The following is a 72089-nucleotide window of genomic DNA, read 5'->3' on the forward strand; positions in this document are numbered from 1 at the left end:
AATAGTGTTTTCAGGATGAATGGCTTCCCAGAAGCTTAATTTCCAATGAGAAAAAAATGTTCCAAAAATTGTACCCAGGCTGTCACAGAACATAACATTTTGATGGTCTGTTATCCTGGGGAGATTAGCCATAGATAAAGAGAAACCTATTTTCAACTTTTAATTTTTCTCCCTGTCACAATGTGCTTTCTGGCTTATTTTGTTTGGCTTTAAGTGAGACAAAAATATTCTTCTATTTATAAATAACATGCTGGTGGCAGGGGATTGAACTCCAACCTAGACATATATTGCTGAGAGAAATGAACAAAAGCGCTTGTGAAAAGGAGAAAGGCAGAAATTAAGTTTGCTATTTTATATGTTGCTTTTCCAAATTTTTAATCCTTAGCCTTTAAATTACTAAGAAATACATAATGTTAGAAAGGATAACAATGTCTAAAGCCACTTATGTAAAAAATGATTTCAAATAACTTTCTGGATAGTAAAACGAGTCGAATTTATTTTTAACTATTTCACTTACAAATTTTAGGGTTTTTTTGTTACTCACAACAGATAAATCTATACACCACCACTTCCTCCCAATAAATTTTTTTCAGTTTCTTTTTTTTGGGGGCCATTTTCTTTATAGTTCCTGTACTAATTGATACATATGAAAGAGAGTAAGAAGTTGTATATGTAATAGAACACAATTTTTAAAATGAATATCACACCAGTACCCAACCTAAGAGCCAGAATTCTTGTATTTCCCCAAGCATTCTTCATGCCCCTGAAAAGATAATCGCTGTCCTAGATTTCATGTTTGAATCATGTACTATTTCTGAAAAACACAATTTTATTGCATATGTTTTTTTCTCTATGTAAAACATTATTAGTTTTGCTTGCTCTTAATTTGTATAGAAATTGAATCACACTTCATTTGGTCTTCTAAATTAGATTTTTTTTTTGCTCTGTATTGGAAAGAATCACACGCATTGTATGTAGCTGTAGACCCTTCCTTTTCACTTGCTATGAAATCCCATCACATGCACAGAGTGTAATGTGTTAATTTTTCCATTGAATGATATTTTTGTTAGTTTTTGGTTTTATTCATTATGAACAAAGCTGCCTTGGCCATTCTTGTACAGAACTTCATTTTCGCATGCAAAACTAGATCTTTTCTTTAGAGGATAAATCTAGCAGTGGAAATTTATTTTAATACAGTAGGTGAGTATTCTACTTGAAGTATAATTCCATCTTGTTTTCCAACATGGTTATATCAATTTATTCCTTCATTAAAGGGTTTAGGAGCTCCGATTCATTTATATCATTTCCAACACTTGGTATTCTATGATTTAATTTTGGAAATGTAATAGGTATAAAACTGTATCTCAACGCCATTTTAGTTTGCATTTCCTGATTACTAATGCAGTTGAACAAATTTTATCCATCTATATTTTGTGTATAATTTCTCTTTTATATGTCCAAGTCTTTTGCAAATTTACACATCAGATTGTTTCCAATCTACGTTTTAATTTTTTTCGTTCAGAATGGTTTATTATGTATTGAGCAGCGTGGCTCCCAACCAGATCCAAAAGTGGCTTGAGAAAGCCAGAAAAGGAGACTGGCTTTGGGTTTTTATGTTGGTCAGGGTGTGGCTGAGATGAGGATGCCATCCAGCAAGCCTGCCCTTTGTACGTGAACTTCCCGCCTGCTGGTGCCAATGGAGGGAACACTTGGACTTTCTTAGCAGCTTGTCCACTTGGAGGGTAAGAAGAAAAGTGGGAGTGGTGGGGTTCAACGTTGTCTCCAGTGAAACATCAAAATTAGAGTCAGACTCATAAATTACAAGGTAGGAACCCAATTTCACTGTATCCATGTGGTTAGCCAATTGCCTTCGTGCCATTCACTGCATAGCCCTTTCTTTCCCTGGGGTTCTGAATAGAATATCTCTGTTCTATGCCAAGTTTTATGTCTGAGTGGGTCTGTTTTTGTAACATTTTAAAAATTTGTTCATGCTGGTGCCATTGTATTCACTATTATCTTAATTATAATAAATATTGATATTAGGTAGGGTAAGTTCCTACCAGCATTTTTTTCTTCATCAATACTTTGTTTACTATTTGCCCTTACTCTTTCATGCAAATTTTAGAATCAATTTGTCAAGTTATGTGGAGGAAAACAGTTTTTGTTTTTATATTGCATCAAATTTATGAATCAGTTTTGCGAAAATTGGCATACATAAAACATTGAGATAGTCTATCTAATTAATAGGCATAAAGTTCTACATAAGCAAGTTGCATAAGCTCTAGAGATCTTCCAATGTACAGCTATAGTACCTATAGTTAACAATACTGTATTGTATACTTAAAAATTTTAGAGGGTAGATTTCAGGTTAAGTGTTTTACAACAATAAAAGTTTTTTTTAAAAGATATCTACTAATACAGCAATTCTCATCTGCATGGATTTTAATATCTTCAAATAAGCTTTATCACATATTCGCACAAATTGTAATTGGCTTCTTCCTACTTGTCTTATAGTTTTGGCTGCCACCATAAAAGCAACTTTTAAAAACTTCACGTGTACTACCTGCTGCTGTGTTTAAAAATTCATTTTTATATATTTTCCTTAAGGCACTTGTTATAAATTATTTAACAACTCAGCAATATTGAGCTATCTTTTTATGCTTACCTCTGTTTAATAAATGCTGAAACCCTTGCCAATGAGAGGCATTGGTTTTATCTGGAAGAGGGAATATAACCAGTCTTCAAGTGTTATTATTGCTCCTTGGTAGCAGGGACCTGGTGTGGGCTTTACAGATGTTATATTTTGTGTTGGATTCTGTGATTACTATATACATACATTTTTTACTCCAAAACTTTTTTTAGAGATAGGGGTCTCACTGTTGTTCAGGCTGGGTTTGAACCCCTGGCCTCAAGCAATCCTGCCTCAGCCTCCAGTGTAGCTTGGATTACAGGCATGAGCCACTATATATAGCAGTGCTTACTGTTTGAAATTACTTGCACTACTATCACACTAAAGGCAGCTGTGATAATGGTTGGTGGTTTCCTTTGCTTTTCTTTTGTTATTACAAATTCCAGACTGTCTCGATTCTTGTGGTAAACTTGAAAGTGCAGAGTGAATTTTCTTGTCTTTGGTCCTACCACCCCTTTAAAATACTAATCATTTACCTCTGTAATAAAGTGTCTCATACCTGAAATGCCTAGAGTTTCTTCTAATATTTTATGACCAAAATTTTATTAATACAGCAATCCAAGTTATACCCCATTATTTTTCTGTTTTTTAGTTTTCCACGTAAGCAAATATATAATATGCAAGTCATAACAGTTTTCTTAAAAAATATGGCTCTCCAATTCTTAAGTCATCAATATATTTTTCTTATCTTAGTGCATTGGCTAGGTCTTCCAGTATAATAGTAAACAGAATTGGTGGCCATTATTCTTTTCTGATTTTAAAAAGAATTCTGCTTACATTTTGTAAATAAGAATTTTGTATACTGTGATATATTTGTAGAAGTCCTTTACCCATTTTCCAGGATAATTGTGTAACAATGTATTTTTTGGTTTGCTAATAATTTTATTATCGATGGGTAATAACCTTTTCAAAGGTTTTTGTTGGTTGGTTTGTTTTTAGGAAATAAGATTTAAACTGAATTTCAGTTTATTTAAAGTTATGGGTCAAGTTAGGTTAACTAACCTATAATGAAACAGCCTGATTTGCTCTATAACTTTTAGAGAAAATAAATAGCAGTTTACTTTTTCTGAAACAGCTTTCATTTAAATTATATATATTTTTAATTTATACATAAATTATATATTTAATTTATATAATTTGTATATATTTTATATAATTTATATATATATATATATATTTTTGAGATGGAGTCTCGCTCTGTCGCACAGGCTGGAGTGCAGTGGCCGGATCTCAGCTCACTGCAAGCTCCGCCTCCCGGGTTCACACCATTCTTCTGCCTCAGCCTCCGGAGTAGCTGGGACTACAGGCGCCCACCAATAATTTATATATTTTTTAAATTTCTATTTTCTGACAAATTAATTCATTTTAAATTTCTGCTATAGTATTATTTTTCTTAAATTTCCTGTCTAATATTTATTTGTGACTTCTCTATTTCTTGGTTTATCTATATTCTTAGTCTTCAAAAATTTGTCTTCATTGCTCCTTTTCATCTTTAATGCTTATTTTAAATTTCAGTTAAGACTGTTTTAATTATCGGTTTCCTTGCTTTCTGTTATTTTTTTTTTTTTCCTGTTTCTCCAACTATTTTTTAAAGATTCATTACTTGGCTAGTTGTGGTGGCTGACACCTGTAAACCCAACACTTTGAGAGGCTATAGAGGGAGGATCCCTTGTGCTCAGGAATTCGAGACCAACCTGGGCACCACAGTGATATCCTGTCTGTAAAGAAAAAAAAAAAGTTGAATTATTTCATTTACCTCAGATGTATGCATTCTTACGTTTTAGTTTGTATATCTTTAAACCTCACACTTTCAATTCATTACAGCTGGGTACGAACAATATTTATTTCTATTTTCAAGCATGTTACCATAATATTTTCTCACTCTCTATGCATGTCAGACCTTTCTGGTATCATTGTCTTCCACCGGAGACATACGCTTTAGAAGTGCCTTTAGTGAAGGTCCATTTCTGCCATTTCTTGTTTTTTTCTTTATTTTAATATCCAAAAACGAGTTTATCTTACTGTCATTTATAAACAATAATTTCTTGTCAGATTGTAAGTTAACTTTAAAAAAATACCTTTGATGATATGATTTCACTGTCTTCTTGCTTCAATCCTTGCCATTGAAAAGTCAGTAATTTTAAGTTATATGCATTTTTTTTCTCTCTCTCTGCATGCCTGTAAAAAAGAGATTGTGTCTGCTTCTCCTCAGATTCAGGGATGGCGCAGACTTGGAGCTAATTTAGTCCACTTTATGGGCAATGTCTTAATACGGAGTTCAGGGTTATATGGCTCAGTCAGCCCAGCTTGTTCCGGGCCTGAGGATGACTACTGATCACAGGGCTGTCTGCATCCCCCTGAGACCTTAAGCTCATCTTCCCCAGCTCCAGTTTCAGCCTGTTTGTTTGTTTGACACAGTCATTTACTTTACTGTTCCTGGTGGCTTTTTTTTTTTTTTTTTTTTGGTAGATGATGTTCTCACATTTCATTTACTATAACTATATAAAAAATATTATTACTTTAAAATCTAGGATCTAGTTGTTTGATATTGTAGAGGTTCTCAGAGTACCTACATCTCTGTACAACCAGAAGCAAATGTCATTTCGTGAATAAAGTTTTATTCTAACACAGTCACACCATTTATTTATTTATTGTCTAAACACTATAATTATAGATTTAAGTAGTTGTAATATAAAGCATATGGCCTACAAAGCCTAAAATATTTACTATGTAATCATTTACAGGCAATTCTTTGCCAACCCTTGACAGTTATACAGAACTAAAAATGAATTTACATCTGCTCCATTGTCTGTGTCTAATATGCACTGCATCTTTGCATCAATTAACATGCTTTCAGTTGCACATAATAGTCCCAATTCATGACATTTCCAGATTTAATAAACTGATTAATTCAGCAACTTACACAACATTATTAAAGACAGTTTATTTGATTTCCTGAATCATCCTCAATGTCCTAGTCTTAGTTCTCCAGTTCATAGTAGTAAGATGGCTTCTAGATGATCATGCAGACCCAGTAGGAAGAGATCATTTCCTGAAGTTTATCTTTCTGTGTATCAGCCAGGAAAGCCTTTCCTGAACCCATCCCTCTGCACATTTTCCCTCACATCTAGAATAGTGTTATATGTTCATACCTAAACCAGCCCCCGGCTAGAAAAGTGTCATGATTAATGTAGAAGTCAAGAGTCTGCTGCAATAATGGCATGAAGCAAACATTCCCAGTATTTCAATGGCTTATATTGTGAAATATTTCTCCTCCCAGGTCTGCAGGTCAGGTAATGTAGCTTTTACTTTAGAATACAGGTCAGGCTAAGGTCCTTGCACATTCCCTCTCTTGGAAACTGATTCTGATTGGGGTGTGCTTTCCTAATGGGGGCAGATAGGATCTCCGAGAGGGCAAATAAAACCACCCAGGCACATTTAAGGCCCCCGTAGGACCTGGCATACGTTATATCAGCTCTCCTTCATTGGCCAAGGCAAGTCACACGAGTTCAGCATTAGCATAGGAAAAGAGACCACTTAAAGGGGAAGCATGAAGTCACAAGATAAAGGGTATGGTTATACAATTCTATTACAGGGAGGGGTAAATGATTGAAAACAATAACCCAATCTTTACAATTAGCTCAGATAAATCAAAAGTTTGCTCTTTAATTGAGTAGAGGATCAAACTCTCAGAAATATTATCATTACTTGATATGATCACAAAATAAGTTTTGTTATCAAAAGATGAAGAATGGATGTAGCTTTAGTCTTCATTCACTTCATTCCCAGTGCTATTGCAATATGTCCAGTACCCGAGAAAACTCAGAGGGATACCTTTAATGCTATCCCAAATGTAAGTCCTTAGAGTAAGAAAATAAATACAAAATATTCAAAAATTGCTTGTAACAAATAACGCATATTGATAACAATAGTCAAACATAATATGCCACTATTTTCTCCACAAAAATCCCCCAAATTAATGTCATCTCTCCAGTCTTGTCACTTAGAAATAGTAACTTAAATATTTTCCATTTAAAATATTCTAGACTCTTCAATTTTCTTACTGTTGTCATCTTTCACACATGAAAACTGTTTCAATGTCTTTTTCTAATATTGCTTAAAACACTAACTCTTTTTTTTTTTTTTTGAGACGGAGTCTCACTCTGTCACCCAGGCTGGAGTGCAGTGGTGTGATCTCAGCTCACTGCAACCTCTGCCTCCCGGGTTCACAGCATTCTCCTGCCTCAGCCTCCCCAGTAGCTGGGACTACAGGTGCCGCCACCATACCCGGCTAATTTTTTATATTTTTAGTAGAGACGGGGTTTCACCATGTTAGCCAGGATGGTCTCGATTTCCTGACCTCATGATCCGCCTGCCTTGGCCTCCCAAAGTGCTGGGATTTGGGATCCACTGCGCCCGGCCTCTTCCTACTTTTTATAAACTGTATTTTTTATCAATGATATAAAAATGGACTTCTTTTGCATAAGTTACTCTTCTTACTATTTTTCTGATATGATTGTCAAAAGACATGATCTTTTATGACACTGAACCTTGAGGACATTATCTATTAACCTTTTTCCTTAGAAGTTAATAAAGGGAAGTTACTTTCCAGTAGTTGATCTTATTTTTAAGATTTGCTTTATAAATTGTAAAGAGTCATTCAAAATAAATCATTTTTCAACCCACCCCTCCAGTCATACCGATCAGAAAGGCACTTTTTTCGACTGTGTCTTGTTAATGAGCACATTGTTTGGAGATGTCTCCGTCCTAATTACAAGTGGGCAGGCGGCCATGAACGCAGGCTGGAAGACCCGGTGAGCGGCAGGCCAGGGAAGCATGCGGTGGCGCTGGGGGAACCCGGGCGGGACAGACGGAAGCCGGTTTTATGGAGCCGACTATAAGGCTCCAGGGAGCAATGATATGCTGCAAAATGGCACTAAGGGAAGGCACACAGAAAATTACCAGAGAAAGACAGATGGATGAGCTGTCCAAAAACTAAGAAGAAATCTCTAAAATGACTAGTGAGAGGGAATTGGTAGATGCAGTCCTTGAGATCAAAAAATGAATAATAAACTAAGTGTCTGCGGGAGACAAAGCAACAGTTAGATATCACTGTGCTGAATGGCAGGCAACTCCTCCAATGGCTTAATTTGTAAGGGTACAGCTGCCAAGGAGGGTCAAACCAAAGGAAACTCTCAAACCTAAGTATTACCAGTTAGCATCCTGTTTTAGAGTCACAGGTGACAATTTCAAAGGTTGGGAAAGTGATTATTATTATTGTCAGTTCTCCCTCTGTTTTGTGTAGGTGAACTCATTGTTCAAACAATACTGAGAGAATATGCAGACAGTGGTATACAGTCAAAGTTGAATAAAAACATTTCGAAGATATTTATCCTTTGAAAGATATTTATACCTAGACCCAACTTGGTCAAGCTATTCATGCAACTTCTATGTATCAGGTTTTCCTCTGGAATTTAACAGCATCTTATTTTCTCTGAGGACCTTTGGCTGTTAACAGTGTTCATGCAATCCCACACCACTGGCCAGAAGAGGTATGCTCAGAAATCACCATTGAAAGCCCCAAACAACATCAAAGAAAACCAGCAAGCATAAGAAAAGTTAGGGATGAAAGACACTGGGTCAGTTTTTGTCGCTCCCATGCCACATCAGAGTTACAATATGGATTACGTCAGAGCTATTCATCTGGTTTAGGGTGAGTGTCAGTTTGCTATGTGCTAAGTACTACAAACTGGGTATCTTCAACAACAGAAATTGCCTCATAGTTCTGGAAGCTGAAAGTCTATAATCACTGTGTCAGCAGATTTGGTTCCTTCGGGGGCTTCAAAGGAGGTTCTCTTCTATTTCTCTCTCATAGCTTTCAATGGTTAGCAATCTTTCTTTGAAATCCCCTAGCTTGTAGACGTAGCACCCCTACATCTCTGCCTTCATCTTATTTGGTGTTCTTCCTGTGCATGCGTCTCTATGTGCGCATTTCTCCTTTTTATAAGGATACCAATCGTATTGGAAAGACCTATCCTAATGACCTCACTTTACCTTGATTGTGCCTGTAAAGATCCTATTTCTAAATAAGGTCGTATTCTAAAATACAGGGCCTTAGGATTTTAATACATCTTTACGGAGGGTACAATTCAACTCATAATGGGTGCAAGGACCCATAATGGGTGCAAGGAGCCAAGGAATATGTCAAATACAATTTATTGCATGTCTTTTAGAGATCACTTCCATTGTCCATGTATTAATGGTGAGAAAATTGAGGTTAAGAAGAGAGAAATTACTTGCTCAAGAAGGATCATTAGAATGGTCAGTGATGGGTCTAGGCCAGAAGCAAGTCTCTTGATCTCCAGTACGATGCTTTTGAAGCTTCATTGTAAATACCACTAAACATTATTCACCCTTTAGATTAGTGCTTCAGAATTTTTGGGTCACATACTCCCTTTGAGACTATGAAGGAATCTCTGAACCCTCTCCTAAGAAAATGGCTGTGAACAGAAACCACGCCGGTGTTACACAACTTTCAAGGACATCTTTGAACCCTATCGCTAACTATCCTCTCTCCAGATTTTCTTTAGTCAAGTAATCTTAAGTATGTTTTGATTGCTGAGAAAACTGCTTACAATGCTATAAAATGGTCTCAAATAGCAAGAACAACATGTTGAGAAAAAAATGCATACTTACCCAGAGTGGAAATTTCCCCCTTACGGCCTTTGCACTGATTCTAAGTGAGAAGTGGCAGATAGAAAGGGACTGTATTCAGCAACACGATTCTCATCACTTGCCAGCTCCTTCAGCTTTCTGTTTAACAGTTGGGCAGGCAGGCTTGCCTGGGGTTTTGTATTGATGCGCCGTAAACATATTCGTCTTAGTTACCAAACTATAGAAAGCGTTTAAAATAAAAATAAAACTCTTTCCAATGCGTATTGCACATAGTGGATTAATTTGTCCAAAGTCCATGCTATTTAAGTGAAGTTTACGTTTTCCAAATGTTTAACAATATGAAAACTAATATTTCACTTGAAAGTCTGAAAGCACGCCATTAGAGTCATTCAGATACATGGATGTTACATCTGGAATTTTATTAAAATTCAACGTATTTGGCTGCTCTCCTCTGGCTTTGAGCATTGGCCCCATCCTGTTGTAATAGCTCTCAACTGACTTGTTCCTCCTCAGGAACTTTCCTGCTTTGGAAGCCTGGAGTACAAGTTCTAGGGCCTCCTAAAAGCTGCTTGCTTTCAGCTAGGACTCCTTCCAAGTCCTAGCATGTCAATATGCTTTTACAAAGATCGCTATATCACAGCTTACATTTTTATCATTGCAACAACAATGATAGTTAAAAACAGTGTTCAGAGCAGGTTTGCTCTTTTCAGCAGTTTATTCTCTCCAAGTTGCTTCTTCCAATTAACAAAAAGGAGTTGAAGACCCCATTTCCTGAAGCCACCTGTGGCCTCCCTTTTGTAGGATAAATTTCTCTGGCACAATCAAGAGTTTCTGTAAGCTCCTGGGTTCTTTTGGAATGGAAATTAGGTGAAATGATTTTCGATTATTTTTCAGATCTAGGGTAGTGGTGGGTGTTGGATGTAAAATTCCCTGATTATATTTCAATCATCATCTGACATCTTTTTTATAACACAACCTCTGATACTTTTAAATTCAATATATTGACATCATTTTGCTGGTGAAACATATGCTTTGAGCACGGAATTTGGAAGTATATACCTTGGGTGATACTTTCAAGTCTATCAGAGATTAAATACAGGTATTGGCAAGGTGGCAATTATCATCTCAACTCAGACACGGAGGCTCACTTGGCAACTAATTTGGCACAGAAAAAAATTGTTCTAAACAATCAAAATTTTAACAAGAAGTTTCAATAAGTAGTTCCCATTTGTTAATGGGCTTGTGAAAGCCTATATAATTTGAACTACCCTGACTTTGCAGTTTCATCCTTCATCTAACTCTCTAAGCTGCCAGAACAGCCATAGTCCATACTGAACTTTGTGCAGACTGAGATCCTGGACGAACAATGGACAATGTCCAGCCCATCACTGAAAACAGAACGCGGACCCACACCCCTGCCGCAACCTGCCTGGAAGGCCAAGCCACAATCTCTGTGGCAATTGGCTCAGGACAGTAAGGACTTGCTCAAAAACTGCCAACTTCTCTATGTTTTTTGCCTCTGCTTTTCACTAAGGACCAACAAGAGATAGCTAAAGATGCTCCCCAAACCAATCAGATGAGAATTTTTACATATAGACTCTGTCCTGTGTTAGTTTAAAGCATTTGTTTTTCCTTGGATTACAGTGTTCCCATGATTCTGATTTTTTTAACCTATCTATAGATTCTATTACATTACATTACATACAACCTTTGCGTTTTTCTTAAATGTCTGGATTTTGAATACTTATGTTTCCTAGGATTTAAAAAATTTTAAATTGTCACATGTATGTGGCTTTCTTCTTCCCATAGCTGGTAGGACTTCATCTCCCATTGCACACTTCTTTGAATGTTGAAAACTGTCCGACCCTTGGTTTTAGTTGTCTTGATTCTATATGCCCAATACCACCTGATCATTTCCTATTCGATTCCTGACTTTTGCCTGAATTTCCTATGTTTACTTTTGCTATACTGTCCTGATAATAATATTCTCTCATTCTCAACTGAATTTCTCCCCAGTAAGGTATTGTGGTTACCTTTGAACAGTGTTTCTCAAACCTTAATATTAGTATGACCTACCTTTGGATCTTGTTAAAATGAATATTCTGATTCAGTACCTCTGGGTTTGGTTCACATTCTGAATTTCTCCTATTGCCCAGCCCTCAGTGCTCTTGGCCCACAAAATGCACTTTGAATAATTGGATTTAAATTTTGTTTTCCAAACCTGAGAGGTTATAAAAAATTTCTGAGGATATGGATACATCTATATCTATATCTATATCTATATCTATCTATATCTACATACACTCATACACACGCAGTTATTCCTCTATATCCGTGGGTTCCCCAACCAAGGACTCAAACAACCACAGAGAAAATGTCGTTAGGCCTAGGGCAGTTGTATCTGTACTGGACATCTACTGACTTATTTTTTGTCATTATTCCTTAAAAAATATAGCGTAACAACTGGAGTCACCCCTTGGTATATGTGGAGCATTAGTTCTAAGATACCCCACCCATGTGGTCAAGTCCCTAATATAAAATGGTATAGTATTTGCATTTAACCTATGCACATTCTCTCGTATACTTTAAATCACCCCTAGATCACTTATAATAGTGAATACAATGTAAGTGCTGTGTAAATGTTTGTTACTCTGTATCTTTAAATTTGTATTATTCTTTGTTTTATTGCTATTTTTAAATTTATGCTTTCAAATATTTTTGATCTGTGGTTGGTTGAATTTGCAGATGTGGAACTAGAGGATATGGAGAGCCTAACTTCTTTCCTTTTTTTCTTTTTTTTTGAGATGGAGTATCACTGTGTCACCAGACTAGAGTGCAGCGCTGCGATCTTGGCTCACTGCAACTTCCGCCTCAAGGTTTCAAGTGATTCTCCTGCCTCAGCCTCCCGAGTAGCTGGGACTACAGGCGCCCGCCACCATGCCCAGCTAATTTTTGTATTTTTAGTAGAGATGGGGTTTCACCATGTGGGCCAGGATAGTCTCCATCTCTTGACTTCACGATTCACCTGTCTCTGCCTCCCAGAGTGCTGAGATTACATTTGTGAGCCACCGTGGCCTACCTTATTTCTACAGCATTTACATAGATTTGGATCAGTCCATTCCAACTCATCCTGCTGACTGAGTTACCCATGCTTATCTTGTCATCATCCCACACTCTATACTTGCCCACATACAGACACACACAGTGGTGTATAACCACTGCATTTGGTGTTGTGACAGTCTCTGGCTTATTGGTTGATTTTGAATTATATTATTTTTTAAAACTAGTATACAATATGTTCATTTTCTAAATGTAGCACTTTATGGAATTTTATTATGTAAAACACGTGTATGTCAGTGAAAATATTAAGGTCTTATGAAGCCAAAGTTGGAATTTAAAAGGTCTATATATGAATCTGTCATTGTACTTTTAGACAATAAAGGTGAAGGCTGGGTACAGTGGCTCACACCTGTAATCCAACCACTTTGGGAGGCCAAGGCAGGGGGATCGCTTGAGCCTGGGGGTTCAAGATCAGATATTATTTCACCATATCTAATTGTCTTATCTCAATGTGTCATTTATAGTTCAAAAAACTGTGACTCAAACAGACTGTAGTTTTTTTGTAGTGTCATTTTCCAACAGTTGAAATAAGAGTTTAACCTGGGTTCTTTGATGTCAAAGCTGGGACTCTAATCACTATGATCCAAGATGTTTACAATAGCCCTACAGAAATTCCAATTAGTTAACAGATATGCCATTTATAATTTTATACAATGTAGACAAAACTATCTGATACTAAAAATGTGGAAAAACAAGTGACTATTAGTTATAACCTAAGATTGCAAGTGAATAATAGATAACTTTTATTTTGATGTTTTTAAAACTTCCAATAATTTTTATTTTTTCATGTTATGATACTCCTACCAAACATGTCTGAGCTAAACAAACTTGATTCTTTTATCTGTCAATATTAGTCATAAATTAAATGTGGGAAAAGTCAAATATATGAATTATTGCCTCTAAATACATCAGCCAATTTAAATTTCATAATATGCCATTTCAGTTGTACATTTAATAAAATATGCTTGAAAATCTAAATTCACATAAGAGATAAATTTGGGAATGAATTACATCATAATGACTTCAAAATATCCCTAAAAGTGCTTTTTAAAGAAAAGAATAATTCAGTTCACTGGGTATATATTTACATTTTATTAATATGTTGACAAAAGTCTAGTGCTTTGAAAACTAAAATCCACAGAGTTGATTTTTGAGTATGAATGGTGATAAAACATAAAAAAGTTATGAAAATAATACTTGGGCAAAGTTCCAGCAAAATTAATTTTCAGTAGCTTAATGGTAAGAAACTTGGTTGTGATAAATAGATGGTGCCTATACTCCACATCTGTGGGAGCTGGAGAGAGGTAGTTGCTTACTCGGTTAACCTTATTCAAATACACTAATCATGAGAAATGAACAACACCAAAGACGTCTCAAAGACTATGTACTTTTGAAACTTCTCGTCGGTTAGCTCATGGATTTTTTTTTTTGCTAGATCTGTTAGATCAGGTTTCCCACGAGGGTCGCAAGGGCATGTCAAGGACGATGAAGAGGTGTAGAGGAGTGAAGAGGGATTGCTGCCTTGTAGCTCCCCTCTCTCTAGGTAAATGGCACTTTTCACCAACAGTATTTTTAGCCTGGTATGAGGTTCTCTGCAATTGAGTAGCTTAGGCTGTGAAATTAAATTAAATTGAACAAGAACCAAACGTTGCAGATTGGCATCTTATTCAAACTTGGTCCAAAGATATGATAGTTTGTTTGATTATTATAAGCATTTATTTTTATTGGGTTTATCATTTGTAGGGGAATATCCGTGGCTAGCGAATAATCTCTGTAGTTTCCTAATACCTTATTTTACTTGCTAACTCCTGAATTCTTTAACCAAAAAGCCCTGAATTGGATGATTTTGAAGATCCCTTTGAAATCGAAATTCTAGGTTCATATGCCATAGATACAGCATGCCTGGTACAGAATTGTGAACTCATAGCAACCACAGCTGCAGAACTGCTGGAATACTCCACTTACTAGGATGTAATTTTCATCAGGGTCTAGACCAAATGCTGCCATTGCACAGGACATCATACCACAAATGGGACCAAAGCAATGCATCTAGTTCCTCAACGTTGATTAGAGATTCTGAAGTAAACCAGACATGGCTCATTCTCTACTTGCCTTCAACAGTGCCAGAATTCCAAGACTCTGCAGAGGTCAGTCATGACTCAGGCTGTTCTCATGCTGTAGTGCACAACCTGTGAGGTGACTCAGTATCCCACTTCCCCCTTCTTGCTGAAGTCCTTTAGCAGTGGACTCTGGAACACCAATTTTTTGAGACAGAGTCTTGCTCTGTCGCTCTGGCTGGAGTGCAGTGCTGCAGTCTCAGCTTATTGCAACCTCTACCTCCCAAGTTCAAGTGATTCTCCTGCCTCAGCCTCCTGAATAGCTGGGACTACAGGGGCGCACCACCACGCCTGGCTAATTTTTGTATTTTTAGTAGAGATGGGGCCTCACCATGTTGACCAGACTGGTTTCAAACTCCTGACTTCAGGTGATCTGCCTGCCTTGGCCTCCCAAAGTGCTGGGATTACTGGTATGAGCCACCGCGTCCGGCCTTGAAACGCCAGATTTTTGACCTGCACATTTCTTTATATTTTAAATCTGGTCTTTGAGTATTGCATTTTCCTTAGCCTTCCTGCCCTACTCAGGCACGTTTTTTCCTACAGCTATCTGAAATATGGCTCATTTTTCTCTGTGAAGGCCCATCCCCTACAAAGTTGCTCCCAGGTGCAGCCACAGACACCCAGCTGCAGCTCCAGACCCCAGGATCCCTGTGCTCTCGGGGGCCCAGGAAGCCCCTTGGCCCTACAGGCTTGAAAGTGCCTGCTCCCATTCCCTAGCCTCTCCTTGCTCCCAGTGGCTGCTCTGGGATGGAGCAAAGTTGTGGCTGAGCCCAGGCGCCATCGTGACCTGGCCTGGTGTGCACGCACTTGGGGTGGTGCTGACACCTCAGCCCCCTACCGCCTCGGCTCCCTCCGGACTTTGGGCACCAACGATCATGGGAGGAAGGCTGAGGGGATGTTCAGGGCGGCTCGGCACAGGCCTGCAGACGACCCTCAGCATGAACAGCCTGGACGCGGTGGATGGCATGTTGATGGCACCAGGAGATAGACAGGCTCCTGAGTGGAAAGGGTTGGGTTCCACGTGAAATCCCACCTTCAAACCAGGCATGGCCTGAAGACTGGAGGCTGGGCTGTCAGTTTTGGGTGGAGTCTGTGACCCAGAGTGAGAACTTACCGTGCTTTCTCCGGGCCGCCCGTGGCCACTCATGGACCAATCAGCACACACGTCCTCCCTCCTAAGCCCACAAAAACCCCAGATCTGCCAGACTAGGACAGACGTTGGGACTACTGGCTGTGGAAAGGTGCTACCCCCTACAGGTCTCCTCTCCACCGAGAGCTGGACACTTGCTGGGCAACCTGCCTGCAGAGAGGACCTCCCCAGTGTGGGTCTCCTCTCCACTGAGAGCTGGGCTCTCCTTGGGATGAGCCGCCTGCGGAAAGGAGCTACCAACTGTGGGTTTCCTCTGAGCGTCCTGTCACTCACTAAAGCTGCTGTCTGTCTTGCTCGCCCTCTAGTTGTCTGCATACCTCATTCTTCCTGGATGCAGGACAAGAACTCGGGACCAGTGGATAGCGGGACTGAAAGCGCTGTAATGCAAACAGGGCTGAAGCACGCTTCCCCATCCTCCCCTCACCACGTTGTGGGTGACAAGGAGAGAAGAGCTGTGGCCTTTTGGGGATTCTAGACCCAGGGGTTCCCTGAGCCAGGGGTGTGACACCCTTTTTGGGGCTCTGTGGTTCCTGGCATTTCCAGGGTTCCGGCACCACTACGTTCCCCTCAACCAGACATGGGTGCCCTCAGTGGAAGCTGCTTGCGGTACATCTGATCCAGCCACAGTCTTGCACGAAGCCAGTGCCTGTGCCGGCCCCTGGACCTGTCTGCCGCACCGCAGTAACTGGCGTGCCTGGCTGTGTGCAGTGGCCAGAGCCCATGCTTGCATGCTCACACACCCCTTGCCACTCTGCACCTGGCTTGCCCTTGGCAGGCGTGGGATCCAGGCTGGCAGAGTGAACTGAGCATAGCCTGCTAGGCTAAGTGGGCGGAACAAACCCAGTGGGCTTGAGCAAGAACTCGGGCAAAGGCGCCGCCGGCCACAGAGGTTTCCAGCTGGAAAAGTGACACCCTAAGGATTCTGAGACACTATTGGATTAGGGTCTAACTTTTATGACCTCATTTTTAGTTCCCAAAAGGTCTCATCTTCAAATACGTTAAGACTAATGAGGCCTTCAGTATATAAATTTGACAGGGGCTTGGGGGTAGGGCGGGGGGATACAGATTAGTCTGTAACACTGGGTCATTATCTTTTTATACAATACCCTCAATTTTCTTTTATTATTTTTTAAAAACTCATCCCAGTGCTCATACATATGTCTCAGCTACTGCTGGTTCCTTTTCTAACTAAACTTTAAATATTGATTATTCATAGGAAGTGCTCCTAGTTGCTCTTCTTTTTTGCAGTCTCTTACTAGATGATCTCTGTAAGGGTAAACACAAATTAAAACTAAGAGGCTTAATTTTTCCCTGTTGAGAATAAGGGAATAGAATTCTTTCCCCTTTCTTTTCTTATAGAATTACTTTAGAAAACTTGTATTTGCATTTCTTTGAAATGTATGTAAATATTTTTAAAAGCTAAATGAACCTCTTGCCAGTTTTAAGACAGAAGAAAGTCTTTACCAAGAACCTGGAAAACATCTCTTTGGAATGTAAATATTCAAGGAAGATAGTGGCTCCATCTCCTAGGTTCTGTGGGAGGGCAGGACCTAACTTCAGCTAAAGCTTGGCCCTAAGCTGCAAAACTACTGTCTATTATAAAGATATGAGAAGTGTATCTTCCTTTATATAAAGCCAACTAACATGGATAGTAACCCCAGTTGCTAGGTGAAATGCTGTGTGTGACAAATACTGCTGCCAAGTTTTGACTTGAGGACTAATCATTCTTTATCTTGAAGGCATGAATGTCATGAGTTGTGTCTACTTGGCTACATAAAGGGCTAAGATTTCCTTCCACCTTTGCCATTTCTTAGCAAATTGCCTGGGAAGTATATCACATTCTGGTTTAATACTTATTCAATAATAACATTGTTTTCTGCTATCTTTGTGGAGAGGTTATCAGTATGGGAGGAGAATTGGTTTTCAATTATATTTTTCTAATATCTCATTCATATTTTTTGCTGGCTCCCAAATTTGATCTCTGGCCGAGGCCTCTTCTCTAGGTCAGATTCTCTAGATTTCCACGTGGATGTCTTGCAGTCATTTCAATTAAAAAAATTAAAAAAAAAAAAACCTCAAAATACAATCCCCAATGTTGTCTTCTACACATTGTCATCACCAAGTTTCTCCCATTTCAATGTAATGTGCAACTGTTGAATGGCTCCTGCAAACACTGTATTGACTTTTTTTCTTATTACACACCGGCTTTCTTTCTTTTTTTTTTTAATTTTTTATTGTAGCAATGTGTCAGCAAAACCTCTTGATTGTATTTCCATTAAAGACCAATGTAATTTCAATGTAGATCTTGATGTTGTCATCTTTTCTGGTCTTACTAGTCTAGCATCCTATAATTTTGTGATGGGAATATTGTAATACTGCTTATCTTTCTTTGTTGATTTTAACCTCTCTCTAAACCACACTCCACACCATAACAACACATTTTCTTAACAAGTAAGATGTTTCGGTCTATGTCTCTTAACACTACAGTCTATCTGCAAAATGTATTTGAACATAGGGCAGTTTTGTAATTTTTTGTGATTTTTCATTGAGCTATTAACATTTCCATTCACTCATTAATTCATACCAAAATATTTATTAAGAAAGGACTGTGTGCCAACAAGGTAACTACCTTTACTTGGAATACTAATTGATAAATATAACAGTAAGACATACAATTAATTTATTTTCTTTGTGAAGTTATTTGATAAAATTAGAATTGATTTACCACCTACATGGTCAAATGTAATGCTGTTAATGAAAGTCAGGGCATTCCATACAATACCGACTTGTTTATTAAGCATTAATCAGAGCTGTGGCAGATGTGACCAAGAGGATGCCCTGTACTGGACCACTCACTGTATAATTAAATGTTCCTCTCTCATAGTGCTCTCCAAACATTACAGAGATGCTTTTTTTCTCTAATGAAAATAATTGTTTCTTTATAGTAAGTAGTCTACTGCTAAAAATTCTGTGATATTTCCAGAAAACACATATTATGAAAAACTAGAAATTGAATCAGAAGCATAAACTAGCCCATTAGCTGTACTCTCAGGATTCACAGACTTTTTGAGGGTCAAAGGGAAATAGGTAGTAAAATCACTGTTATCTCCCTGACAGGGTTAAGGTGTTTGAATATGTTCCATGAAAAATTGAAATAAGAGAAGTAAAATAAAAATTCATGAATAACATTGTTTTTAGGCAGCACCTGTTGGTTTTCAGGCATTTATCTAGGCATCTCCAAAATTCGTGGTGCATCAGTGAATAAAATCCTCCTTCTCACTCTTCCCTATCCTACACATCTGGGCATGGCAAAATATAATATAAATATAGCATAATGATAAGTAAATTGTGGTGTTATGTTATGAAAACATGACTAACAGAGAACCGTAAGGTGGATATAAGGTACACAAGTCAGGGTGCCAGGTGGGGACTGCTAACAGTATTAAATAAGGTGTTCAGGGGAGGTTTTCTTGTAAGAGGATTTGAAGAGAGTTGAATGAATTGAGAATTTTAGCCAATGGGATATCTGGGGCAATGAGATACCTGCAGAGGGGCCAGATAGAAAAAAGGCCCTAGGATGGGAGCCTGATTAGTGTGTTTGAGGCACTGCATGGAGGCCAGTTGGCCTAAAGTAGAGTGAGCGAGAGAGGAGTAGTAGGTGGGAAGAGGAAGTAAGAATGGCAGCAGGGAGCCAGATTACCTATGGCCGTATGTGTCGTCAGGCCATTGTGAAGACTTGGCCTCTAATTCTGTATACGATGGGGACTCATTATAGGGAACTGAGCAGAAAAGCGCATTGTCTCACTTATATTAAAACAATCACTTGGCCAGGCCTGGTGGCTCACGCCTGTAATCCCAACATTTTGGAAGGCCAAGGCAGGTGGATCACCTGAGGTCAGGAGTTCAAGACCAGCCCAGCCAACACGGTGAAACCCAGTCTCTACTAAAATATATAAAACTTAGCTGGATGTGGTGGCAGACACCTGTAATCTCAGCTACTCAGGAGGCTAAGGCAGGAGAATTGCTGGAACCCGGGAGGCTGAGGTTGCAGTGAGCCAAGATCACACCATTGCACTCCAGCCTGGGCTGACAACAGTGAGACTCTGTCTCAAAACAATAGCAACAGTCACTTTATCTGCAGTGATAACTTTAGGGATGAGAAAAAGAAGAAAGGCAATATGTTAGAGGTTACTGCAATAATAGAAATAATCAGTGATAATGGAGATAGACAGGAACTAAAAGTGGATTTGGTAGGCATGCTTGGTTTCTGGACATCCTGTGAAGATCAAGGCCCCTGATTTGCTTTTAGACTGGCTACATATTGTTAGAGAAACAGAATGACTCCAAGGTTTTGGCCTATGTAATTGGAAGATTTGAGTTGTTATCTACTGAGAAGGGAAGTCACAGATGGAGTAGTTTTGTGTGTGTGGTTTTATATTGTGTTTAGTAGAGAGGGTATCAGAAGTTCAGTTCAGTATTTCTTATATTGAAGGCAACTTTGGGATATTTATGTTAATGCAGAAGTGGATAGGCAGATGGGGAACTTCATGTCTGCAGTTTGGGAGATAGGTCTGGGCAAGGTATGGAAATTTGGGAGTTATCAGCTCATAGGTGGTATTTTAAATGATGAAACTAGTTGATAGCAATTGAATTAATATAGGTAAAAAGGTAAACAGAACTAAGGATGAAGCTTTGGGGTGCTCCAATATATAGAGTTCCAGACAACAGAGGAGAAATAGTGAAGAAAATTGTAAAGAAATATAGTAGGAGGAAAACCAGCCAAGTAGGTTGTTTGAAGTACTTTTCAGTGTAATCAATAATTGTTGTGGGAAATCAGGGACCCTGAACGGAGGGACTGGCTGAAGCCATGGCAGAAGAACATAAATTGTGAAGATTTCATGGACATTTATTAGTTCCCCAAATTAATACTTTTATAATTTCTTACGCCTGTCTTTACTGCAGTCTTGGAACATAAATTGTGAAGATTTCATGGACACTTATCACTTCCCCAATCAATACCCTTGTGATTTCCTACGCCTGTCTTTAATCTCTTAATCCCATCATCTTCGTAAGCTGAGGAAGATGTATGTCGCCTCAGGACCCTGTGATGATTGTGTTAACTGAACAAATTGTTTGTAGAGCATATGTGTTTGAATAATATGAAATCTGGGCACCTTGAAAAAAGTACAGGATAACAGCGATGTTCAGGGAACAAGGGCGATCACCTTAAACTCTGACTGCCAGTGAGCCGGGCGGAACAGAGCCATATTTCTCTTCTTTCAAAAGCAAATAGGAGACATATCGCCGAATTCTTCTTCTCAGCAAGGAACATCCCTGAGAAAAAGAATGTGCCTCTGAGGGTAGGCCTCTAAAATGGCCGCTTTAGGGATGGCTGTCTTTTATGGTCGAAGACAAAGGGATGAAATAAGCCCCAGTCTCCTGTACCACTCCCAGGCTTATTAGGACAAGGAAATTCCCACCTAATAAATTTTGGTCAGACCGGTTGTCTGCTCTCAAACCCTGTCTCCTGATAAGACGTTATCAATGACAATGCGTGCCCGAAACTTCATTAGCAATTTTAATTTCGCCCCATCCTGTGGTCCTGTGATCTCGCCCTGCCTCCATTTGCTTTCTGATATTTTATTATCTTGTGAAGCATGTGATCTCTGTGATCCACATCCTATTCGTCCACTCCCTCCCCTTTTGAAAATCACTAGTAAAAATTTGCTGGTTTTACGGCTCAGGGGGCATCGTGGAAACTGCTGACATGTAATGTCTCCCCCAGATACCCAGCTTTAAAATTTCTCTGTTTTATACTCTTTCCCTTTATTTATCAGACCAGCTGATGCTTAGGGAAATAGAAAAGAACCCACATTGAATATCGGGGGTGGGGTTTCCCCCAATAAAAAATAACTTTTTTTTAGACTGATATGAAGGGATGAGGGCTGAATTAAGTCTCCATCAGTCTGACAGAGTGTGATGGAGAGGAAGGACTTGTGGCCTAAGTAGCTGCCAGTGGCTCCACACTTCAGCACTCACAAAGACCACATACCTTAAAGCTCTGCTGTCGCCATCCTGACATGCTTAATAATTCATTAGTTATTCAATTAGTATTTAAGAATAATTCAATAAATCATATTTTAACATGCCCTTCCATTTTAATTTTACATTGGACCCCATATATAATGGGATTGGAGTATCTGATGATAGGGAATGTTGGGGAACTTTGTTCTATTTTTACATTATGCTTTAAGTATGTGATGCATGATACAGAAGCAACTTATTTGGAGATCATTTGGAAAAAATCATAGATCTTTTTCTGATTAAATTCTCTCCTCCCTGCCATTTCTTACAGTAGAGTTTCATAATCTTTTCCAAAGAAAAATAGAATTTCTAATTGCTAAAAGACTTTACATTATATGCATAATTCTGCCAATTGCTTTCCAGATGGTAGATGTGTCTAATATTTGCTTTAAAAATAGATATATTTGGATTAAAATCTTTTTTCTCTTTTTTAATATTTGTGAATTTGAAAAAATTATATAACATCTTTGAATTTCATTAACTTCATCCAAACAGTAAAATGTATAATATCTTTCTTCAGAGAATATAAATAATAAATTTAAACTCCTGACACACACTAAGTACTCATTAAATGGTAGCTATTATGATGATTTCTTACAGTAAATTGTTCCATGCCTTCATTTTCTCTCTTCTGAAACTCAAAAAATTCTATATACCTACCTTAAATTTGGGGAATTAAAGAGATAATGCATAATTTTATTTACTTGTATAGCAAAACAACTTATTTTTGAATAGGTAATCCATGCTTACTGTATAAAAACTGGTATTATAAAAACCAGTTTTTGGTAATAATGGTATTATAAAATAATGGTATTATAAAAACTGTTGTATTGTGAAAGTTTCTATCCTCCAGTCTTTTAGCTCCCCTCCCAGAATTTAACCACTTAACATATTCCTCTGTATCCATCAGGATTCTTTTTGCCTTTCAAAAATGGTAACATACAGTACACACTCCTGTTCACCTTGATTTTTTTTTAACCTTGGCTTAGATATTATACCTTTATCAATATATATAGAGATTCCTCCTTTTTTTTTTTCCTCTAAATAGAGACTGTCTATCAAGGTGACCCTCCAAGAAGCATGGACCAAACAGTACATGTTTAGGGGCTAACCACAGAGAATGAACTATTCACTTGTAAATACAAGCAAGAGATACCTAACAATAAGTAGGTTCTCCAAAGACCTCATAGGTGGTATTTAAAATGATGAAACTAGTTCCCAGGAGACCCTGTGAGAAACTTAGCAATAAACACTATCAGATATACAGAGGAGGATGCCAGTTGTCAAATAAAACATATATGTATATTTTTTGCTCTTCCCTTCTACCTGTTTTGGTCCTGGAAAGGCCAAAGTTTATGGGTAGCAAGAGTGTAAATTAGCACAAGAACAAGACAAAAACAATTAAACCAGCCAATAAACTCCCCATCTTTAACATGTTTGGTAGTCAGTAAGTCAAAGCTCTGAGAAGGGAGAATAGCCATGACTTTGAAAAAGTTTAAAGCTTAGTTCTTGTTATGCGCTGAATTGTGTCCCCCTAAAATTCACATGTTGAAGACTTAACCCCCAGTAGTAGAATAGCCAGTAAGCCCCAGCACAACTGTATTTGGAGATAGGGTCTTATAAAGATAATTAAGATTAAATGAACTTTTTAGGGGGAACCCTAATTTATAGGACTGCTCTCCTTATGAGAGGAGGAGATTAGAACACAGTCACGGGGGAGTGTTATGTGAAGGCAGAGAAACAATGGCCATCTACAAGCCAAGGAGAAACAACCCTGCTGACACTTTCATCTTGGACTGTTAACCCCCACACTTGTGAGAAAACACTACACATATTGGTTACTAACCCACGGATATTTTGCTGTGTAAAGTGGCAAGGAAATTAACAGGACTTATTTTAACTTCACCCCAAAGCCAAAAGAACCAGTATCACAAAACACAAAAGAGAAAAGGAAAAAAAAAAAACAGCAAAGACACTTGAAAATGATATCTCATGAATCCTGCCTATTCAGAACATTGGTTTGCACATAGATTCACTTCGGGAGAATTGAAATTTTATGATACTTTTCTTAACGTATCCCCTGCCATTATTTCAAGTTATCTTTTTGCCTCTTAGTGATATTAAAAATGTCTTCATGTAGATTCTGGCTAGTTTTAAAATTTAAGTTTAGTTTTATATATTATGCATAAATCTAGTCTTTTCTTCCATAATATCTATATGGAAGTTTATTTTATATACAGGAAAGATATTGGTACATTAATTTCGACTCCAGCTGCCACACTAATTTATCTCAATGTTTACGTGCCTTTTTTAGTCAAATCTTTTGGATTTTCTATATAAGTTACACAATTATTTGCAAATTGTGATAGCTTTATGTCTTCCTCTATGTCTTTTATTATGGTAATACCTTAAAAACTTTAAATGAGAGTAACTGTAGTAAACAGCAAACATAAACCACTTTTTCAGCTAACGTAGATTTTGTAAAAACTCTTAAAGAAAAATACATATACTTAAAACAATATTTAAAAAATAAAGAATGGATGCTGAATTATATAAAAACCTTAGTATGGAGAAGAGCACATCAATTTCATTTTGTTTTTATCCTATGGTGAATTATATTAATATATTTCCTGATTTTGATATGTTCTTGCATGTTTGGGATATGCTCTGTGGTATTTCTTACTGTTGATTATATTTGTTGATTGGTTTCAGGATTTTTACATTACTAAGCATGAGTAAAACTGATCTATCGCTTTTAAAAATATATCTGCTTTGGGGCTTTTTGTCAGTTTGTATTTGATTAAAAAAAATAATTGGGAGCTTTCACTTCTCTTTATGACATAGTGAATGTTACTGGACATGCCCTCTTGACATTAAGTAAAACTAAAAACAAAAAAAATTCTAGCAATATGAAGAGGCTGTATGAAACAATTATTTTTCAGAAATTGAAAGATAGGCAGTGTAGGACTATGACCCCTGAAAAAAGGAAAACAAATTATGTAAGCTATACAATCACCCCACATTACAGATTGCAGCCATTTCCCAGGTCATGGAGTAGAGGAGTAAACACAGGCAGAGCACAGTGCTCTCAATGAATTGCAGAGATGAGTCTTGGAGTTCAGGGAAATTGAGGCAAACTGAAATTTGGGGCAAAATACTTGAGACAAGGTAGCTACCCAAATAAATAGCTCTAGAAATCTGCAAAAAAAAAAAAAAAAAAAAAAAAGGTTGAGCACTAACCACACATGGGAGAGAGTAAGACGCCTCCAGACCAGCAAAAGAAGACATTCTGAGAAAGACGTGCCAAGGACTTCTGAGCTAGAAAATGTCTACTACTCAAACAGGGCTGTGAGGAGTTTGCTTTCCAAACAGTCAGATGTCACAATGATATCCCTGCCTCATTGTTAAATCATAAAAATGATTATATGTGTAGTACTACTTAGCTAACTCTTGAGTTAAATCTAAATCCTCTAAAATATACTTAAAAACAATTCTCTAGATTAAGCTGCATTGCATTTAGCTTGACTCTGACCAAACTAAACCCATCCTTCTTTCAAGATAGAAAACAAAATATCAGCATTCAACAATATCACAATTACAATGTCCACAATATAGTGAAAAATTATTAGACATGAGAAAAGACAGGAAAATGTGACCATTCACATATTTAATAGTCATGAAAATAGACATGAAAGAGATGGTTGATTAACATAAGAACTTTAAAATGACTATTATAATTATATTTGAGAGCTTAAAGGAAAACATGTGCATGATGAAGAGAAGATTTTTAAAAAGAGCCAAATATCTTTAGAGATAGAGAATCCAGTATATACAATTTCACTGGATAGATTTAACAGCAGAATAGATACAGAGGGTCCATAAGCTTGTAGAGTTTTATCAAATTTCATCAAAATGTCCTCTTAAAATGAACCCATTTTATTGTATTAAAATTACACTTTAATAAAATTCACTTTCAAAAAAATTAGAAACTTTCTCTTATTCTAAGTTCTAGAGCATCCTAGATAAACTGAAATTTCTGTCTTTAAAGATAAGAGACCTTTCTCTGAGAAAAGTGTGTGGTTCTCTTGATTTTGTTGAGAGTAGAATCTCTTTTATCACTTTCTCAATTTATTTTATGGAGTTCTATTTTTATTTTCTCTCACTTATGGGGTTAGGTTTGTAATTTATATCAATCTATAAATAATTTCACCAGATTCTCAAATTACTTGCATAAATATGGGTAAAATGGTCTCTTTTGCTTTTTAAATTTAAATTTGCTTTTAAATTTATCCTATGTACCTGGTTACTTTCAGTATCATTTCTCATGTTATTTGTTCATTATAATATATTTATACATATCATAATTATATATTAGCTATAATTACATATATAATTAATGACATTAACATGTAGAGCTCAGCTTCACAAAAATGAAAGAAATACATATTCAGATTGCTTAGGTCTTAAATACTCCTATGACAAGTTTGTATTTAAGTAAACTTTGATGCTTTATGTGATTATTTATACTATTTTACTTTCAACGTAATTGCTTCCTTTCTTATTTTTAAGTAAAAGTAACATTTTTCTTAAAGGGCTAGCTCTTTCTCTTTTAAATATATGTGATTATTTTCAAATTCAAACGTAAGCAAAAGTTGAAAACATTAGTATCAATGAATTTCCTTGAATTCATTGCCCGGATTCCACAAACTGTCAATTTTCTTCTCTTCCAGTTTTATTTCTTTTTCCACTATTTTTTTCCAAATGCTGTGAAGCAAATCCCATTTTAACTGTAAATACCTTAGTACATATCACTACCAGTTAAGAAACTTTGATCCTGAACCTGAATGTAATCAAGCTTTTATATTAAGAAGCTCATGGAAAATATAGGCAATAAGGAAAAACAACTAAAATGACATGATAAGGATATAAATAGCCAAATCTAGAATATGAGATAATGTACTGGACAAATGACACAAAAAATAGTTTGGGTGAGAAGACACGAGGAAGGAGAATTTTAATCTAGGTAGTAAGCCTTAAGACATGTGCTATGCAGATGCATCTGTGGAAAGTGTTTGAATCCTGATGAACTATCAGAAAAATCTTTTTGAGGCAATCATAATAAACTGTACACAGAAATTAAATGATATTAAGGAAAAATATTGTGTTGGGTTTGATACTGGTGTTGTGGTTTCCTTTTTTCAATAAAAGAGAAAAACCTTCAAAATTATAAAATTCATGTTATTGAGAAGAAAAGACATATTACTTAGAATTACGGTACTTCATTGTTTAGCTTAAGGGTAGATTGTGAGACGCAATTTGCTGAATTCAGTTTTGTTTAGGTTTTAATACCTGAAAACATATTTTCCCTTACAGAACTTCTTGCATTGTGAATGCACTCCCTTTCTTAAAAAAATGACTATATGATTACAACATTCTTCAGAATTTCTTCTGTATTGGAGTTTTATTTTTAATGTTTTAAATAAATCTAACTCACCATGAATATTGCCAAGATAAAGATCTATTTGTTCTAGCCACATCGTTTGAAAGGTGGTTGAAACATCCTCCCATTGAGAGTAAAGACGCAGGAAATTGGGGGCTTCTTGCCCCTAAGGTGTCCCTGCAGTCCTGCCTCAGACTTAGTAATTTCACAGAAAACAGATTGAGGCCTACTCTTTTACCAAAAGAAAGTTGGATTCAGATGCTGGTGGGACGGAAAGAGGAGAAATTTTCAATTAAGAGTCCCTATAGGGAGACCTATAGGGAGAGATGCAGAATACCGCCTAGATCCCCGGTTTAGGACTGAAGCACTATTGCCTTATGTGCTAGGAGTGTTGGCCTCTGAGGGCTCATAGGTGAGTACACCTAAGGGTTGTCCCTGGTTAGAGCAGACTTCCTTACCCAACCCCCAAGGGGTTATGCTGCCTACCTTTGGAGTGATATAAGGGCGAAGCAACTTGGCCTCAAATGGAAATATCTCTAAAGGCCACTTTGGCCAGTCAGGATATCAGCAAGTCTATAGCCGTTCACCTCTTCTGCCTAATATCGCTTTCGTCACTCCCTTTCAGAAATTTTTTCTGGAAGCAATGTCTACTAAACTACCTGTTTATCCCCAGATTCTCTTTCTTGGGAAAATGACCCATGGTAGAACTCCACAAATTGAGATGAAAGGTAATCACATATAATATTTCTAAGTAGTTGACTCCAATCAATACTATACTAAATGGCATTCAGTGGCTGATTCAAGGGGAAAATGACTTGAAATAAATGTTAAATGTATGACTTGCAAAATATAGGACTTTAGCCATTGAAATAATCTGATACAACCTGGAAAATGCGTGGGTTAAGTAATGGCTGTACAATTGACCTAGTGGAGTTACATAGAGAGTGGAAAGCATAGTTCATTGCAGCCACTAAATTCAGTAGTATGGTTTTCCCCTCAAGCTATAGAGTAAGAAAGAGGTCGACAACTTAGCAATTTGCAGCAGACAGTCCACCATTAGCAAGAGGAAGGAGATCACTAACTCATTTTTCAAAGACCCTCTGTAGGACTTTACCTGTCAAGGTCATGATCAAATTTATGCTTTAGTCTTGAAAAATGCTATGTCTCCATGTCAGTATTTTCAAGTCTGTAATTTATAGAGCTAAATCACATCTTTTGGAGGTACTTATTCTACAAAACCTTTCTGTCTTAAATATTATCATCTTTGTACTCAAAAGAACTGTATTTCCTTTTATAGTTTGAAAAATATGTCTAAGTTTTTTTTTTCCACTTCAGGCTCATTGTTCTTGATATGCTGTTAGCATTAAACAACATAAAAACACCAAAAGGGAATCAAAAAAAAATAAAGAATTGGGCATAAGGGGATTATTCTGTTATATTATGATATAATTTACATAAAGTAAAATTTGCTAGCTACAAGAGTACAATTCGATAAATTTCAACAAATGTGAATAGTCATATCCCACCACGATGATCATGACATAACACCTTTCTATTATCCCAACTTTTCTTATACTACTTTACAGACAGTCCCTCACTCTGATCCATAAAAGCCTGTAATCACTGATTTTCTATCATTAAAGTTTTGCCTTTTCTAGAATTTTACCTGAATGGAATCATACAATAGAAGCTGTTTTTGTCTACATTCTTTTGCTTAGCATGATGTTTTTGAGATTCATACATGAGATGCTTATTTCTTTTTCTTTTTTTTTTTTTTTTTGCTGAGTAGAATTTCATTGCACAGATTTATCACAATTGTCCATTAACCAGTTTTTAACATTAGTTTCTTTCTTGTTTTTGGTTATTACAAATAAAGCTGTGTTGATATTCCAGCACAAGTCTTTGTGTGAGAATATATTTTCTCCAAGTAAATACCTCGTAGTGGAATTGCTGGGTCAGGTGCTATGTATATGTTTAATTTAATAAACCAGCAAACTATTTTCCACAGTGACTGTACCAGCATTACTGCATTTTTTACCAGTAATGTATGAGTATTCCAGTTTCTCCACATTTATTATTATTATTTTATTTTTTGTGAGACAGAGTCTCGCTCTGTCGCCCAGGCTGGAGTGCAGTGGCTGGATCTCAGCTCACTGCAAGCTCCGCCTCCCGGGTTCACGCCGTTCTCCTGCCTCAGCCTCCTGTGTAGCTGGGACTACAGGTGCCCGCCACCTCCTCTGGCTAGTTTTTTGTATTTTTTAGTGGAGACAACACTTGGTATTGTAGATTTTAAAACAATTTTAGCCATTCAAGTGATTATGTAATATTATGTCATTATGATTTTAGTTTGCATTTTCTGAATGTAAATCCCATATCAGATATATATTTTGCAAGTATTTTCTTCCATCTGTGGCTTGTATTTCCTTGAGTTTTTAAATAGCATCTTTTGAATAAGAAATTTTAAATGTTGTGTCAATTTTAACAATTTTTATTTTATGTATAATGTGTTTTAAAAATTCTTTCCTGAAAGTATTTTTTCTGATCTAAAGTCACAAGATTTCCCATGGGTTTTTTCATTGAAAGTTTATGTGTTTAGTTCTGACAGTTAGGTGAATTCAAGTTACTTTTCATAAATGGTATGAGGACAGGAATGAGGCTGATTTTTTTTTTACATGTGGAAATTCAATTGTTCCAGCAACAATTTTGGAAGACTATCCTTCCTCTCTTCACTTACCTGAGCACCTTTGTATTAATTTACATATATATGAATCTATTTTGGGGCACTTTCTTTAGTTCTATGTATTTATACGTCTACACTTACATCAATATCATACTGTTTTTGTTGGTCTGATCGTGTAAGTTCTTCAACTTTGTTTTTCTTTTTTCAAAATTGTTTTGACCAGCTCTGGTTCTTTGCATTTCTGCATACATTTTAGGAAGAGCTCATCAGTTTGACCAACAAAATAGATGCTGGAATGTGATTTGGATGTCAATTCATCTGTTAGTCAATTTGGAGAAAATTATCTTAATAATACTGAATCTTGCCAGTAGATATTTACATTTTCCTCAGTCACATTTTGTAGTTTACAGAGTACAGATCTTGTACCTATTTAGTTAAGTTGATTCTTCAATATTTCATACTTTTATGCTGTTATTCTATCTTATTAAAATTTCAAATTGCATCCTGCTAACATACAGGAATAAAATTGTTAAAATATTGACAATGTGTCATAAAACTTTGCTAAGATTCTTTTTTTAGTTCTAGTAGTTTATGAGTAGATTCCTTAGGACTTTCTACATGGATGATTATATTGTTTTTGAAGAAAGACAGTTTTACTCCTTTCTTTCCAAAGTTCATGCTTTCTATATATTTTTATTCCTTTATTGCATTGATGGGGATTTCCAGGAGACATGAGGCATTGCACATCTTGCATCCTTACCTATCTTAGGTGAAAGGTATCCAGCCTTTCTCCCTAAAACATGGTAGGTGTAGGTTTTTCACAGATGCTCTGTATTAGGTTGAAGATGATCCTGTCAATTCCCAGTGTGCTAAAGATGGCTGTTTAATTTTGTCAAATAAAAAAAAAAAATGAAATGACCATATGGCTTTATTCTTTTATTTTGCCAATATGGTGGTAAATTGCATAATTTTCAAAAGCTAAATCAACCTTGCATTCCTGAAATAAAATTCAGTTGATCCTGATATATTATACTTTTTGCATATTGCTGAATTCAATTTGCTAAAATTATATCAAGGATATATTTGCACCTATCATCATAAGGTGTAGTGGTCTATTATTTTCTTGTGTAATGTCCTCATCTGGTTTTTTTATGGAGGGTACTGATGGCTTCATGAAATTAGTTATGAATAATTTTTTCTGTTTCTAAAAGAGTTAATGGAGGATTGTTACTACTTCCTTAAAAGTTTGGTAATTTTCATCAGTAAAGCCACCTGGATCTGGGGTCTTCCTCTCAATTTTTCCACTTTTAGAAACTTAATCATTTATTTTGTGAATATGGATACACATATCACATCTGAAGGATGTATCTTTAGTGAACATGATGAAGTTGTTTGCTCTTTTACCAACAGGGTCATCCTAAAGATCTGATCCATAAAGTGAGATGAATTATGCTAGGGTGGCTGAGTGCTTAGCACTAGAATGGACAGAGGGCCATGCTGTTGCTGGGGAGCACATTGGCGCCCCCGTGAGCATCCCCATTATTTGTAAATGGTACAAACTTTCTTATATGGTTTCGGATGGGAGTCATCAATCAGAGTGTTTGTTGTCTACTCTTCTCTCCCTGAACTGTGACTCGCTAATGGTTTTTTCATCTAGCCCTGCACCCCTCCGAATATAGTATAATCCCTAGTGCATTTTTAGTACTCATGTAATAAACAGAGTTTGTCTTCAATTGTATCAGAGATTTGCCAATGTACTAAACAAACAAAACTTTTAACAAAATAGTCAAAAGAAACTCTGGATTAACTATGGTGTAGACATATCAAAAAATGTTTCTATCTCATGTTATTTTTGATCTATTGTCATTTTTTCCAATTTTTAAGTAGAGTTTATTTTTTAGAGCAGTTTTAGATTCATAGAAAAATTGAGTGGAAGGTGCAGAGATTTCCCATATACTACATTCCCATATATATCTGCCTCCACATATGCCCAGACTCCCCAACTATCCAAATTCTATACCACAATGGTACAGTTGTTACAATCAATGAATCTACATTGACTTATCATTACCACTCAGAGTCTGTAGTTTACATTAGGGTTCACTTTCGCTGTTAGTGTTGGAATAAATATATAATAAAATGTATGCACCATTATAGTATCATACAGAGTAGATTCATTGCCCTAAAAATCCTCTGTTCTGTGCCTATTCATCCCTCCCTCTCCTGTAACCCCTGGCAATTACTAAACTTTTTAATGTCTCTATAGTTTTGTCTTTTCCAGACTGTCATGTAGTTGAACTCATACAGTATGCAGACTTTTCAGATTGGTGTCTTTCATTTAGCAATATGTATTTAAGGTTCTTCCATGTCATTTCATGGCTTGATAGTTCATTTATTTTTAGTAATGAATAACATTCCATTTTCTGGATTTACCAAAGTTTGTTTATCCATTTACCTACCAAAGGACATCTTGGCTGCTTTAAAATGCTTTGGCAATGACGAATGTTTTGGCAATTATGAATAAAGCTGCAATGAATATCTGTATATGGGCATTTGTATGCACAAAAGTTTTCACAGCATTTGGATAAATACCAAGGGGCATGAATGATTAATCATATGGTAAGAGTATATCTAGTTTTATAAGGAACTGCCAAACAATCTTCCAAAGTGGCCAAACCATTTTGCATTTCAGTCAACTGAAGACCAATAGTTCTAGCTTGGTCCACACACTTGCCAGCATTTGAAGTTGTTTGGTGTTTGGAATTTTTGTCATTTTAATAGATGCGTAGTTGCATTTCATGGTTGTTGTACTTTGCCACTCCCGAATCACATATGATGTTGAGCTTCTTAGGCTTATTTGTCATTGGGACATCTTGGGTGAGGCATCAGCTCAGGTCTTTGGCCCATCATTTAATTGGATTGCTCACATTCTTATTGTTAAGTTTTGAGTTCTTTGTATATTTAGAATGAGTCCTTTACCAGATAGGTTTATTGCAAATACTTTCTCCTAATCTGTAGCTTATCTTCTTATTCTTTGAGCAGTGTCTTTCACAGAGCAGAAGTTTTTAATTCTAATAAGTTCAGCTGATCAATTGTATTTTTTTCATGGATCAAATCTTCGGTGGTATATCTAAGAAGTCATCACCATACCCAAGACCATCTTGTTTTCCTTGTCATGTTTAATAATTTTATAGCTTTGCAGTTAGGTCTGTGATCCATTTTGAGTTAGGTTTTGTGAAGGGTTTGGGTCTGTATCTAGATTTATTCTTTTGCATGTGAATGTTCAGTTGTTCCAGCACTGTTTGTTGAGAAGACTATCTTTGACCCATTGTATTTCAAAGATCAATTAATTATATTTGTGTGGGTCTATTTCTGAGCCCTCTATTTGTTCCATTGATTTATTTGTGTATTAGTTCACCAGTACCACACTGTCGTAATTGCTATACTAATCAGTAATCTTACAATAAGTCTTGAGGTCAGGTAGTGTCAGCCCTCTGACTTGGTCCTCTTTCAATATTGTGTCACTATTCTGGGTTTTTGCAACCCCATATAAACTTTCGACTCGAGTCAGTTTATTGATATCCATGAAAGAACTTGCTGAGATTTTGATTGGGGTTGCATCAAATCTATAGATTGGCCTTGAGAAAAACTGACATTGTGACAATATTAAGTTTTCCTATGCATGAACATAGAATATCTCACCATTTATATATGGTTTGATTTCTTTCAACAGTTTCAATTTCTTTCAATTGATTTCTTCAATAGTTTCAAATTTCTTTCAACTATTTTTTATAGTTTGCCTCACATAGAACTTCTACAAATTTCATTAGATTTCTCTCTAATTATTTCATGTCTTGGGGTGTAATTGACACTGTGTTTTTAATTTCAAATTCTACTTATTGCTGATATAAAGAAAAGTGATTTCGTAGAATATTAACCTTGTGTCCTGCAACCTTGCTATAAACGTTTATTGTGGAAGCATTTTTTGTTTATTTTCTTGAATTTTCTATGTAGAAAAACATGTAATATGTGAACAAAAACAGTTTTATTTTTTCCTTCTCATCTAGCATCACCTTTATTTTCTTTTCTTGACTTATTACATTAGCTAGAATTTGCTACTGAAGTTGAAGATGTTCTTTCCTAGTCCTACTTTGCTGAGAGTTGGAAAAATCACAAATGGGTGTTGGATTTTGCCACATCATTTTTCCATGTCTATTGATATGATTATGTGGTGTTTCCTCTTTAGCCTGTTGATGTAATGGGTTGCATTAATGGATTTATAAATGGTGAATCAGACGTGAATACTTGGAATAAATCCCACCTGGTCATGGTGTATATTTCTTTATATAGATTGTTGGGTTTGATTTGCTAATGTTTTGTTGAGGATTGTTGCATTATGCTCAGGAGAGGCATTGGTCTGTATTTCCTTTTCTAGTAATGTCCTTGCCTCGTTTTGGTATTATGTGAATGCCAACTTCATAGAATAAAGTAGGGAGTATTCCCTCTTCTTCTATCTTCTGACCTTATGGAATTATAGGTTGTTGGATTTGTTTTTTCTCTCAGGACTTTAAATACTTCACCCTACTCTCTTTTTATTACATGGTTTCTATGACATCAGATACAGTCGGAGCCCAACAACCTGCCCATGTGAAAGCTCCCCCTAGAGGTTTGAGCAGTGGGGCACTGAAGAAGCGAGTCACAGCCCCATTGCACACCCTGCAAGGGGGACAAGGGAAGTTTGCCCATTTCAGTTGAGCGTCTGACATCAGTTTGAGAGAATTCTTGGTCGTTACTTCCAATTACTTCCAATATTTTTTCCTTTTCTTTCTCTTTTCCTGCTGCTGTTTCCATTACATATATGTTGTTCCTTGTAGTTGTCCAAAGTTCTTGGATATTCTGTTCTATTTTTTGAGTCTTTTTTCCTCTTGGCTTTTGAGTTTTCGAAGATTCTTTTTAGTTTTCAAAGATTCTTTCTTCAGCTGTGTCTAGCATACTACTAAGTCCATCAAAAGCATTCCTCTTTTCTGTTACAGTTTTTTTGATCTCTAACCTTTATTTTATTTTAGAATTTTTATTTCTCTACTTACATTGCCCATCTGTTCTTGCATGCTACTTAACCCATTAGAGCCTTTAGCATATTAATTCTACTTGTTTAAATTCCCAGTCTGATAATTCAGACATCTCTGCCATCTATGCCTGTGACTCCGATGCTTGCTCTAGCTCTCCTCAAACAGTGTTTTTTTTGTTTTTTTTTTTTTTTTTCCTTACTGGTATGCACTGCTTTTTTTTTTTTTCTAGATAGCTAGACATAATGTACTGGGTCAAAAGAGCTGTGGTAAATAGGTCTTTGGTAATATGGTGGTAAGGTAAAGAGGAAAAGGTAGCCTTCTATCATCCTATAATTATTTCTCAGTGTTGTAGTGAGTTTGTGCCCCCAGGCTGTGAACTTCAGTAGTGTGTCTCAGTTCCTTTCTCCTTTCCACTTAGATGGGACAGGATGGCTAGAGTAGGCTGGAGTTTGATATTTCCCTTCTGGCAGGTCGATTAAGCTTGGGAAAAAACTGAACAGTGTAAACTCTAATAAAATAATTTCTCTTGAGGTCAGGTCCCTGTAAGAACAGAATTCTCCCATGCATTTCAAAATTATGACTTTTCCCTCCACCCTTGAAGTACAAGGGGATTTTTCTCTGATACATGAGAACCTGGCTGAACACCTTTCTACTGTAAGTCAGCAGTACACTTAGAAAAGTGTGTGTGGCCCCTATATGGCTAGATTTCCTGGAGTTTTTAACTCTCAGGCTTATCCATACTGAGCCTCCAGCAGTTTGTCACTTAGTTTATGTTTTTCACAAAGGCACTGGTTCCGTGGAAGATTCTGCTTGTGGATCTGCTCAGCAATGTTGTGATTCTCTGCAGTCTGTCTTTCCAGTTTGATGGGGAAGCAGGCGGTCCTGTGACCTCACTTATCTGATGAATCTAAGAAAAGTTATTGATTTTTTGTTTAGCTTTTTGCTTCTTTGTTAGAATAAAGTGTTTACTTTCAAGCTCCTATATATCCTAAGCCAGAAACTGGAAGTCCTCTTATCTGTTAGTATTTTAATAAGATAATCACTACACATTCAACTGAATGTGAATTTGTGAACTTGTATGTAGTAGTTACCAAAGAGATTTGCCAAGCTTGTGAGTATATCATAGTGGTTCTAACAGGATTTCCCATCCCCACTATCCCCACAAAAACAACCGAAAAATCTTTCTATTGTAGCTTTGTAACACTCAAAGGACAACAATCAACCTTTTATTTAAAAATGATAAGTAGGAATATTTTTGTGATGTACAGTGGCATTGTGGCACTGAAAATATGATAGATTTTAACATAGTCAGAATTTAAACTTTAGCTTTTCCACTTTATTAGCCATATTATGTAAAGGAAGGTATATAATGTGTTTGAATTTATATTTCCCTACTAGTTTTAAAGAAGTGATTTTTGAAATATTGAGTAAAATAATATATAGGACAGTTCTTATATTTTTCCCAACTTATGTAAAATTTGCTCATTTTGGGGAATCTGAAGATTATAATTAAAAGAGCTCTATTTGTATAAAAGGAAGACAGAACATTTTGGAAGGCTGTTACAAGAGTTAAATAAGAGAGAACTGATAGAAAAGTGGGAAATGGGTAAGACTTAACTCATAAATATAAATTAAATGGTAATACTAGATTTTAATTTGATATAAAATTTCTTACTTAGAACAACCTGAAGCATTGACTTCTGGTTGATTAGAGTAGAAGAACCCAAGAAAATATCAATATCAATCTCAATTTAGAGTAAAAGGAAGCCAGGAGAGCTTAGGCAAGTGTCCAGGTTCTTTTAAAATAAATCAGCCAGATACATGAAAGTCATCCTAGAAAGGAGTCTGGTGGGTGGCAGAGTCCAGATCATTCAGTTCTACTTAATTTGGAAAGAAATCCAGTGCCAGATTATGCAATGTCTGCACAAAGTTTAGAGTGAGTAACTGCTCAATTGTAGAAAATACGTGTTTATCTTTTCATTTTTTTTTCCCATACTCTGATTTACTCCCATTGATTTCCTTGCCAAATTAACTAGGATGAATTCTACATGAAATAAAGTAGTCTGTTGGAATCATTTGGGCATTTTTTAGGGCTAATGCTTTGAATAACTTAATGTTTTAAATTGTCACTTACCTATATACTCATAAACATTGTAAAACTGCATTAGAGGTTGTTCTAACGGCATTTGAAATTGTCTGCGTATTATCTCTGCAGAGTGCTGTTTGCTGTAGTATTAAAATAATTTTGAAAAGCTTGAAAGTAGGAAATTGGTTTATTTTGCTTGTTTGTTTTAGTAAAAACAGGTGTGACAGAATTCAAAAAGAAAGTGCTATAGAATCAAATTAAATCACAAAAACAAGAAGTGCCATTTTCATAGAAATTTTGGAAATCAATTATTTTTTGTTTATAGTTTTTCCATGCTAACATGCAGTATTCATTAATAAAACACAGTCATTCTTTATTATAGACAAAGCAAATGTTCCATACACTACCCTAGAGAAAGACCGTTTAGAAATAAACAAGTGGTGCTGAAGGAGATGTGTAATTTGGCAAAAATAGCCACCCAAGCTGAGTTATCTTTTGGGGAAAAGAAATAGGAGATAAACAACTATCCTGAAGGGAGTTGATTTGGAAGGAAATTAAACATTTTCCCATGAGAAGCACAGCTTAGAGAGCGATCAAGTATTTGTGAATATCACCCAGCAGCCATTCAAGACAAAAAGAACACCCAAATGACATTTAAACAAATATGTTTTCTTTTGTAGTTGTTCATCTGTAAGTTTTTAAAATTACTTGTAGTCTGTTAAAAATCTCATTGGTCTTTTGTTATTAATTCAAAACAATTCTTATATTTTCAACTTTTTAAAATTTAATTCTTGCCTTCCCCTAATATTTTGTAGATCTTCTTTTGAGTCAGCATTTTGCACTTCACTTTTATTAGCATCATCTTTTTTCTTAAAGGTAAAGCAAATTTCTTATCTTTAAAGAATTGCCATTTCAACTTTTTATTAGTGACTTTAAAGTCCTTAAACTATCTCTCCTGATTTAATCTTACCATAATCTTAGTCCCATGTTTGCTAAAAATCAAAGCTAAAGATGATATTCAAACTTGATTTTGCCCTAAAAAATCTTATTTTGGAGCTTTCCATCTGAAATTAAAATAGAATTATATAGTTTATAATTCACTGAAATATTGTGAACAAGGTAAACCTTGGAGGCCCTCTTATCATTTCCTCTTGTCATCTCAACTTCAGACTCCCTGCAGTTATTGAGGCGAGCTAAGCATGTCAGTGGAGCCCTACAACCTTACACAAAGAAATCTGTTTTTCCTTTGGTAGGCACCAACTACTCACTGTATCTTGACTTCAAGTTATCACAGCTCTTGGTCTGGCTCATTTCAATGCTCATATGTGCAGAGCTGCCCAAATAACTCCATTAATAAAATGCAATCTGTGTGAGATTCTTCCTTGGCCATTCTGTGGTTAGCATACTGGTGGTCTATGCCCTGTTTTTTATATTTTATTTATTTATTTATTTATTTATTTATTTATTTATTTATGAGATGGAGTCTTGCTCTGTCACCCAGGCTAGAGCACAGTGGGGTGATCTCGACTTACTGCAACCTCCACCTCCCAGGTTCAAGCGATTCCCCTGCCTCAGCCTCCTGAGTAGCTGGGATTACAAGTGCCTGCCACCACACCCAGTTAATTTTTGTATTTTTAGTAGAGACAGGGTTTCACCGTGTTGGCCAGGATGGTCTTGAACTCCTGACCTCAGGTGATTCGCCCGCCTCAGCCTTCCAAAGTATTGGGATTACAGGAGTGAGCCACTGTGTCTGGCCCTATGCCCTATTTTATGTCTCCAACACAGAAAGAAGAGACATGCGGACACATTTTCACAAGGAATTGTGGCTCACTTTCTCAATCTGAACTATTTTTGCAGCTTTAGTTTTACTTCCTGAGGAATGTAAGAATATTATCCAAGCAAATACAAGCCTTTGGTTAAAATCATTGGATAATGTAACACTTGACCAATAATCCTTATTTCCAGTGATTTCCTAATCATAACATTTTATTCACAAACATCCAGACATTTATATTTACATTCAACTCACCTTCTTGGTGTGGGGTCTTACCAAAGCAGATCTGAGAAAAGGTTTCAAGTATACAACTCGGAAGACGGTATCAGCAAACACTGGTAGGGAAGTGAAGGAAAACAGGCAAATAAACAAACCATAGGTGCCATATGCCACTGACTAAAGAAGGTACCACTTCTTCTGGTGAGGTTAACCTCACTGTGGAATTCTGTGGCAGACTCTAGATTTTGCATGATGATTGTTCCATCCAAGGGACTGGGAAACTTGTTATTTAGGTGTGTTTGTTTAGCAAAATTCTCACATGTGATTTGTTGATATCTGCATTTAGAAACATCAATGCCCAATATTTCTTATTGGTCCTATAGAGGCCTGAACTTGCTTCTACAGCTTGGAAATAAAAAAAAATTTTCAGGCAGAAAGTAGCAATGTTTATGCTAAGTGTATCTTTTCATGTCAGGGCATAGAGGTGAGGTATAAGAGTATCCTGACATGGCATAGACAGCATCTGCTATACACCTGTACCCTATCCACAACCGTGTCCTACTGGCCACGTATGGTCTTTATGAAATGGGAGCTAGCTTTAGTTTTGTGATTGTTAATTTTGTGTGTCAACTTGACTATGCTAAGAGATGCCCAGATACCTGGAAAAACATTGTTTTTGGATGTGTTTGTGAGGATGTTTGCAGAAGAGATTGACATTTGAATCAGTGGCCTGAGTAAAGATCCATCATCACCCCTGTGGGTGGGCATGGTCCTATTTGTTATTTGTTCAGGGCTCAAATACCAAAAAAGGCAAAAAAAGAAAAAAAAAAAAGAATACTTTTTCTCTCTTTCTTAGCTGAGACATCCATCTTCTCCTGCCCTCAAACATCAGAGATTCTGACATATGGGCCTTTGGACTTTGGGACTTATACTAGGGCTCCCCTGCCACCTTCTCACTCCCAGTTCTCAGACCTTTGGCCTCCAGCTGAACTACAGCACTGTCATCTTGGTTCTGAAGCTTGCAGAAGACATAGCACAGGAATTCTTGGCTTCCACAATTGCATGAATCAATTCCCATAATAAATCTCCTTTTATATATCTATTCCCTTATTGATTCTGTTTCTCTGGACAACCTCAACTAATACAAGTTTGTCAAATGTTTGCATGAAATCATCCTAAGAATTACTCTTCCCAGATACCTATATTATAGAAGTTCAGGAATGTCGGCCAGATACCTTTCCTTGCCCCATATGGAATAGTTAATGTTTACTGGTGCTTAATCCGTTCCAAACTCTACATACTATTGAATAAATCATTTAATACAACCACATACTGAGTCACCTGATATTAATTCCATTTTTACTGATGATGAAACTGAATCAAGGTAAGTTACAATATTTGGTTAAGGTAACACAGGTTCTTCTGGTATGGTTTCAACGCAGGCATGTTCCATCCAAAGCCCTGGTTATAATTATTCTTCATTCCTAGATGATCAAATCTTCTTAATCAATCAGTGTCAGGTCATGTTGATATCTGGCAGTGTTGGAGTATGTTTCATTTTGAGAATGGTAAATATTCCTTAAGATCACTTTGGAAACTTTTTTTTTTGATTGATTGTCATCTTAAAAGTATATAAGTAAGAACACCTCATCATACAACAAAGTCTTTACTGGTGACAGTGAAAACCCCCAGAGTCAACCAGTATTCTACCTGTGCACTTGCATTTGATGGGCTGACTTTAATCAATGCCAGGAAGCTCCAGATTTTTATCTTTGAGCAGAGATGCACATGTGCATATGAAATTTTCAAGCATTCTCTTAATAATTAGTTATTCCTTTGTCTCACTGTCTCCCTATTTAGTTAACCAGCAGAGGTAGCTGATATAGGCTAATGTGCTTTACTTATAATACAGTCTTTTCTTAAATGTATTACTAGCAAAGTATTAGCCAAAATTATGAGTTATTGTTAGTGATAACTTTTAACATTTGGCAGTATAATAGCATATCACTCAGGATTTAGGCAGGAAACAGAACTCACCATGTGAGCCAGGATGGTCTCGATCTCCTGACCTCGTGATCCTCCCGCCTTGGCCTTCCAAAGTGCTGGGATTACAGGCATGAGCCACTGCGCCTGGCCAGTAGTATAATTCTTAAACACATAAAATTGGCTTTGCATATAAAAAGAGTAGAAAAGAAGTTGTTAACAGCATGGGTGAGAGGAAGGTATCACTATTACACATCTGGAAGGATTACCATATTATAGATTGAGAAGAAAAGTAGATTAAGCCAGTTTAGTGTCTGGGTTAAAAAAAGAATAGAATATTTTTCCTTTACAGGAGGTGATGACTGACAAAGGTGCAGGAGAAAAGAGTGTACTTTGTTAGCAGAGTATGAACTACTAAAAGGAGAATTAGGAGTCTATAATTAGTGTGTAGGTTTTATATCCTGAGCTTTACTAGTTTGAACATAGTTTGTGCTTTTAATCAGTTGATGAACCGAAAGTGGGAAAGAGCATAATCAATACAATAAACTCTAAAAATTTTGTAATTCCAAGATTATATAGTCCCAACATTTAATGGAGGTCCAATTAAAGCATAAATCCTTCAATTTGTGAAGCGGGGCAATAACAGGCTGCTTAGATAATTCAAACATTATGTACACAGCATCAATAGAAACAGACTAGAAATTTACCAACAAGTAAGCAGGAAGCTTGCAAGCTGCTCAGAAAAAAACTGGAGTTTAAAGATACATCCCCATAATGATCCATAGTAAACAGATGTATTCATTTGTTGCGCCAATTATCTGTTACAGGTCCACTAATGTGATTTCAAAAACAAGGAAGCACCATGTGACACAATTTGCTTTGAACTTCTATTTCTGAGGACTCTTATTTCCTGGAATTCAAAGCCAAGGAAAAGAGGGCTGCAGTTAATCTTCCTTTTAGTTATTATTATCATGATTATTAGAATTACTATTTTCATGAATTTTTTGAGTCTCTTTGTACTTCTGTTTCAGTATTATTACTAATGATTACCTACGCAGTCATTATAGGAACTCTCCTAGTAAGCCCCTGGAATGTTTGTATCCAAGATTCAGGTAGGTTTTAGGTGATGTCTGCTCACACCTGTTTTGACATAAAACAAAATTTCCTGCTTTCCAAATGCTGTACATTGTCTTATAAACCTGAGACATATTTCTTCTTTGTAAAGAAAGAGGTGTAACTGGCCAATATATAACTTTTGTACTCTTTCATTCTAAATTGCTAAAATGTATTGTTTCTGGGACGAATGTGCTATTTAAAATTTTTATTTCTCAGTTTTATATAATTAGTCTCCCCCTCTCCAGAAAGCTGTTGGACACACTGTTGGAAGTAAGATCAGGAGTCTATGAGATGAAAATTTTATAACTCAAATCCTTGATCTTCATTTTAGTTCTAAATGTTGGCTAATTCTTGCCAGGGCTCAAGAGACCCTATATAACTACAAACCATCTAGGAAGCTAGAGGCCAAGAATTAGGTAAATATTGAAAGTACTTATTAATTTTTGCAGGGATAATTCAATGAATTTTTTATGATGTGAGAAAAAAATTTAAAATTAGACTGTAATTTTGAAAGCAATCACGTTTGTGCAGAGTACCTTGCGCTATTCTAGGAAATTTAAAATATAGAAGGCACGATTTCTATAAAATGAGAGTATGTATATACATTTTTGTTACTAGTTGTATATGGAAACATGATGCTTGTGATGTTTCCTGAAAAAGAGAGTCTTCATGGCTGTAGAATGAAGTTAATAGCATGAGGTATCTATGGTCATATTTTTATCATTTCTCTCCAACAACACGCTTATTTCTTTTCAAAAGTCAGGTACCATTTTACAATTAAAAAAAAAGTCATTTGGCCAGGTGCAGTGGCTTATGCCTGTAATCCTAGCACTTTGGGAGGCCCAGGTGGGCGGATCACCTGACGTCAGGAGTTCAAGGCCAGCCTGGCCAACATGGCGAAACCCCAGTCTCTACTAAAAATACAAAAATTACCTGGGCATGGTGGTGCATGCCTATAATGTCAGCTACTCGGGAGGCTGCGGCAGGATAATTGCTTGAACCCGGGAGATGGAGGTTGCAGTGAGCCTAGATCACACCACTGCACTCCAGCCTGGGCAACAAGAGTGAGACTCTGGTTCAAAAAAAAAAAAAAGTCATTTAATAGAGATCACGTTTGACAACATTATCCAGAATCTGGAATATTAACCATAATACTAAAAAAATTAGCATTATCAAAATTATAATAAAAACATATTAAGTATTCAATGGAGAACAAGGACCAACATGTAACTGAAACTTAACACTTTCTAATTTCTTTCTTTTTGTAGAGCCTTCTTTACACTTTTAATCACAGTTTTTCTTTTCTTTTTTTTTTTATTATACTTTAAGTTCTAGGGTACATGTGCACAACGTTCAGGTTTGTTACATATGTATATTTGTGCCATGTTGGTGTGCTGCACCCATCAACTCGTCAGCACCCATCAGCTCGTCATTTACATCAGGTATAACTCCCAATGCCATCCCTCCCCTCTCCCCCCTCCCCATAATAGGCCCCGGTGTGTGATGTTCTCCTTCCCAAGTCCAGGTGATCTCATTGTTCAGTTCCCACCTATGAGTGAGAACATGCGGTGTTTTGTTTTCTGTTCTTGCGATAGTTTGCTGAGAATGATGGTTTCCAGCTGCATCCATGTCCCTACAAAGCACAGGAACTCATCCTTTTTTATGGCTGCATAGTTTTTCAGTGTGTAAATGTTCTTTGCAGTGTTCATTGATATTTAATATTTCAATTCTCTTTTGTGGCAGGACTACAAAATGCTTATGAATTTCCTTGAGGTTATTAATGCTGCCACTTTAGAAAAACATCACATTGGTCCACTACGTACAAACAGTGTAAATTAGAAAACAGTGGTTTATATGTGGATACTAAAATTATAAGAGTAGTACCCACCAAATTAACAATTTCATGTGGTTGTACGAAACACTCATAAGTCTTGCCTTTTTCTGGCTCTTTTCCTTTTCATTTATTAAAAAATAGTTTTCTTATGTTTGAAAATTCTTCTTAAGAAAGAAGGATAAATTAGCTGGGTGTGGAGGTGCACGGCTGCAATCTCAGCCTCACCGGAGGCTGAGGCAGGAAAATCGTTTGAACCTGGGAGGTGGAGGTTGCAGTCAGGGTGAGGCTTCATCTCAAAAAAAAAGAAAAAGTATAATTTTCCTGAAATTTCTTTCTTGACCTCCTCTAAAGTTCTTATGTTTATCTAGGGGTGTGTGAGTCTGTTTTATTCTTCACATACTCTTTCAATTTTTTTTTGAGACAGAGTTTACTGTTGTTGCTCAAGCTGGAGTGCAATGGCATGATCTCGGCTCACCACAACCTTTGTCTACTGAGTTCAAGCAATTCTCCTGCCTCAGCCTCCCAAGTAGCTGGGATTACCGGCCTGCACCACCATGCCTGAGTAATTTTGTATTTTTAGTAGAGATGGAGTTTCTCCACGTTGGTCAGGCTGGTCTTGAACTCCCGACTTCAGATGATCCACCTGCCTCGACCTCCCAAAGTGCTGAGATTACAGGCATGAGCTGCCACGATATTTTTAATTGCCTTCTTGGTCAGGTGCACATAAGGAGGAGGGGGACTTAAACTTCACCACAGAATTTCCTTTCACCAAATCTTGCTGAAATGAACAAAAACTAATAAAAGTAAACAAGTGACAGAAACAAGACAAATAAAAAGTTCTACCAACAAAGTAAAATAAGAGAGAGATAACCTAATGAAATCATGTTCAAAACTCCATCCCATGGAATAAAACAAGATTCATTTCATTGGATCTTGTAAGAAAAGCAAAAAGAAATGACAATTTATCAAACTGCTTTATTTCTCTAGAAACCATCCTGATAAAGTCCTGAGGAGTTTCCATTAACATCTCCAAATGTATAGAGGAATAAAACAACCTTTTCCCTAGTCTGATTCAGGAATAGTGGAAAGTACTGACAGCTAGAAACACAGTAAAGCATGGTAAATTGAACAGGGCTGATTCTCTTTAATAAATTAAAGACTAGAGGCCTACATATTGGATTGGGGAAATGATCCAAAGCCTAATGGTACCCTCCTATGTGAATAGAATATATCACTAAATTAATTGAAATAAACACTGCTAACGGGAATTTAGCAAAAGTCAATGTGTTCTAATGAAGACTGCATATGGCCTGAAGTTAAGCTATTGAAACTCAAAGATAATGATAGATTTTTTTTTTCCCGACAAGTAGACCAATAAATATCAACTAAAAGCAGGAAAAATTAGGATGATCTTCAACTTCTCCATAGAAACAGTCAGTTCACAAGACAATGAAGCGCAGTCTTCAAAGGACTGCAAGATAGAAAGTGCGACCCAGAAACAGTATCCACAGTCACAGTGTTATTCCAGTACGAGCATGAAAGAACTTAATGAGGTATGAACCACACATTTAAAGAAAAAAAGAAAAAATTCCTGATAAGGCTTATACAATTAGAGATTAATGAAAATCATGAGGTCAGGATTGAAAGTTATCCTTACCTGGTGAGCGCAGAAAACATTCATATGTAGAAATAATAGTGATAAAACAGCATGACACTACCTGTTGTTCCTAGGTACCTGATAGTTTTCTGAGGACTTTCTTCAATCTTCTCAAAATTTTAGAATGCAGATACTATTATTATCTCCATTTTATAGACAAGAAAAATGGAAGTGTAAGTGGTCAAGGCCACTTTAAAAGGCACAGAAAGAGGCAGAGCAATTAGTTTGAATCTAGGAAGAGTCTCAAGGATGGCCAGCTTCCCTCCCACTTCCACTTGCCCTGGTAGCCCCCAGCCCTGCAACCACAGGCATTCCCGCTACAGAGCACACAAGGGCCATCACCCAACCCGGCTCAGGGTTATTAGGGAAGCCGTGTTGCCTTTTGATATATGTTGCATTTTAAGTTGAATTACTGTAGATCACTTAATGTGAAGGAATTCCTAGTATATTCACAGTTATATTTTTCAATTTGCCATTGTTCTCTTTGTCATAGCTGTTATTCCCTTTTCTCTCTTGCCATCTCTTGGATTCATACTGTGATTATTGTATTTATTCAATTTTCCCTGAACTTGGCTTGTCAATGATACGTCCTCCTACTAGTATTTTAGTGGTGACCTTCCAGATTAAAACGTGCATCCTGGGCATTGTTGCTATTATATTATTAGAGTGTATCATAAATCGGTACTTTTATATTCTCCAGACAAGTCTAGGGACATAGAGTACTTTAAGCACATTGATCTCCCTCTGTGTTCAGGACTGAATCCTGACAGATATAGATATAATAACTGTACAGAAAGGTCACAAATCATAAGTATGCAACTTGACACAAAATGAAAAGATCTGTATAAACAGCACCCACATCAAGAAACAGGACACGGCTAGGATAGCAAAAATTCTTATGTCATTTACCAGTCCTTACCACCTCCAAGAAAAACCACCATGTGACTTCTAACATTTTACAAAAAGGTGTTGTCTACTTTCAAACCTTAAAAATGAAATCATGATTACTATATACTCTTTTGCCTTACTTTCACTCCAGACTCCTACATATACCTTTGCTTCTATCCATGGTATTTTTTCATTTCAATTGCTGTATAATATTGCACTGTACAAATTTACTGCAATGTTACAGTTTCTAATCCTGTGCTATCAAGCATTGTAAAAGACATACTGACTTAAAATAATTATATATGGAATTTATATGTATGTATATGTGTTATATATAAAATGTTTATGTGTTAATTTATATAATTATATATGTATATTATATATTCCATGCCAGAAGGCAAAACCCACAGCCCTAACTCTCCTCTGCCTTACTCTGCATCTAAGTCTTCTGTAGAACAATGCTCTCAAGATTCTTAGAAGCCCGATTATTTCATAAAGAGGATCTGAAAGGCATTCCCTGAAGATATTTTTAGGTCTTTTTTCTGTCTGAAAGATTTTATGAATCACTTCATTAAATATTTCTGGGTTCTTAATAAAGGATGTTATGGTGCTGAGATTTGTTCTTTGATAATTTGAGAATATTTTGCCATGAGGGGTAGGCTGGAAATGAGAAGCAATTTTATTTTACAACCCAGCATGTCCTGGCTTTTTACAAGTTAAACACTTCTTTATGCCTTGTCTCTCCCCTCACATTTTATCTTAGACAATGAGAAGGTGCCAGACGGCACTTTAAATATTCTACCTGAAAATCTCCTTAGCCGGGTCATCAAGTTCAATGGGCACTTTTCCTGGTTTTCTCATTACTGCAGATGACAGCGTTGTCAACACTTCGCCGTCTGCAAAATATGGGCCTTTCCCCCCCCCTTCCAATACCAGTTCCCCTCCTTTGACTCTTCACTAGCAGCCTCCTGGGGGCCTCTACATACCTCACTAATGATTTTCTCAGGACGGACTTCAGGCTGTCACCCACTTTCTGGTTCTAACACCAGTGTCACAGATTCAAGACTCATTTCTGGTATCCAATTCTGTTCCACTTATCATTGATACATAAAAAGTACCTCAAAATATAGTGACTTTATGCCAATCCTTAATTTTAGTAACAAACTTGTAATTTGGGTAGGACTATGCCGGGTCAGCTTATCCCTGCTATGCCCGCTGTTCGCTGGAGTCAGATTGATTCAGGGCTTAGGGATTAATTTTCAAGGTGACTTGTTCATGTTGGGGGCGTGATGGCACAAGCAGGCAGCTGTAGGCTCATGCAGGGTTCAGTTTCTCTCCAGGCTGGTTACTCAGTGGGCTGCTTGGGCTTCATGATAGCATGGTGCCTGGGTTCTAAGAATGAACATCTCAGGAGAATCAAGTAGCAACTGTCTGGTCATTTTATGACTTAGCTTCAGAAGTCACATAATGTCACTTTAGAAATAATTACCAGTCCACCCAAATTCAAGGGGAGAGGGATAATATACATCCCACCTCTGGAGAATAAAATTCTCAATATTTTATTTTAAAAACAGTATGTTGGATGGGAGATTATTATAATCTGTCTCACACCATTGAACTATTTCCCTGTTAAATAATGTGTCTTTGTTTTTCTATTTGAGGATAAACAGTGCCACAAGTATTATTTTAGTGCATTTTTTTTTGAGAACACATGTTTACATTTGTGTAATCATCTAGAAGCTTAACTATCAGATGTTAGGATTTGTATATGATTAGCTTTAGAAGATGATGCCAAACAGGTTTCACAACTGGATTACAGGCATGCCTCATTTGGTTGTGCTTCTCGGATACTGTGTTTTTATTTATTTAATTAATTTATTATTATTATTTTATTTTTGATATGGAGTCTCTCTCTGTTGCCCTGGCTGAAATGCAGTGGCATGAACTTGGCTCACTACAACCTCTGCCTCCTAGGTTCAAGCGATTCTCCTGTCTCAGCCTCCCGAGTAGCTGGGATTACAGGTGTGCACCACCACACCTGGCTAATTTTTTCTATTGTTAGTAGAGACAGGGTTCCTCCATGTTGGCCAGGCTGGTTTCGAACTCCTGACCTCAGGTGATCTGCCCACCTTGGCCTCCCAAAGTGCTGGGATTACAGGTGTGAGCTACTGCATCTGGCCAGATACTGTTTTTTTTGTTTGTTTGTTTGTTTGTTTGTTTTAACAAATGGAAAGTTTGTGGCAACCTTGTATCTAACAAGTCTATTGGTGCCTTTTTTTTTTTTTTTTTTTAAACAACAAGCACTCACTTCATCTCTTTGTGTCACATTTCGGTAATTTTTGCCATATTTAAAACTTTTAAATTATTATATCTGTTACGATCTGTGATTAGCGATCTTTGATGTTAATATTGCCATTATTTTTGGGTGCCACAAATTGTGCCCATATAAGATGACAAACTTGATAGATGTATGTGTTGTGACTGCTCCATCAATTGGCTTTTCTCCAATCTCCTTCTTTCTTTTGGGGCCTTCGCTGAGACACAATGATACTGAAATTAGGCGAGTGAATAACCCTATAATGACCTCTAGTGTTCAAGTGAAAGGAAGAGTTGCACAACTCTGACCTTAAATCAAAAGCTAGAAATGATTAAGCTTAGTGATGATGGCATGTTGCATATTGAGATAGACTGGAAGCTAAGACTCTTGGGCCAAATAGCCAAATTGCGAATACAAAGGAAAAGTTCCTGAAGGAAAGTAAAAGTGATACTCCAATGTACATATGAATGATAGGCCTTATTGCTGATATGCAGAAAGTTTGAGTGGTCTGGATAGGTCGAACCAACCATAGCATTCTCTTAAAGCCAATGCCTAATCCAGAGCAAGGCCCAACTCTCTTAAATTCTGTGAAGTCTAAGATTGGTGAGGAAGCCGCAGAAGAAATTTTGAAGCAAGCAGAGGTTGGTTCATGAGGTTTAAAAAAAGAAACTATCACCATAACATAAAAGTTCACAGTGAAATAGCAAGGTCTGACGGAGAAGCAGCAGTGAATTATCCAGAATATCTAGCTAAGAAAATTGATGAAGGTGGCTGCACTAAACAACAGATTTTGAATGTAAATGAAACAGCCTTCTGCTGGAAGAAGATGCCATTTGAGGTCTTGCTAGTTAGAGAGGGGAAGTCAAGGCCTGGATTCAAAGTTTCAAAGGACAGACTGACTCTCTTGTTTGGGGTTATGCAACTGGTGACTTTAACTTGAAGGCAATGCTCATTTACTGTTCCCCAAATCCTAGGACCCCTGAGAATTACATTAAATATACTCTGCTTATGCTCTAGAAATGGAAGAACAAAGTCTGAATGACAGCACATCTATTTGCAGCATGGTTTACTGAATAATTTAAGCCCACTGTTGAGACTTACTGCTTGGAAAAAAAAGATTGCTTTCAAAAGATTATTGCTCATTGACAATGCACCTGGTCACCCAAGAGCTCTGATGAACAGGTACAAGGAGATAAATGTTTTAATGCTTGCTAACACATCATTCATTCATTCTGCAGCCTATGAACGAAGGAGTAATTTAGATTTTGAAGTCTTATTATTTAAGAAATACATTCTGTAAGGCAGTTGGTCCCATAGATAGTGATTCCTTTGATAGATCTGGGCAAAGTCAATTGAAAACCTTCTGAAAAGAATTCACCACTTTAGATCTCATCAAGAACATTCATGATTTATGGAAGGAGGTCAAAATATCAAGATTAATAGGAATTTTTAAGAAATTGATTCCAACTGTCATGGTTGACTTTGAGGGGTTCAAGACTTCGGTGGTGGAAGTTTTTGCAGATGTGGTGGAAATAGTAAGAAAACTAGAACTAGAAGTGGAGCCTGAGGATGTGACTGAATTGCTGCAATTTCATGATAAAATTTGGATGGATAAGGATTGCTTCTTATAGATGAACAAAGAAAGTTGTTCATGAGATCGAATCTCCTGGTGAAGATGCTGTGAGCATTGTTGAAACAACAAGGATTTAGAATATTACATAATATTAGTTGATAAAGGCAGTGGCAGAATTTGAAAGGATTGACTCCAATTTTGAAAGAAGCTCTACTGTGGGTAAAATGCTATCAAACAGGACTGTAAGCTGTAGAAAAATATTTCATAAAGGCAATAGTTAATCAATGTGGCAAACTTTATTGTCGTCTTTAAGAAATTGTGACAGCCATCCCATCTTTCTTCCAACAGCACTCTAATTAGTCAGCAGCCATCAACATCTAGGCCTGATCCTCCACCAGTAAAAGATTATGACTAGGTGAAGATTCAAATGACCATTAGCATTTTTTTAGCAATAAAATATTTTAAAATTAGGGTCTGTACATGTTTCTTTAAAGACATAATTCTATTGCACATTTTTAGACTACAGCATAGCATAATATAATTTTTGTATCCATTGGGAAAACTAAAACATTTATGTGACTTGTTTTATTATCATACTGGTTTTATTGAAGTAGTCTGTAAGTGAACCCACATATCTCTGATGTATGCCTGTTTATGATTTTACAATCCCACTAACAGTTTATTTCCACTCCTCAAAAGTACTTGTATTTTTGTGGGCTAATAATAGCTGACAATTATTTGCTCCTTGTCCTTGAGAAGGAAAGTCTGCTTCTCTTCCCTTTCAATCAGCTCTTGGCCCAGCAGACTGCAACAGAATTGAAGCTGTAGGACTTTCAAAGCTAATTAGAAATTATGAAAAACCCAAACCTTGTGGTTTCCGTTTGTGCATCTTGAGATCCCCTTAATGAGAGCTACACACCCCAATGGAAGTGGTCTGACCACCCTGAGATCATGTGCTGAAGGTCTTGTTGACAGTATGGTCCCAGCCTTCTAGGACATTTTCTAGATGCCTGTCACATGAGTGAAGTTGTCTTGAGTATTGCCCACCAGCCCACCCGCTAGACTAGTCTTGAATACTGCTAATGATTTCCATCAAGGCCGTGACAGAAGAATCACCAGTGTAAGGCTGCTGGATTCTTGACTCATGACATCATGAGATAGAAATAAGGAAATGGAAATGTAATGAGAAAGACATAATGAGATATAAAATTGAAGTGTTTTAATCTATTAAGTTTTGGGGTAGTTCATTCTGCTGCAACAGATAACTGGAAGGGTATTGTTGTTTTAGCCATTAAGATGGCTGTTTTGCTTTAGCCATTATGATGTACATGCAGTAATATAGCACGGTGCTTTTAGTTTGCATTTCACTGACTATTACAGTGCTGAGCAAGTTTCTATATTTCAATAATCTTTATTGACGTGCCTATGCAGTTTTTTTTCTTTTGCCATTTCACATTGAGATTATTTTTCTTTGTGGTTTCCGGACTGTTTACATTACATTGACCTATATAGAGTTGGGATATTTAAAAATTTCTCCTTTCATTCTGTTTCCTATTGCTTTATTCATCTTGAAGCTTGATTAATGGTCCTATACAGATTTAGGATTATGATACTTTCCAGATATGTTGGCCCTTTGCGACAGTTATCTTTTAACACAGTATTTTATAATAACTACACAAATCTGGTAGCCAAAATAAGGAGGAATGGGATGGGCAATGACAGTGGAATGACTGGGCAAAGTTTTTGGTTATAGATTCACAGATGCAACTGCAATTCGCTGGGGGCACGTAGGCAATTCTGCCAAGCTTGGCTTAGCGCTCCCATAAGTTTCATAAAACTGTGCTCCCCTCCAGGTGGTTCTCATGTTCACAAGTCTCTCCTATCATGTTGTCTGCTAGCCTTCTTGAAATATTCTAAGTGTGGCCCCTCGGCCCAACACACACACACACACACACCAGGGAGAAATTAAAAGCACATGATACTCTTTCAAGCCCTTGCTTTCAATAAATCTGCTAATTTCCTTTTAGCCAAAGCAAGTTTATCAGTCTGTACCCAATCAGGAGAAAGAGATGACACCATTATTTAAATAGAAGAAGTTTAATATAAATAATTATGAAACTATATTAGCTTCATAAAGATGAAGCTATCTTTATATAACTATCTTTACATACAGATGTAAAGATAGTTAATAGGTGCTCTAGGGTTGCAAGAAAATAAATAAATGAGGGGAAAACTAATAAAGAGGGTGGTGTTCTTCCAAGGCTAGAGATCAAATCTTATTAAAGAAGCTGTGGCTTTAGCTTACTTGAGGACAGTAACACACACTGATGGCATCTGCCAGAGTTAGTTCAGTCACCTGGTAATCAGGCTATAACTTTCATGCACGTGAAGGTGAGCTGAGACTTGGGGGTAGGTATGCAATGAGAGTTGGAATGTCACTATCATTGGCAAACACACAAAAAGAACACAAAGTTCATGTAGAGAAGGCCATGAAGAGTACCCAGGGCAACAGAGAGCTGGGGCTTGTGATTGGGTTCATACAATCATGTCACTGATGTATGCATGAAGCCTGAAGCACGTGATTTCCATGTCAGGAGGGCCCCTGGAACCAACCTTCCAGGGTGCAGATAAACCTAGGCTGGCAGGATATTACACAGGGTGCTTCTGTGGGTATGAGGCTGGGAGCATGCAGTATTTACAGCCGGAGAGCTGTGAGAAATACAGCTCTATCCTGCAGACAAGATAAAGGCACATAGGGAGAGTAGGGTGCTACTAGGAGGCTTGGAACATGTGATGTCTGTATTAGGGGCTCCGAGAAGTCACCAGGCCGGACCAGAGCCATAGGACCACTAAGCGACTACCACTTTGGGCATGGGCTGGGCAAGAGACCCAGCAGATGTCCCTACATTTATGGCCACAGATAGATCATAAAGCAGGAGCAAGAAAAAAAAAATATATATATATATATATAGAAAACTCAAACTTAGAAGAGCAAGCTTTTTCTTCCTATATTGTCTTTCTAGTGACCTCTCCTAACAAAACATCATGCTCACTGAAAAGGAGAAATAAATAAAATGATATTGCAGAGTAGGTGACGAGGGTGAATTTGGAGCTAAGGGGCCATAAATTGATGACTAACACAGGCAGTCATGTTGCAAATCTTATATTCAGCGCATGGGAAAATTGGCGCCATCTCTTTAGTGAGAAAGCTGCAAAAACATAAGACAAAGGGCATATATAAACATAAGCTTAAGTTTTTTGGTGATCAATCAAAAACGTAATCAACCACAAATCAGTCCCTGGCCATAATGACTCACAAAACTTCCATGTAGAAAACATGCTCATTTCTTTCCTTGATCCCTCCTCACATTTCATTCAGTTACATCAGATTCATAATTGAGGATCTTCTGATCAACATCAAATCCATGTATGTGGTTCCTTTTGTGTAGCTCCTTATATTCTGCAGAATTTTTGATGAGAGAGATGTTATCTGGACCCCCCACCATCTGTAACTTCAATGGTGCAAAAGAAAAAGATAACGACCTGATGTAGTTATTGTAGAAAATTCTAATTTTCTACTCAAGAATGAGAACAATGGCTATCTAGTTGTCCCTGTTTCAATGGTATTCTTAAATCTAGCTTGGAAAATGTTGGCAGATACTCCAAATTTTGGAATATTTTATTTAGGACTTAATTATAATAACTGAGAGGAGACCTACATTTTTCTCCACATCTCTTGGTCCTTATTTTTTAGACATTCATTTTATTTTTATTCTTCTCCTTAACTACTTCTGAAAGGACATTGGAAAATTTGTGACTTTTAACCAACTTTTACATTCTCCTTTCTCCCTATAGAAAGGTATGGCAGAGAGCTTTTGTTTTTGCACTTAGAGCAACCTGAGTTCATTTAAATCCAGGTTGGAGGCATTTTTGACAATTAAACTCCCTTAGAAATTTTGTGGGTTTCCCATAAAAGTGACTTCATTGAACACCATTTACCAAAATCCACTCCTACATTTCCCTTACAAATATGCTACTCTTCCTAGATACATGATCACTTTGGCCATAATAAGCTGCTGTATCACAATGTTCTTTAGATTTTTGAAACTGAGATAGTATCCTATACACTACATATCTGAGATGGTATCTACCTTAATTAATTCACAAGTCTTTTACTGCCATACTCTTTATTTTATATATAATTGCATTTTCTTTTGAGAATCTTTTGCTCTCCAGAATGTTTGAAGATTACACTTTCATATCTGACATATTAAGTTCTCTTTATAATTTCTGTAAATTCTTCTCTGGATGTTCTAGGACAGCTTATCATATGTAGCTATTAAGGGCCAACTGACCCATTCAACATTCCACTAGAAATATGTTTTGTTTTGGTCCTAACCAACTGTTCACTAGGTATATTTTTTTATATTCTAATTTAATTTAATGCACATGATTGTTCTATGGTCATTTCATCACTACCCAACACAAGTTGTTATGTTTCTGGTCTTCTATAATAATTTTCTTGCCATTTTCTAACTTTTCCTATCGATTTTCTTGCTAGTTTTTTTTTCAGCTCTGTCCACTGTCAAGTACTAAAGCCAGTACATATTATACATTTTGTTATGATATCACTCCTCTTTTGATACCAGTTTCTGTATCAGTTCTCTATTTTATATAACAATGTTTCTAAATGTAGTGGCTTAACAAGTGACATATTATTCTTTATCTGTCTACAAGAGAGCTGAGTGGTGATTGTATTCATTTATCAGTTCACTACCACAATCCTAGTCAGCAGCATGTAGGCTAATTTGTTGATCTTGGCTGGTCTCTCACTCCCACGCTCTGGCCTCCTTCTTTGGAAGCTGTCTGACTACTGGCTGGACTATTCCAGTCTTATTTTGGACAACTTATCTCTTCCCATGTGTTTCTTTTAGCCACATGTTTCTAAATTCTTTCCAGAAGGATAGTTTGGGCACATTCTTATGACTATCACAGACAAGCAAAAGAGAAAGCCAAAACCCACAAACACTTCATCAAGGTTTTATTTATATTAAAGCTGCTAACTTTGGCTAAGACAATTAATCGCAGTAAGCCAAAATTTAAGGGCTGGGAAAATATACTCAAACAAATTAGTTAAATGAATTTCACAGTCACTGCAAAGGACATGGATACTGGTGGAAATGCACAGTTGAGGTTACCAATACAATCATTCAATTATACACCTTTGTCATTATAAAATATACATCTCTTTCTCTCTTAATGCTATTTGTTTTACCTTAAAATTGAATTTTCATGATATTAATGTAGATAAACTTTTTTGTTATTACTTTATGTTATTTTTCATTCCATTTCAACATTTCTGAGTACAACTATTTGTAATTTTTAAGACAAATTGCTTTTTTTAAGGTCAATAATCTTAGTGTTTTATGTAGCATATTTAATCCATTTATATTTATTGGTATTGCTGGTATCTCACTTTTTCTCTTTATTTTCTCTTTGATCTACCTCTTCTGTGTTCTTTTTATTCCATTTTTGATTTAATTAATTTTGTCTTATTAATTTTTTACTATGCTTCTACCTTTTACTATAGAGATTAAAGCATGTATTTTGATGTATTATGGAGTTTAAAACAAATGAATATTTTGACCCTTCTCACAATACTGTTAGCATCTTTAAAACTGTTAAGCTCTTTCAACTCCCCACTCACCTCTTGCATTTCATGAACATGTATATCAATGTACATATTTTGGCCATCTAGGAAACTGTAATAATTGTTTATTAAAATGAATAGTAATTTATATACAGTTACTCTTTTCAGTGCTTTTTATTTCTTTTTACATTTTTACATTTCTTTGTGGAATCATTTTCTTTCTAATTGAAACACATATTTTAGTTTTATCCTTTTAATATATTCCTGCTGGCAACAAATACTGTCAAACTTTTCTGAAAATATTTTTATTTTCTTTTATTTATTCCTTGAATCTTTGTTTTTCTTGGAGCACCTTTGTTTCCCCTTCATTTTTGAAAAGAATTAAAAAGTACAGTGAGTTCTCATTTATTCTGAGGGGACTTATTTTCTTCCTACAGGACACCTACCTAGTCAACTACCTTGTTAATTTCAGTGATAATTTGCTCATTTGAGGTATTATGTGGCACCCAATAATTAAGTAGTGAAAATAAAATAGCAACAAAATGAGGTAAAAAAGGTTTAAAAATTGAAGTGTTTTCCTAAACTTGTAGACAACGGTATCATCTTTACAAACATTTTGAGTCATTTTTTTCTTTCAGTTTACTGACAGTTAAATACCATAGTTCCCTCCATTGTAAGTATCATATCCTTATATATATTTATTGATTGAAGGGGTATTTCTGATGCTGTATGGTAATAAATTACATCTGTTTTTGTGATCATGTCCACTTTATATGTTCATAAAAGTTACAGACACTCTTGCCATAAATACATTTAAATATCAAATGTTATACATACACAGAAAATTGTGTATACAATTGCAGTGAGTTTACACATCTAACTAAATTGTACTTAATAAAAAAAGAGCTTGGGTCAGGCACAGTGGCTCACGCCTGTAATACCAGCACTTTGGGAAGGCCAGGGCGGGCAGATCACCTGAGGTCAGGAGTTCGAGAACAGCCTCAACATAGAGAAAACATGTCTCTACTAAAAATACAAAATCAGCCAGGTGTGGTGGTGCATGCCTGTAATTCCAGCTACTCAGGAGGTTGAGGCAGGAGAATTGCATGATCCTGGGAGGCGGAGGTTGCAGTGAGCCGATATCACGTCCATTGCACTCCAACCTGAGCAATGAGTGAAACTCCATCTCAAGAAAAAAAAAAAAAAAAGAAAGAAAAAGTAGAGCTTGGACAATGATTAAACTTTAACTACCAATTATTCAACTACTCATTGTTCTGTAGCACACTTACTCAAATAAGCTAAAACAGAGCATAATAATTTAATAGATACTTCTAATTTTTTTCTTTTAGGAATAATTGCTACATATTTTCTCTATATAATTACAGAAGTAATTATTGTTTCGTTACTTTACGTATTTTCAACATTTATGGAAAATATTAATGAATATTGACATGATAGAAAAGTTACCTTTTATTGCATTATTTTAAAAATTAAATTATTTTATCTATTTTGGGGCATAAAATTTATAGATGACTAAAAATGTTGCATGTTTAAAAAGAGACAAAGGTAATTGAGTAAGTGGAAAGTGAAAACACAAATCCATTAGACATATAGTGAATAAACATCTCATAGTTTATACATCAACAGAAATTACAATTGTGCTGCTTTTCTGTTAGATGGGGACAGATTTATATGGCATACTTGCTACCTTTTCACCTAATATTTTCTTTGATCAATATTCATCATTTAATAGAATACTTTACCTGAATCTTCACTTTATGATACTGTCCTTTTACCAAGTTATTAGCACTTTGGAAGAATGGTGTTGTTAATTTTGCTTTCTGAATCTCCTACAATTAGAGAACATAGCAGAACTCTTTTTACAGGTTAATCAACCAAAATGTTATCTAGGTAAGATCAGTTATGAAATGAGGACTATACATTCATGAATTCAAATTCAATGAATATCCCACCATATTTCTACCATGATTCTTAGCAATAATAACATAAGGACTTCATTAAAACACATAAAAAGACAAATGAAAAAACAAACCAAAAAACCCCAACACCATCAAAAGGAGGTTGGTTAATTTTGATAGGTTCAAACAGCCTTTGCGCACAATTTTCCCATATAAAAAAGTCCAAAGTCTGTAAGACTTGCAAAGTCCTTGATTGCTTCTCTGGTTTCATTGTCATTAACGCCTTCCCTTCCACCATCTGCACTAACATTTTACTCTGTAGTTATTAGTTGTTTTTAGGTTTCAAAAGTTTAATGTTTGTTCTCTCTTTCTATTGGTTTTCCCAATATTAGTCTTCTCTTACCCATAAAGTAGCAATAAACTCACTGTATTTTGTGTTTTTCATTTTCTTCATAACTCCTACAAACTACATACTGAGTGAAGGAGAAACCATGTCGCTTTTGCTTGTCATTGTAGCTCCAATGTTCGGAACAGTAATGAGTACATGTTTGTTGAATAAATAGCATAAACATACTGCTAGTGAGTCTGATATTTCCAATCTAGAGCATTAATATAGCTATGTAAATAAGTTTCCCTGATTAATTTCAGTGCCTTTATATTAGAAACTACAACGATTCTGCTAGAGAGAAAAAAATATTACTTGTACTAAAACATATATTTTCATAGAAATTCTCTAGGATCCTCTCTCAGAAAAACATCTACTGAACATTGGATGCTATTTTCCATTAATGCTATTTTAGGAATGATAGACTAAAAAATTTCTAGAGTAAGAGAACATATTATTATATGTAGTAGCCTCTACATTATTTAAGTGTTTGATACAACCAATAGAACTATTTGAATATCATGTTTAAGAGGGTTTAAATGTCTATTAATATAACGTTCTAATGCTAAAGGCTAAGAAGATCTGGTTGCTAAACCAACTGAGAGCAGTATTATCTTGAAATATATATCAGTTTTATAGCAACATAAGGTTAGACTGTAGCTATGATAACTTTATCTCTAGTGATCCACTGAGGGCAGTGTAAGGGTTTTATGATGATATCTTCATTCTGTCAATCATGCCATTTTAAACTTAGATCTTGGGATATTTGTTAACAAGATTTCTTTACAATTGGAATCATACTTTAAGATTCTGTTGTGACAAATATCTTAACTATAAATATTCGTAGAACAGTAGTCTTGTAATCTAATGTGGTTTGGTACCCGAAGTCTTCTAAATAACTTAATTTTCTATGTAACCATAGTATTCATATAACAACTCTGTACTACAGTAATAGCCTTTTTAAAATATTCAAAATATTTCATGCCTGTAGAGGCAACAAATAAAATATATTCAAATTAATATCCTGTTGTGATCATTGTAATGAACAAACAAATTTTGCTTCATGACTCAGGTTCATCATTCTGCTTAGTGATTTTACTTTTCTCTAGAGTATGGGTAAGTGCTGTGACTCAGCATAATCTCAGGTTTATTCATTCCTAAATAAATTCTACCTACCGCCATGATTTAATTAATAAGCCACCATTTTTATTGTGTGTGTGTGTGGGGGGATGTGGGTGTGGGTGTATGTCTGGGGGAACTGCCTTTTCTAAAGACAGTGTAATGCGCATTCTTTCACTCTAACAAAACTGTGGTCTCCATATATAAATACACCATCAGTGGTATTCTGAAGAAAGACTAGAGCAGTATAGTCAAAATACAATGCAGAATACATTGAAGTGTCCAAAGAATAAGGCAGGTGGGGCATCTTTATGAAACTATTACCAATCAGAAGATGAGCAGAGTGGAGTCTGTGTCAGAGAGGTAGTCCTGAAACAGGGCTTTGAATGTTGTGGTTAAGAAAATAACACGTACCTCAACATTTCAAAATCAGGTTTACATAAGCTACTAAATATTCACCAGGGACAGTTTATTCTTAAACCATAAAGCTAGGCCAAGTATAGTTCATAAAACTGCTATGGGGAAATTCTCATTTGTGTCTACAATGTGTTCTGAGAAACCTTACTGTAGAGCAGATTGTTATAAACATTTTATATTTTCTCATAGGAACAATGTTATAATTTGATGTTATATGGTAGACCAAGCATTTAATAAATCATAGACATGATTGAAAATGTGTCCGAAAGTAACATACAACTACAAATTTGTGCAATAATTTTAAATGATAAAATTATGCTCGGTGTTCTATTCAATGAGCATAAATGTACCGTATACTCTGATAATTCACAGTCCCCCAGTGAATCATAAAATGAAAGCAGAATATATAAAAATACAATTCTGCTGTATTATCACTTGACCTATCATAAGATTAATTTAATTTTCCTCTATTATTTTGTATATTCCTTTCTCTAGGGACCTCCTCATTCTATTACTACACCCCCATACACAATTGAAATAGTTCCTATATTCAATGTAAATTTCAATACTCAAATCCATCCCACTAACAGTATAATTAAATGTTGAAACTGAGATGCATCTCAGACCAAAGTGTGGAAAAGATCAGATGGCTATTTGGAAACCCTATTTCTAAATGGTAGAGGGTATGCCTGAGTTACTATTGACATACATCTGTATGCAGGTTTTGTTTGTTTTTGTTTTGTTGTATTTTTGGAAGTCAATTGTATAAAGGAAAAAAAATACTCTTTGAATACTTAAAAAACACATGAAAGAATCTCCTTAATTCTTTCTATCTGTTATGTTCAAAGAGGTGTCATTGCAGATACTGTGCAAATGTATTTATTCCAGGCCTTAAGTGTATTTCTTTAAAATTTTGGTCAATATGCTCTTATTGTTTTTCAGCTGTTCTTATCTATAGTATCTTCAGTATTTTCTGACATCAGCTATTCCCAGTCTCTTATATCTTTTTGAATCTCACTGAGGCAATTTGGCTAATAAGCATGTTCAAATTTCACCTGTGTCCCAATGTAAACACACACACACACCAAAAAACTAAAAAAAAAAAAAAAAAAATTTAAGAACTGTTACCTTTTCCCAGACATCAGTTTGTGTGTTTAAAACAAACCCTCAAAGGATGACTGTGCATGCTGCCTCTACCTCTGCTTCCCGTTCTCATGAGAGTGAAGCTTCATCCCCTCTGCTTTCTGGCTTTCTCAAATGTTTTTTTAAAGTAAATAGTTGACAAAGTCAATCAGCCTTTGCCATTCCTCCACTTTTTCTCCTCTGGAACTTGTAACACTGTCAACACTTCTTGGAAATTCTGTAATCTCTCACAACCCGCTCTTGTACTCCTCCTGCTTTTACTGCTGTCTTCTCAGCTTTATCTTACTCCCTAACACAGTTATTGCTCTAATATTCTGAGCTTGTTTATCTTTTTCAGCACAGTTACCCTTACCAATCTAATCTATGCACGGTGTTTTTCATTTCTTCACAGAGAAAGTTTCCCAATTGTCCATCCATGTGCTGACTTCTCCAGGACTCATGTTCTGTAACACCCGCTGGGAATTCCGAACTGGTTATTTCCCCAGAAGTTTCTGCCCTAGATGAGCTACTTGCTTTCTTCCCGTTTTATCAGTCTCAAACCTAACTGCTCTCTAAAACTCAGGTGCGATATCAACCCGGCTGTGAAACACTCCAGTCTCAATAAATGCTCCTTCACTTGTGCTATTTTGTACCTACATTTCGAATATATCACATCTATTTTTACATTTGTTTACCAAATGTGTTTGTATCACTACAACAGTATTTTCAAATTTACCAAAGGAAAATAAACAATTCCAAAACAGCAAAGTTATTAAATAGTCAGTTAGAAACTAATTCGGGAATATTCATATATATATGTGTTAAAAGTTAGACTTATTTCCAGGATTTTTTTTTTATCAGTATTTGTGAAAATGCTAATGGCGTTAAAATACAGTGACCTTAAAAGCTAACAAAGTGACAAACTTGGCTTCCTTTTTAGAAGTAGGTATACTGTCTCCAAAGCGTTTACTACAGATACTTGGTCTATATATTTAGTGCTGAATTATATGATTCTAAACATTAAAATGTAAGCAGCACATTTAACATAAAAAGAAAACTAGTTCTAGATGAGATACATATGTTTCACAGAGATTCTCAGTTATTAATGTTGCTACAAAATTTCCATTTCAATAGCACCACAAGAATCCAGGTATGTGTAAGATAGTCTCCATTAAGAATCAGTAGCAATCTTATGTTGCAAAATATGGGGTGTCTTCAGTTCTTAATATGTTAATTTTTATCTTAATTCTGTGATACCACTTCAGTATGGAGAAAACTGAAAAAATACACATCATGTTCACTGCTGATTAAAAGCTTTTATTTACATTTTTACCTGATTTTTCATTCCAACCTAATATGCTAATTCATTAAGTAAACTTGATATATCATTTTGCGAATTATTATGAGTAGCCCAGACGGAATCTTCATGTGAATTCAAAATAAAGGCATCCTATCTCAATATGCTTTGCTTCCAATTGTAATACTAATTTTGTTGGAACATACATGTCATTGGTATCTATCAAATTATTGTTGCAACCAACATATAAATACATTATATTTGTGAATGAATGGCACCTCCTTAAACTGTGGCCTGCTTGTATAATACATGACCCCCACAGCAATGTGCGCTGTGTGTACAGGCCCTGGACTGTGCTACATTTTGTAGATTAAATGCCCCTGAGCTTCAGTTTCTGAATTTCTTAAAAGAGAATGGCACCTGTCTCATGGAGTTTCTGTAAGCATATGGAGAAGTATTACAACATTAAGTATAAAATCATTATTCAATAAATCTGCTTCTGTGTCTGTGTGTTATTTTTTAACCTATACTTAAGAACTCTCTGAAGATTCACTTAAGAATGTTGTCCTAATGCTCTAGGCCTGGGGTTAGTACATTTCTTTGCAGAAAGTACCACATAGTAAATACATTAGGCTTTGCAGGCCGTATGTTCTCTGTTACAAAACTCAACCATTGTATTATAAAAGCAGCTGTGGATAAGACAACATGCAAATGAATGATCATGAGTGTGTTCTAATAAAATTTAATTGACACACACAAAAATTGTGTGTCTGATTTGGTCCACAGGTTATAGTTACTGACTTGTCATCCCAGCCCGTACTGTCTCATTTCTTCCTTAATACCTAGAGGCGTTATATTAGTCTAATTTCAATTTTTAGGCCTTGATTCAGAAAAAAGTTTCAAAGTAAGGAACATTAATTTTCTCTTAAAGCTCAGTTTGTGTCTAGTTTGGCTGAAGTTAGAGAAAGTTTATTTGCTGAAGGCCTCCTTTTCTTAACTGTATGTATCTCTAAAGTTTTTTATTTTCCTTTTCTCCTGTCTAAACTGATGTTTTTCTTCCCTTCTTTTGGGAAGAAAATACTTTTTTTTTTCTATTGACATTCATTATTTAGGCATTCCATTTTTTCACTTTTTTCTCATTTTTATAAATATATTTGTATAAATCTAAGCAACTTTATTTTCTACAGTTATATACTTTTTTAATTAAATAAACTCCTCAAGGCAGCCTTTCTCATATTCTGGGGTGCCCAGCATCTCTGTCGTAGCTTTTGTGGCCTTTCAAAATTCCTATATTCTGATAGTCTGTCTCCTTATAAATTTTTGCTCAGATGAAATTATCAACCCTATTAATGGTCAGAGCTATTGTTCTACAAGCCACCATTAACTCTAGTTTGAGGCCTGAAGCAATCTGTGAAAGAAGGTGTTGGAACAATGCAGGTGTTCTACCATATATCACAGAAAAGCTAATTTAGCTTTCATAATGAAAACAAGTATCAGTGTCCTGAAGTTTCCCAGCCCTGGGCAGGGATGGGTATTGAACTCCATCAATGTGAAAATAAAAGTTATTTTGCTATTTTTAATAGTGTCTATTACTCAAAGAGTATTTACTGCTTCTTATTCTTCCTTCAATACTGGTTTATTTCTTTATTTCAGTCTTATTCTTAGTATAGAGAATCTGATGTATTTTTTAAAAAAGAAAAGTCAAACCAATAATCTTCAAAGATATATGAAACTACTATATGCCAAGCAGTGTGGCATCAAGTACAATCTATTTTAAAAGTTAAGAGGAAACATAATGAAAGATTTGAATGTACCCACCTACACTGTATTACTGATTACACTAACCCAAAGTACACACTATGTTGTTAGTTAACTATTACAACTTTGTTTTAAAAGAAAAATAGGCAATATATGAAATAAGAATTTAAGTAAAATTCAAAGCAGGGTATTCTTTTATTAGAATTTCCACCAATACACTCAAAGGAATTCAAAGACTCACGGCCACAAAACAAGTTTGCATTAATTATCACGGTGTGATATCAGCATTTTTTGTATATACATGCCCACTTATGATAGGATTATGATCTAGTAAACCCAAGCTAAGTTGAAAATAACAAGAGTTGAAAATTCATTTAATACACCTAGTACACCAAACACCACATTTTAGCCTAGACTCCTTAAACAGGAGATTTTCCTTGTCCTCTTTGCAGCCCTTCCAACAGGGCAGTCTCACTTACTCAGCCTGCAGCTCTCAAGCCCTCATAGGAGGGTGAGTGCACAGGTGAGTGTGTGCAGGAACCAGGGCAGCTGCTTTTGGGAGCTGGCAGTAGCAAAACTCTGTGGGGGGCCCAACAGCAGCTTCTGAGGGGGAGTTTCCTGCGACCCCCGAAGTCAGAGAGGGTGTGTGTTATAGTGCTCTTTTAACTTTGCCATCCACAGATGGCTTAAGTGTTAAACAGCTCAGTGGGCCCTCTGCCTTTTCACAAGGGCAGAGGGTCAGTTTGGCAGTTTTTAGTGTCTGCACCTGTGTCATCTGAGCTCTTGTTCCGCATTCAGGAAAAATCAGTTCATATGAATGAATTGAAGGGTGGTGAATACGGAGGACTTTATTGCTGATGAAAGTGGCTCTCAGCGGGAAGGGGAGCTAGAAGGGAGGTGGAGCGGGAAGGTGATCTTCCCCTGGAGTCTGGCCATCCAGGCCATACTCCTCTCCGAAGCAATGCCGTTAAGCTGTCCCTCTGAAGTAAAGTTGCTTCTCTCCAACATCAATCCATAGTCTCTGATGTCCAGCTGCTTCTCCTCTTCTCCCCTCCTCTGCTCTCTGACAGTTGGGTCAGGTTTCTTTTTTCTTTCTTTTTTTTCTTTTTTTGAGATGGAATGTTGCTGTGTCGTCCAGGCTGGGGTGCAGTGGTGCGGTCTCGGTTCACTGCAACCTCTGGCTCCTGGGTTCAAGCAATTCTCCTGCCTTAGCCTCCTGAGTGACTGGGATTACAGGCCTGCACCACTACACCTGGCTATTATTTTTGTATTTTTAGTAGAGATGGGGTTTCACCATGTTGGCCAAGCTGTCTTTAACTCCTGACCTCAAGTGATCCGCCTGCCTCAGCCTCCCAAAGTGCTGGGATTACAGGTGTGAGCCACTGCACCTGGCTCCTGGGTCAGGGTTTTTATGGGTATAGGTTGAGGGGAAGGGCAGTCCATGGGGTAGTTTTGGAAAAGCCAACATTTTAGCAGGAAAATGTATGTTCTCGCTCTGAGCCACAGGTTGAAGCTTGAGGATAGGGCTCTGCCAGGGACCCCGTGCTTTTCTGCCTAGAATTTCTCTGCCTCCTTTCCCCATCATGACCATAAACATGCTGAGAACACTTACTTTAGTCTACACCTGGGAAACGTCATCTAACGCAAAACTATTTTATAACAAAATGTTGAATATCTATCTCATGTAATTTATTGAAAACTATACTGAAAATGAAAAACAGAATGGTTGTATGAGTACTCAAAATACAGTTTCTACTGAATATGGATCATTTTTGTACCATCTTAAAGTCCAAAACTATTAACCTGAGGACCATCTGTATGGATTAAGATATACATAACCTTGGTTTAGAATCATTTTCATGCTATACTACTCCACTCTTACTTTTTGTTTTCTCTGAGTGGGTATCATTCCAGACCATGCCACAGTCCTGCTCAGCTCAGTGTTTCCTCCTTTCATGGATTTCACTCAATTATAGCAAACATTTGTTCCCATATTTGTAAAAAGTACAGCTATTTGATTAATTCCCAGGTAAATAAAAAATACAAAATACATGAAAAAGAAAAACAGGAATTGAAAAGAGTACCTGGAAAAATTCTAAGTTACCTGCAATTGCTATCTAAATAGAGATAAAATAGAGATAAAAATATAAGCAATTTCATTTTATTTTTATATGAACTTTTCTGAAATGAATGAGTATTAATCTTAGAAAACATCACAATCTTTTATCATAAAAATTTCTTTCAGCTCTGAGTCTATAAATATCAACTAAATGCATGGAAGTACAGCAGTTTCTAGAAGGAGCTCACAAATGGTGATCCTATTCAGGAAGTTTCGGGTCTTCCTAGGTTCTAGCAGGAAATATTTAGCTGTTGTTACTGTGCCTAGAACTAGTTGAGGACAGTCTGAAACTCAGGCACTTGACTGCAAGAAACTTCTGGCAGCTCTTTCCACAAAGACATTTTATCTTTGGCTTTGGAATTAATTGTTAGAGGGTGATGACAGTAGGGATGCAAAAGTAAAGTCACTTTCACTTTCAGGGACTAACTAAAGTTCTGTCACCAAAGAATAAAAAGTTACCCATTTTGCTTATAACTGAAATAATATAACCACATTCAATGTATGTATTCATTGTAGAGGTAAATTATTAGGCACCCAATATGTCTCGGGCATTGTTTAGGCAGTTGAGATATGTCAGTTAAAAAGAAAAAAAAAATGCATAAGAAACCCTTTATTGAAGGCTACACAATCCAAACAAGTGAGGATTAAATGTTACTTTGCACAATCTTTCCTCATACTGTCCACCTGCTCTATTTCACTAAAGAACAATCAGAATCTCTTGCTTAACTTATCTACTTTCATGTTTTGGGAATAACTCAATTTTTCAGCAATGCAGAGGTCATTGACAAAAACATTTTGACTATGTAATTTATTATCTGTGATGAAATCAAATGCATACATTCACAAAATTGTTGTTCTCATCTCATGAATTTTCAGATTAACTTTTGAGTTTCTTTACTGTTACTGCATATATATTTTCTCTTAGATTTCTATCTATACTAACAAGAAGATTAACTTTTAATTTTCAGAGAAAAACTCTCTATATATTCTCTATAAATATTTTCAAGAGCTCCATTTACCATTAATATGTTGTACTTAATAGCCTAGCCTGGTTATTGAATATATGTGTAATTTTACTGATTAGAATTGCTTTAGGTCAGCAGTTCTTCTTTTCTGAAAGTGCATCAGAGGATTTCTAATTGATGGATTCCAAAATTTGTTTTATATTCCTGCAGAATTTTGCCAACACAGTGAATGGAGCAAAGGGCTGAAACAGCCATAGCTCCATGAAGCTCAGATGACACTTCTGCAAAATGAGCTTCAATTCAGTTACATTTACGAGTAAGAATTAGTTTTCTGGCCTTTGGCTCTAGATGATGGACTCTTATAATTAGACTTTAAAGTTCTGCATGTGATTAAATCTGCAATCCTTTGATTCCCCTCATCAAAGCACATTATACAAGTTTTTGAACCTCTCTCTATTTGCCTTCAAGCTTTTGTGCTTTTCTCCTTATGTAATCTCAAAACAGTTTAATAGGACATCTATTCTGAGTCCTATAAATATAAATACCTTGGGAAGTTTTTTAAGAAATAAATTAGATAAAAATTAGTATGATGACTACTCTTCTCTCCTTTTTTTAAAATGGGTTAACATACTTTGAAAAACTTTTAAGGTTTATAGAATAGGTATAGAAGAGGAAAAGTTTAGAGAAATCTTACACTGTAAGAGGGAGCTCATTTGGCATCAAAAGATAAAAGCACATAGTCCTGCCAAAATTAGAAAGGGACAGAGCCAATAAAGTAAAATATCTTTTCGTTATGTATAGCCCCTGGCATATTATACTTGCTCAGGAGATGTTCATTTAGTTATAATTATAGTTATAATTATAGATAATTATATAATGATTATATAATTTATTATGATAATGAAAATGCCTCAGAGCTGGTGAACAAGTAATCACTGGGATTCAGATCTTCTTGGAGGTGCCTCTATTTCTATCAAGTCCCTTTATTTTTATGTAATATAAATTATGCAAGAATATGTGCTTAATAAAAGCAAAGGCAAGTCAAATGAAAGGAAAATTTCACATTATATTCTTTGACTATATATATATATATATATATGTCTTTAAAATTTTATTTTGGTAAGAGAAAACATACCATTTCAACCATTTTTAAGTGTTCTTCTTTGTCTATTGTAACAATTTTTGACTTGAAATCTATTTGTTTTTGAAATAAATGTAGGCGCCCCTGCTGTCTTTTGGGTATTTGTATGAAATGTCTTTTACCATCCTTTCGCTTTCAACATAGGGTTTTTCTTAGACCTAATGTGAACCTCTCCTATAAGCATGTAGTTGGAGCCTGCTTTTTTATCCATAATAATTCTGTGTGTGTGGTTTATTTATCAATCAGTGGACACTTGGTTTTATTCTACCTTTGGCTACTGTGAATAATGCCACTATGAACATGAGTGTACAAATATCTGTTTGAGTCACTGCCTTCAATCCTTTTAAATTTATACCCAAAAGTGGAATTTCTAGCTAATATGGTAATTTTATTTTCAATGTTTTGAGAAACCACCATACTATTTTCTACAGTGGCTGCATCATTTTACATTCCTACCTGTGGTAGTACACAGAGGTTCTGATTTCTTTACAATAATGCCAACACTTGCTATTTTACTTTTTTAATAACTATCCTAATGGGTGTGAAGCTGTATCTCAGTGTTGTTTTGATTACACATTGCTGATGATTAGTAATGTTATTTGTTGGATGTACTGTGGTTCATAGTACTCTCTTATAATCCTTTTTATTTCTGTAAAATCGATATTTTCATTTGTAATTATAGTTGTCTTCTCTTTTTTATTGTTAGTAAACCTAACAATTTTTCAAATGTATTTTTTTTTCCAGAAAACCAACTCTTAGTTTCATAGATTTTCTGTATTGTTTTTCTGCTATTTTCCTATCTCTGGAAATTACCATAAAAGGAATCTTTATTTCCTTCATTATGCTACCTTTACAGTTAATTTCTCTTCTTTTTCTAGTTCCTTCAGGTATAAAGTTAGGTTTTAAATTTAGATCTTTCTCCTTTTCTTTTATTTTTATTTATTTATTTAAAATTATTTAAGTTTTGGGATACATGTGCAGAATGTGCAGGTTACATAGGTATACACATGCCATGGTGGTTTGCTGCACCCATCATCCTGCCATCTACATTAGGTATTTCTCCCCCACCCCACTGACAGGCCCTGGTGTGTGATGTTCCCCTCCCTGTGTCCATGTGTTCTTATGTTCAACTCCCACTTATGAGTGAAAACATGCAGTGTTTGGTTTTCTGTTCCTGTGTTAGTTTGCTGAGAATTATGGTTTCAAGCTTCATCCATATCCCTGAAAAGCACATGAACTCATCCTTTTTTATGGATGCATGGTATTCCATGGTATATATGTGCCACATTTTCTTTATCCAGTCTATCATTGATGGACATTCGGGTTGGTTCCAAGTCTTTGCTATTGTGAAGAGTGCTGCAATAAACATGTGCGTGCATGTATCTTTATAAATCATTTGTAGTAGAATGATTTATAATCCTTTGGGTATATACGCAGTAATGGTATTGCTGGGTCAAATGGTATTTCTGGTTCTAGATCCTTGAGGAATCACCACACTGTCTTCCACAATAGTTGAACTAATTTACACTCCTACCAACAGTGTAAAAGCATTCCTGTTTCTTCACATCCTCTCAAGCATCTGTTGTTTCCTGACTTCTTAATAATCGCCATTTTAAGTGGCATGAGATGGTATCTCATAGTGGTTTTGATGTGCATTTCTCTAATGATCAGTGATGATGAGGTGTTTTTTATATGTTTGTTGGCCACGTAAATGTCTTCTTTTGAGAAGTGTATATTCACATCCTTTGCCCACTTTTTGATTGGGTTGTTTGTTTTTTCTTTTAGATTTGTTTAAGTTCCTTGTAGATTCTGGATATTAGCCTTTTGTCAGATGGATAGATTTCTAAAATTTTCTCCCATTCTGTAGGTTGCCTGTTTACTCTGATGGCAGTTTCTTTTGCTGTACAGAAGTTCTTTAGTTTAATTAGATCCCATTTGTCAATTTTGGCTTTTGTTACCATTGCTTTTGGTGTTTTAATTATGAAGTCTTTGCCTATGCCTATGTCCTGAATGGTATTGCCTAGGTTTTCTTCTGGGGTTTTTATGGTTTAGGTCTTATGTTTAAGTCTTCAATCTATATTGAGTTAATTTTTGTATAAGGTGTAAGAAAGGGGTCCGGTTTTAGTTTTCTGCATATGGCTAGTCAGTTTTCCCATCACCATTTATTAAATAGGGAATGCCTTCCCCATTGCTTGTTTTTGTCAGGTTTGTCAAAGATCAGATAGTTGTAGATGAGTGGCGTTATTTCTGAGGCCTCTGGTCTGTTCCATTGGTCTATTTATCTGTTTTGGTTCCAGTACCATTCTGTTTTGGTTACTGTAGTCTTGTAGTAGAGTTTGAAGTCAGGTAGCATGATGCCTCCAGCTTTGTTCTTTTTTGCTTAGGATTGTCTTGGCTATACAAGCTCCTTTTTGCTTCCATGTGAAATTTAAAGTAGTTTCTTCTAATTCTGTGAAGTAATAGACACAACAAAAATGATAAAGGGGATATCACCACTGATCCCAAAGAAATACAAACTACCATCAGAGAATAATATAAACACCTCTATGCAAATAACCCAGAAAATCTAGAAGAAATGGATAAATTTCTGGACACACACACCCTCTCAAGACTAAATCAGGAAGAAGTCTAATCCCTGAATATACCAATAACAAGTTCTGAAATTGAGACAGTAATTAATAGCCTACCAACCAAAAAAATCCCAGGACCAGATGGATTCACAGACAAATTCTACCAGAGGTATGAAGAAGAGCTGGTACCATTACTTCTGTAACTGTTCCAAACACTAGAAACAGAGGGACTCCTCCCTAACTCATTTTATGAGGCCAGCATCATCCTGATACCAAAACCTGGCAGAGACAACAAAAAAAGAAAATTTCAGGCCAATTTCTCTGATGAACATCGATGTGAAAATCCTCAATAAAATACTGCCAAACTGAATCTAGCAGCACATCAAAAAGTTTATACAGCATGATCAAGTTGGCTTCATTCCTGGGATGCAAGGCTGGTTTGACATACGCAAATCAATAAATGTAATTCATCACATAAACAGAACCAGTGACAAAAACTACATGATTATCTCGATAGATGCAGAAGGCCTTCAATAAAATTCAACACCCCTTCATGCTAAAAACTCTCAATAAAATTGATATTGATAGAATGTATCTCAAAATAATAAGAGCTATTTATGACAAACTCACAGCCAGTATCATACTGAATGGGCAAAGCAGGAAGTATTCTCTTTGAAAATCGGCACAAGACAAGGATACCCTCTCTCACCACTCCTATTCAACATAGTATTGGAAGTTCTGGCCAGGGTAATCAGGCAAGAGAAAGAAATAAAGGGTATTCAAATAGGAAGAGAGGAAGTCAAATTGTTTCTGTTTTCAGATGACATGATTGCATACTTAGAAAACCCCATCGGCTCAGCCCTGAATCTCCTTAAGCTGATAAGCAACTTCAGTAAAATCTCAGGATACAAAGCCAACGTGCAAAAGTCATAAACATTCCTATTAACCAATATTAGACAAGCAGAGAGCCAAATCGTGAGTGAACTCCCATTCACAATTGCTACACAGAGAATAAAATACCTAGGAATACAACTTACAAGGGATGTGAAGGACCTTTTCAAGGAGAACTACAAACCACTGCTCAAGGAAATAAGAGAGGCCACAAACAAATGGAAAAACATTCCATGCTCATGCATAGGAAGAATCAATATAGTGA

Source organism: Macaca fascicularis, chromosome 5 (genome assembly GCF_037993035.2).
Source record: "Macaca fascicularis isolate 582-1 chromosome 5, T2T-MFA8v1.1".
NCBI classification, from domain to species: domain Eukaryota; kingdom Metazoa; phylum Chordata; class Mammalia; order Primates; family Cercopithecidae; genus Macaca; species Macaca fascicularis.